Below are 70,232 nucleotides of genomic sequence, written 5' to 3'. Positions count from 1 at the left end.
GATGTCATGCTGAGAGTTTTGCAATCCCTAGGGTTTTCACACCGTTATAGATTTTCTATAAATACGGTATTTAGGGCAAGATTATCTTTCACCAAATTTCCTCCACTTTCTTTGCTAAATATTCTTCTAAAATTCTTGAAATTCTTCAAATTCTTCCCTTCTTCTTAGTAATCCATTCGTTATCTCGACAATTTCAATAATAAATCAAACATTTGAAAACATGGGAGCAAAGAAACGCCCGCATCCCGAGAAAGCTGCTGCTTTGCCGAGCCTGAATCTATAAACGTCCGGAAGAAGAAGTGATGGAGATTGATCCACCGCTCGTCTTTGTGGCTTTTAAGTACCAGGATTCTGTTTTCACCGCCCTTCAATCTTTGGATCCTTACTTTCTGAAGAGAACGGTTGAAAACAAATTATGACAAAATATTAAGGGAGAAGAAAATAATTCTGAATCGCGAGGTATGGATTCTGAATTTTGTCCGATTAGGGCTAACTGGGTATCACCTGGTTGGTTCTGTATTTTCGAATGGGCATTCAAAGCAGGCTGTAAGTTACCTTTTACTCCTTTAATGATTGACACCATCCGTGCTATGGAAGTGTCACCTTTTCAGATTATGCCGATGGTTTGGAAACTTGTTCATTCCATAGAAAATTTGTGTGCTAAACACAATCTTGTGATTACTCTCAACGATATCAAGGCAGTATATCACTTTAAAAATCCTTCTGTTGGTCGTTTTAATTTGAGAATTAAGTCAAAGATGACTCCATTAATTACTAACCTGGACTCTGGAGATGACAAGAGTTGGGCAAAGACTTTCCTGTTTATCCGGACTGAGACTCTGGGATCAGGCTTTGATTACCTGAGATATCCTCCTTTGGAGAGTGGTAGGTTTCCTGTACTTTTAATTTGTAGCTATATTGAATGGGAGTGAGGTATATAAGTCTTACCTGTTCCTGTAATGTTTGTAGCTCCTGATTGGAATCATGATCCTCTAGATGAAGAGGCTGTTGCAAGGATAGATGCTTTCCTTGCTATTCCCGAGGAAGAGAGGACCTGGCCAGCTTGCTTGGGCAGGGAATTGTTGCCCCGGTATATGAAGACCAAGTTGACTGGGGTTAAAGTACCCAAAGGCAAGCCTAGTTCTACTGCTCTTTCCTGTATGTCTTCTATATATTTTTATGTTTATCTGTTATCTTCTTGTCGTTTTCTTCTTTGACACTCATATATATGTATTTTTATGTATTCAGTATTTAGGTCTTCTGCTAGGCTGGCCAGTTTTTCTGCAAAAGAATTGAAGGGTGGGGTGGCTAGGATTCTTTGAAGCAGTCCAAGAGCCGGGGAGGCTAGTGGGAGTGACAAGACACTTGATATTCTCGGTCTCCAATACCCAGCCTACCCAAGATTTGCCTAGGATAGTGTCGCCTGAGGTCGTCCAGGCTCAAAAAAGGAAGAGGGAAGATGTGATCCTGGAAGAGGAAGAGGGAGGCAAAGAGCCTATTCAAGCTCGGCCTCTCGGGAGTATAAGGCGAGTGCTGCTAGGGTTGATGACATGGATGATGCCGGGCTCGGATAGATGAGTTTTCTGCAAAGATGAGCGACCAGCTATTGTCTGCTAGTACCCTTGAGTCGTCTACCAGGGTGGTTTCTATTCTGACTTTTCTTGCTTCCCAGGCCAGGGAGGTAAGTTGTAAAGGGATATTTTTAATTGTTTATGTGCTTTTTGTTTTATCTTGTGTTTGGCTGATTGATTTCGTATGTATGCAGGGGTTGGATGCCGGGCAGCTCGCTTGGCTTAGGGATGCATGGAGCCAAGGTTGCTAATTTGGAGGAAAAGTGGATAGGTGAACCGTGACTGCACACATCCGGGGTAATGAAGTGGTACTCAATCTCGGTTGGGACTGACAAGGAGTCGGTCGGGCTGCTATAGTTTGTGAGGTGGCTGCAAAAATCGAGAAGGTTGTCGAGGCAAGAGTTGGAGGGAGAGGCGAGGCAATGCAAGATCGGTTAAGAAAGAACGAGGAGCTTGCGGTGAAAAGGAGTTGGTGGAAGCGCGGTTGGTGATGCTCGTACTTCTTCGGGAAAGGCGGGTTGATGCTATGAGGGATCCAGAATCGACCGGGCTAATTGGAATCCGGATCGAGATGAGATGGCTTTGGACACTCAATATCCGATTTGGCGGTATGGGTCAAGAAGAAGAAGTGGATTCTCCTCCTTCCAAGGCAAAGTCGATGATCGGAAATGGCGGATGGTTGTGAGTCGGTCACGGCTCAAAAGTAGCTTAGTTTTGTTTTTCTTTTGGGTTTTGGTCTATCCAGGGGGAATGTCCCTGGAATGAATATTTAGAGTGTATCGAAACTTTTTGGCTCATCCAGGGGGGATGTCCTGGAATGGATGGTTATTAGGTAGGGCCAATTATTTTGGGTGAATAAATATTTGGTCTTTGTTTTGCTTCTTTTTGTGTTTTGACAAAGTACTTTTGTGATGTTAGACGTGTCTTGGATCGCGAGCTTTTTTCGATTGGATCAGGCCGATTATTCACTGGATCGGCCATTTAATGTGTTATGGGTGGGGTTGTTGCACTGTGCCTGGAGGGCTTATGTCCCTTGCCTGCCTGGGAGGGCTTATGACCCATTTATGTCATACTGATCCCAGGAATAGATTTTCCAGGTTTGTATGTTATGTTGAGCTCAATATTTAAAGGCCTATTTTGCAACTGAATTTTGGATATCAGTTGGATATTTGGTGGGGGTGGCCCCAATCTTTAAGATTTGTTTTTAAATAAGATGCAATATGTAAAACAAGTGTTGAAGATTTCACTAAGTAATTATGAGAGTATAGGTAAGTACTTGGGCACATAATTTGAAGAAATCATATACGGCATTTATTCATATAATTGCAAGTATCATACATGTAGTTTTCAGGCAAGAAGTGTTTAAAGTAAAAAGTTATACCTGGATTGTGCAAATATATTCTATATGTGAAATAGTTTTAAGTGTGTAATATTCCAAGCTCTTGGGATCATTTCTCCGTCCAGGGTTTGTAGTCTATAAGCTCCCTGGCCGACTATTGAATCAATCGGATAGGGACCTTCCCAGGTTGGGGCCAATTTGCCAGCATTCTTCTCTTTTGTGTTTTGGAATACTTTCCTGAGAACGAGGTCTCTACCCGAACACCCTGGCTTTGTGGTCTTGTTGTAGCTTCTCGCAACTCTTTCTTTGGTATCTCGCTAATCGATGCTTCTTTGCATCTCTTAGCTCTTTGTTAAGTCCAGGCTATCCTCCATTAGAGGTATGTTGTTTGTTGTTGTGTTCAGGCTACATCTGGCTGATGGAATGTCCACCTCGGCCAGATATCGCTTCACATCCATAGACCAAGGAGTAGGGGTTTGGCGGTGGATGTTTTAGGCGTGGTTTGTCACCCCAAAGGACCAGGGAAGCTCTTGACCCATCTACCTTTTCTTCTTTCCAGCTTTTTCTTTATGCAGCTGATCACCACTTTGTTCTTTTGGATTCACTTTGACCGTTGGCTTTTGGATATCCTGGTGTGGATGTTACCAGATTGATGTTCCATTGAGCACGGAAGGTTTCTTTGTTCTTTTTCCCACAAATTGTGTGCCATTGTCGCATACTATTTCGGAGGGGATGCCATATCTACATATGATATTATGTTTGATGAATGCTATGACATCTTTCTCCTTGACTTGCCTGTATGATTCAGCTTCTATCCATTTGGAGAAGTAATCAGTCATTGCTAGCATGAAAACTTTCTCGTCCGGTGCTTGAGGTAGTTTTCCTACTATATCCATGCCCCACTTCATAAATGGCCGTGGTGCGGATATGGAATGTAGTTCCTCAGATGGCTGATGGATATATGGTCCGTGAATCGACGGGCTTTGCATTTAGAGCTAAAATCCAGGCAATCGGCTCTTAAGGTGGGCCAATAATATCCTGATTCCGAGTACTTTGCTTGCCAGGCTTCTTCCACCTTTGTGATTTCCACAGTATCCTTCATGGATTTCGGATAATATCTGCTCGACTTCCCGTGGTTCCAGGCATCCGAGGTAAGGTCCGCCTGCGATTTCTTAAAAAGCACGTTGTCAATAATAGTATACGGCGACTTTTATTTTCGGTGCTCGGCATCTTGCTTATTTAAGGGTAGGATTCCCTGTTGAGTGATCATAGTAAGGTTTCGTCCAAGAATTAGCAATGTAGATTGGGAAACTTTCATCTTGTTTGTTTATTGCAGGTTCTAATAAATGCACAATGGGTATTTTGTCAAAATCAAGGGGACTAAAGTTGGACCCTAGGCCGGCTAAGGCATCGGCCTGGGTATTTAAGTCCCTGGAAATTTGGTCAATATTAAAGTTTTTAAACTTTGATTTTAGCATTTGAACAACATCTAGATAAAGCATCATTTTGGGGTCTTTTGCAGTATATATGCCATTTACCTGGTTGGAGACGAGAAGGGAATCAGTGCGTACCTTTAAATTTTGCACACCAAGATCAATACATACCTTTAACCCGGCTATCAGGGCTTCATATTCTGCCTCATTGTTGGTGGCCTCAAATGCACAACTTATAGCCTGTACTATCTTATCCCCCTGTGGTGATTTTAGTACTACTCCTAGGCCTGTGCCCCTTGTGTTGGCTGCCCCATCGACAAATAGGGTCCATTCTAGGTCTGTTTTGTCGCTGGTTAGTTTATTTACTTCTTTTATTAGGTCAGGTTCTAGAGTTGGACTAAAATCAGCCACAAAATCTGCTAGTGCTTGTGACTTAATTGCTGTCCTTGGTTCAAACGTTATATTGTATGTGCTTATTTGGGTGACCATTTGCACATTCGTCAGGACAATTCGGTCTCCTAAGTACGGACTTAATAGGAAGATTTGTTCTAACTATTATAGGGTGACTTTCAAAATATGGTCGTAATTTTGTGCAACTCATTATTAAAGCTAAAACATATTTTTCTAGTAATCCATACCGATTTTCGCATCCGGTAGACTTTTACTTACATAGTAGACAGTCTTTGTTGTCCAAATCGCTTCTTTGACGGACCGCACCGACAAAGTGTTTGGACATGTAGCGAAGGTATCTTGTCAGGGTTCATCTTTGACTGGTTTTGCCGATAAAGGGGGTGAGGATAGATATATTTTCAAGTCTTCAAAGGCAGCTGATGATCGGGGGTCCATTGGAAGTCTTTGTTTTTCCTTAGCAGGTTATAAAACGATTTGCATCTTTCTGATGATCTTGAAATGAACCATTGAAGGGGCTGCTATCCTTCAGTCGCTTTTTGTATATCTTTGACTGTCTTTGGTGGTTCTAGCTCCAGGATAGCTTTGATCTGCTCAGGGCTGGCTTCTATTCCTCTCTTTGTCACCATGTAGCCCAAGAATTTGCCTCTTTGAGACTCAAGTGGCATTTTTGTGGGTTGAGCTTCATATTGAATTTTTCCAATATTTGAAAGGCTACTTCCAGGTCTTTGACATGGTCTTCTGCCTTTTTTGATTTGACTACCATGTCATCTATATAGACTTCCATGGTGTCTCCTATTTGATCTTTGAACATCATATTGACTAGCCTTTGGTAGGTTGCACCTGCATTTTTTAATCCAAAGGGCATAGCAGTATAACAATATATACCTCTTTCAGTGATGAAAGCTGTGCTTTCTTGGTCTGCTGGATGCATTTTTATCTGATTGAATCCGCTGGAGGCATCCATGAATGTCAATATTTCGTGGCCTGCAGTGGCATCTACCATTGCATCGATGTGTGGTAGGGGAAATGGATCTTTTGGGCAGGCTTTGTTTAAATCAGTATAATCTACGCAGACTCTCCATTTGCCATTTTTCTTTTGGACGACTACCACGTTTGCAAGCCAGTCAGGGTACATTACCTCCCTGATCATTCCCATGTCCAATAGCTTGTCAACTTCTTGGTTGATAATTTCGTGCCTTTCTGCAGCAAATTTTCTTCTCTTTTGCTGTACAGGCTTAAAGGATTTGTCAATGTTCAGCTTATGAGTAATAACATCAGCATCTATACCAGTCATATCAAAATGTGACCAAGCAAAACAAGACATTTTAGTTTTAAGAAAGCGATTGATTTGGTCCGATTGAGTCGGGCATCATCGACCCTACAAGTACTTTCTGTCGGGGAATTGTGGGTCTAATATGACTTCTCTGTTTCCATCTCCGTGTTTGTGCTATGTATTCTTCCCTGACAGGTGACTTTAATTGCTATGCAAGGGACTTACCTGACTTTGAGGGTTTCAAAGCCTCGAGTGTACCACATTCTGAGCCGTCCTTTGTTCTCCTCGATGGTGGTTATCCCCATTCAGTTGGAATTTTCACGCATTGATGGTATGTTGATGGGATTGCTTTGACATTGTGGATCCATGGTCTGCCCAGGATTACATTATACGAGGATAGGCAATCCATTACTCCAAACCTCTCATATGAAGCCACGCCTTCCACATAGGTAGGCAAGCTGATTTCTCCCAGGGTGTTCTTTGTTTCTCCACTGAATCCAACCAGGACGCTGGATTTTTTGATGATCTTTCCTTCGTCTATCTTCATAGCTTTAAGGACGTCAAGCATCACCAGGTTGATTGAGCTGCCTCCGTCTATCAGGATTCTTGATACTTTGGCTGTGCCGATTTGCATTGTGATTACCAGGCTGTCATGGTGTAGACCTGATATTCCTTGCAGATCCGAGTCATCAAAGGTAATAGCGGGCAATGACTCGGGCCTGGAAGGAGGTTGAAGTCTGGATTCCCTGGATATTCTTTTGGCTGCAGAGCTGGTCAGACCACAAATTTCTGATCCTCCATTTATGAATTTGACTTCATAGATGGGAGGAGGAGGAGGAGGAGGATCTCTGCTGCTTCCTGGATCTCTCTTATTTTGTCCTTCATCTTTATTCTTTGGCTGCTGGATTATATCTTTCAAGTAGCCTTTCTTTAGGAGATATGCCACTTGTTTCCTGAGCTGAATGCATTCTTCTGTGGTGTGTCCGATGTCCTGATGGAAGTCACACCATCTTGTTGGATCTTTCCTGGGGTTGTCGGATTTCTTTGGCCATCTGACTGTATCTCCCAAGTTTTCTAGGCGTTTGATTAATCCTGCAGTATTAATAGAGAAGTTATAATCAGGAATAGTTGGGAGGCTAGAGAGGTTACCTTTATGTTCTTGTGCCATATTGACTTCAGATCGTTCAGGCCTAGAATAGGGTGCTGATCTAGGATTGCCTCCTTTCTGGTATGAACTTTTCCTGTTGGTGTGTCCATAGCCTTGCTTTCCTCCGGATGAGTTCGTTCTGAAGCTGAGATCTTCTTCTAATCTGACATGCTCTAAGGCAATGGATTGAACAGTGGCAAAGGTTGGACATGCTTTCTTGGTCAGGTCTGCGTAGATGTCACTATCAAGCAGGACTCCTTGTCTCGAATGCTTCTCTGCTTTGTTTCTTCATCGCATCCGGGAATGGCCACCTTTTCTTTGACAAATCTGGCCAGGAATTCTTTGAGAGATTCTTCAGGAAGTTGTTTTACCCTGAACAGGTTACTGGGTCTCTTGGCCATATCTCTGCTACTTGCGAATTGTTGGTTGAATGCATTGATCAATTCTGCAAAATTCTTGATACCTCCATTTGGTAGATTGATGAACCACTGTAATTTGCTCCGGTCAGGGGGTTGTGCCAAAGCCTTTGCACATGCGAGACTTGCCGAGTTCACTTTGGGTATTGAGGCAGCCAACATTTTTTGTTTAAATATGGCGACATGATTTTGTGAATCAGAAGTTCCATCATAAGTTCTCATGGATGGGACAGTAAATTTCTTGGGTAGATCAATCTTTGCAATTTCATCTGCAAAGGGTGAATCCGCAAAGCTGTCAATTTCTACTTCAGCCACAGGGTCTGGTACTCCGGGTATATTTTCTATTTTGTTGTGGAGTTTTTGGATTTCCTGAAGCATAGCCATCATTATTGCGGCTTCAGTTTTGTTTGACTCATCATTGGGAATGGTTGGAGTGCCGGATAATGTATCCTTCTCCGGGGTTCCAAAATTAGAGAAGTCTATGTTTTTGATGATGGATGAGAATGGGGTTCCTGGTTCGAATCTGGTCTTGGAGCCCGAAGCCTGATTTTCCAATTTCTTCTTCAGGCTAGACTCAGATTCCTTCAGCCTATTGATTTTGCTTCACTGAGTTTTGCTTTCTCTTGGATTGTTTCCAATTCCTTGATTTTGGCCAGAGCAGCCGCTAATTGTTGTTCAGCGGTGAGTTCCACCATTTTTGTGTGTGAATATTAATTGAGAGATAATAAGGAGAATTTTATTGGTTGAAGAACTAGATGCCCCACGGTGGGCGCCAATTGTTTTAGCGGGATTTTCCTGAATGGATCCGGCTTGGTTATATAGTGATCAGGGTATCTAGTTCTATAAGATTAGAATGGTATGAACTAATAACAAAGAAAGAAATAAGTATAAAGAATAATGTTTTTATTGTATTAATAAACTGGGCACAATATTGTACGTATATTTGTATGTTCAAGAATGAAAAAAGATAAAGTATAGATCAAATTGATTAATCACCAATGCCTTTACAATTGCTAAATTCTACTATTTATAGTTCTACCAATGATCTTCCCAACGTTACAATGAGTAACGTTATAATGAGCAACCTCCTCCCTAATTGTAGGAGCTGTTGCCGGAATTATAGGGCATGCCTCCTATTAGCTCGCTTGACCCGTTCTTAATTTAACCAATCCTTAGCTTTTTCTCTTCTTTCCGTCCAGATTCATGGATTAAATAGTTTTAGGTTTGGACTTGGTCTTCCTTGAGAATAGGGCATGGTTATCTGGCTTATACAATCGCATTTCTTGTTTATCTGCTTAATCCAGGCTGTTTTTAGTACTCCGCCAAGCTATGATTTACTGACTATCAGGCTTCTTTTCCAGGATTTAGTAGTCTTCTTGCCATAATATTCTTCAGCAGCTAAACAGTAGTCAAGATTTGTCCGGTTCTTGTCTTGATCAATCAGCCTTGTTGAGTCAGGCCAGGTTATGGTCAGACCAGGCTAAACTGGGCTTAACAGTATCCTATAGGTGTGACTTTTAGGGACCAGTTGATCACCGCCATCTGTATGACAATAACGTCAAACTTATCTAGCAAGCCAACCGTTATTGATAAACGTGGACCAACTGATAATAATACAAAAGTATACCCTTTGATCCTTTTAGAGATTTATATGGCATTGCACTAACTGTGGAGGACACCAGCCCCAACAAGCTCCCACTTGTTCGTACAAGTGTACGTGCAATAACGTTATCCGCACTTACTGGAGGACACTGGCTCCAACAAACTCCCACTTGGTCGTACAAGTGTATGTGCGATAACCGATTCTCATATCCATTTAAAATTTCCCCCACTCAATGTAAAACAATTTGCAGATCAGTATCCGCAAAGGTCGTATTTTACAATCGATCTGTATCAAGAGTGGTTTCCCCGACTAGAGAGTAACTTAACTGATAAAACGAATTCGTATTCGAGCATGGCCATGCATTTCGATTCTGACTCCTCGAGTGGCCCGAGAAATATCGAGTACCGATAAAGGCTGAATATTTCCTTCAACTCGACTCTGCCGATCTAAGCACTGCATGAAATGACCGGAAAAAATCTACTTGGCCCCCTGTTACGGATGACCGTGAGAAAGAAACCAAAGTCACCCAAAATCTACCTTAATCTCAAGAGACAGTCGATAGTCAAAAGAATCGACTCTTAGGATCACCATGGAGGTCCTATCCACGACCTGGCATCGAATGTTATAAAACATTTAGGACTCCACGTCGTTGTTACAATTGTGTCCTACGAGATGTCCGTATAACTCGCCTCTGTGATTGGTCAGTCAACCGTTTGACTTATGGCTCGTTGAACCCACCATCAACCAACGTCACAAAATAATTGCCAGAGTTATCAGCTCACGTGGGCAATTAAGGACCAAAATATAATGTTTGTTCAGTTCACTTTGTGGTGTTCAAAATTGTCGTACAAATCCACATGAAAAACAAAATATATAAATATCAAAACGATGATGTCGTATAGAGTACACGAGAAAATGAATCTAATCCATAAAAGAGTACTACAACTCAGGAACACGTTTAATTCCCATGGAATTAACATGCCCTTCATGCTTATCTTGTCGTAATGGTTTAGTGAGAGGATCTGCTATATTATCATCTGTAGCAATCTTTTCTATCACTACCTCCTTTTGCTCCACGTAATCTCGGATTAGATGAGCTTTCCGTTGTACATGTCTAGACTTGTTGCTAGACTTAGGCTCCTTAGCCTGGAAGATGGCACCTCTATTGTCGCAAAAGATGGTGATCGGGTCATTCGAACTAGGCACTACAGATAGTCCTTGTAAGAATTGACGCATCCATATCGCTTCCTTTGCAGCTTCAGACGCGGCATAGTACTCGGACTCAGTCGTAGAATCTCATTGTAACACTTTGTTTGGAACTCTTCCGGTGATGCAGCGCCATTAAGAGTAAAAAACGAATCCAGATCGAGATTTCGAGTCATCTCGATCCGTTTGAAAGCTAACATCTCACAGAATTAGGTTGCGCATAGCTTTTGATCGCCTCCATAAGTCAATGCCCAATCTTTAGTCCTCCGTAGGTACTTAAGAATGTTCTTGACAGCCATCCAATGTGATTCACTTGGATGCTGTTGGAATCGACTTGTCATACTCAATGCATATGCCACGTCCGGACGTGTGCATATCATGGCATACATGATTGATCCTATAGTCGAAGCATAAGGAATCCGGGTCATGCGCTCTTTCTCTTCCAGTGTCTCTGGTGCCTGAGACTTCCTCAAATGCACCCCTGGAGCCATAGGAAGAAACCTCTTTTTGGAGTTAGTCATGCTGAATCTCTCTAGAATCTTGTCTATATAAGACTCCTGACTGAGAGATAACATCCGACGTGATCTATCTCGATAGATACGGATGCCCAAAATTCTTTGTGCCTCACCCAGATCTTTCATCTGGAAATGGTTCTTCAACCATACTTTTACCGAAGTTAAGAGAGGTATGTCATTCCCAATCAGGAGTATGTCATCAACATACAATATTAGGAAGACAATCTTGCTCCCACTCGACTTGATATATAGACATGGTTCCTCGACCGATCGAGTAAATCCATTTTCTTTTATCACTTGGTCGAAACGATGATTCCAACTCCGAGAAGCTTGCTTAAGTCCATAAATGGAACGCTTAAGCTTGCACACTTTCTTAGGATGTTCAGGATCGATGAAACCTTCGGGTTGTACCATGTACAACTCTTCCTCCAAATAACCGTTTAAGAAGGCGGTTTTCACATCCATCTGCCAAATTTCATAGTCATGAAAAGCGGCAATCGCTAAGATAATCCGAATGGAACGCAGCATGACTACAGGTGCAAAAATTTCATCGTAGTGCAAACCTGGCACTTGGGTGAAACCTTTAGCAACTAGTCGTGCTTTATAGATATCTTGTTGACCTTCCACAGAATGCTTTATCTTGTAAAGCCATTTGCATTGAAGGGGACGAACCTTAGCGAGTAAGTCAACAAGATCCCATACGTTGTTCTCATACATGGAGTCCATCTCGGATTGCATGGCCTCAAGCCATAGCTTTGAGTCGGAACTAGTCATGGCACCTTTATAGGTTGCGGGTTCACTACTCATTAAGAGCAGAATGTCATCTATGTCATGTTCCTCGACCATACCAATGTATCTGTCCGGAGGAATAGAGACTCTACCCGACCTCCTAGGTTCCTCAGGAATATTAACCGCAGCCGGGATTGAAGGAACTGGTTCCTCCAATGGTTGCTCGGCATTTGGTTTGGAATCTCCGACGGCTCGAAGGTTCTATTACTCTTCGCGTTCTCGAGAAACTCCTTCTCTAATAATGTCGCACTAGCCGCAACAAATACACGTTGTTCGGTTGGCGAATAGAAGTAATGACCAAATGTTCCTTTAGGATAACCTATAAAGTATGTCTTGACCGATCGCGGGCCGAGCTTATCCTCGTGTCTCCACTTGACATAAGCCTCGCAGCCCCAAACCCGTATAAAGGACAAGTTAGGGACCGTTCCCTTCCATAGTTCATATGGAGTCTTGTCAACAGCTTTAGACGGACTTCGGTTAAGTATTAGAGCGGTGACGAGAAGAGCATAACCCCATAATGAATCGTAATATCTTGTGTGACTCATCATGGATCGAACCATATTAAGTAGTGTTCGATTTCTCCGTTCGGACACACCATTCAAGCGAGGTGTTCCGGTGGAGTTAACTGTAAGACAATCCCACAGTCCTTAAGGTGTTGATCAAACTCGTGTGAAAGATACTCGCCACCACGATCTGAACGTAGTGTTTTAATCTTTCTACCCAGCTGGTTCTGCACCCGATTCTGGTATTCTTTGAATTTCTCAAATGACTCACTTTTATGCTTCATCAAGTAGACATAGCCATATCTACTTAAATCGTCCGTGAAAGTGATGAAATACCTATAGCCTTCTCTTGCGGTGATTGACATAGGTCCACACACATCCGTATGTATGAGTCCTAATAGGTCAGCAGCGCGCATTCCAACACCTTTGAAGGAAATTCGAGTCATCTTACCAATGAGACATGATTCACACGTGCCAAATGATTGAAAATCAAAGGCCGAGATAGCTCCATTCTGTATGAGCTGTTTAACGCGTTTCTCATTAATGTGTCCCATACGGCAGTGCCATAGATAAGTTTGATCTTTGTCACCAACCTTTAACTTCTTATTCATTACGTGCAATATTTCGGTGGTCTGATCTAAAACATAAATTCCATTCATGGAGACTGCCTTGCCATAAATCATATCGTGTAATGAGAAAATGCAGCTATTATTTTCTATTACAAATGAAAAAATCAAGTTTGTCAAGTGCAGAAACTGAAATAATGTTTTTAGATAGACTGGGTACATAATAGCAGTTATATAAAAATAACTCAAATCCGCTAGGAAGCTGGATCACATATGTTCCCCTCGAGACGGCAGCCACTCGTGCTCCATTCCCGACACGCAGGTCCACCTCACCCTTTACGAAGGGTTCGATGTTTTGGAGCCCCTGCACATGATTGCACAGATGAGAACCACAACCAGTATCTAGTACCCAAGTTCCGTAACTTGCGTGGTTAATCTCAATCATATGAATAAAAGAAGAAGAAGTAGACATACCAACAGGAGTAACGCGACCTGCTTTTATGTCCTCATGGTATACAGTATCTAATTGTACTATAAATACTCCTGTAAACGTGCATCGATGATAATATAACCTTCATTTAAATATCATTTGTATGGACACAATGGATCGGATCGGATTTTGATGGGCGGATAAAAATCTCATTTTTATGGACATAATGGATATGGGTTTAGAAAAATTTACGCGGATATCGGTCTGGATCTGGTTGCTGAGATCCGGACCCTATCCATGGACCCATATTTTTTATTTTATTTTTAAATATATAAGAATAACTAAAGTTTATATAAGTCATCTTTTATTCAACTCTCCTATGTTATTTTACTTATTTCATAGTCATTAACGAATTTACAACATAATTTAAATATTCGAGAAATAACAAATAGTTTTTCATCATCCAAATAATAACTTACGTGGTACTGTGTTACTTTATCATATGATATGAGTTATGACGATATATTTTATATCTATAACCCTATTAAACATTTTATTGCGTTTTATGTAATTTTAATTTTTAATTGTAATAGTAAATTTAAAAGATGAATTTATAAAAAAAAAATGAAAAAGATCAGACTCATTTAAGACCCAGATCCTACCTATAACCGATGAGACAAATTCACTACTCCCGCTATTAATATTTTATTTAAACCGGTTAGTTAGCTAATTGTTCATCAATTGGTCTCCCTTGTGACGGGTTACCATTTGTGGCGGATATTTTGTGAGTTAAAATGGTAACAAAATGGGTTAGTGGAGAAAGGGGACCACATGAACAGTGTTGCAGAGAGAGAAAAAGTGGGTACTTTGTGAGGTAAAATGGTATCCGTCACTAAAGAGTGACGGATATGTGCCGTCACAAACAAGAATTTGTGATTGTTCATATATGCTTTCTTTTATTGTTAGCATTGTTACTTTAATTACATTCGTTATTACTACGGTTACTTTCACTAGTGTCTTATGAATATTGATAGTTTCACTATTCCCGTTGTTGTTTCTATTACCTTCACTACTTCCCTTGCTAATATAGTTACTTTGACTATTCAAATGAGTGATTACTAATATATTATTATATTAGTATATCCAATGTTAGTACAATTATTTTCACTACTAAGATAATTACTTTTATTATTTAGCCCTACAATTTTAAGAAGTTATATATTTATATAAATATATTACACATATGCATTAAATCAAATCGAAATAATTATAGAATAGTATATCTTTTGGAAATCTAACTTGATTTATTTACCTTTTAATAGTTTCCAAAATATAACCTACTTATATTATATTTGTGTATGTTAAATAATTGTATAATTATATGATGATATTAATTAATAACATAAGTGAGACATGTTTATTTTAAGAAAAATCATCATATTTTGATATTTTCTAAATTTATACTTCAACCAAAACTATATAATATTTACATTGAAATCTCTTGATCGAGTCCATCACACCGTGCTATCGATTAAAAAGTATATAATATAATTAAGTTATATATTTAGTTAATTACGTTGAAGTTCCTTGATAATATTGATTGATAATTGATGTTTTTTTTTTTTTGGTACGTAAGAGGGGCAAAGCCCCGAAAAAATTAATTGTTAGCTATTACACGAGGAGTAGTAACTCCATAAATGTCCTCCCTAAGGATCGGACGGAGTTCATTAAAAGGAATATCTAAATGCGTAATTAAAGTACTCGAATTAACTCCTTTGTTGGCCAGAAAATCAGCTGCTTTGTTTGCTTCTCTGTATGAATGCTCTAGTTTAACCCTCCAATTAGAACCCTTTATAAGGTCTTTGCATCTTTTCACGAGGAACTTCAAACTGTTGCTCACCAATTGGTCTTCATTTATGAGATCGACACAAGGAGAATTGTCCATATGTATAAGAAGCTTTGGAATGTGAAGCTCTCTTGCTCGTTCTAGTCCCGCCAACAATGCAAGAATCTCAGCCTTCATGGAGGTACATGACCCACATGAAAAGTAGTAAGCAGTAATAAAATTACCTGTCTCATCTCGGAAAATTCCTCCTCCTCCTGCTGGCCCCGGGTTTCCTTTCGACGCACCATCTGTATTCAACATAACCCACCCGTGAGGCGGTGGTAGCCATCGTATGAAAATTTCGGTGGTAGCTGACCGAGGAATAGGAATAAAGAGGTCATGGCGATCCAGAGCTTGTTTCGTAGTAGCAAATTGTAGATAAAGAAAGGTACGAGGGTCGGTGGGGTTCTCTCCATCTCTGCCAAAGACCACGTTGTTGCGCCATCTCCAAATCCACCAACAAGTAATAGCAAAGTTCATAGGCCAATCATCCAAAGAGGATTCAACATCATTACTAGCATTCTTAGTTATCCATTCGTCAAAGGGTAGATTGTAGAAAAAATTATTATTTGGATCAATGCCCACCAAAGTCCATAGCTGTCTAGATATCGGACAAGAGCGGAGCAGTGGTGTTCTCTTGTCTCTTACGCCGTTACATCTCGGGCGAGAGGGGTCATCCCCATATTTCTTCTGACCCGATTAACATTAACCATAAGACGACCATGAACTGTTAGCCAAAGGAACATACGGATTCTTTGTTGGACTGGTAACCTCCAAATTGTACACCAAACCGGAGACTCAGCTAATTGATCATACTCAAATCCTTTTAAATAACCCATAGCTGATTTAATCGTAAATTTACCTGAGGATGTGCCTTGCCAATACAAAGAGTCTTCCAGGCTTGGATCATGGACTAAAGAAATCGAGGCAATTCGAAGTAGAATGGACTGCGGCAATAAGTCAGCGAATAAATCCCATTTCCATCCACTTGACTCACACCACATATCACTGACCGTTGCTCTTAGAATGTCCTCTGGGATGGGATATATATTATGGTCGGACAAACAAATACCATCCACCCAAGCGTGATCCCAAAAAAGCGTTCTCCTTCCATTACCGACTGCAGTAGCTGTGCCTCTAACAATTGTCTTGGATTGTGAAGAAATACCAGCCCAAACATTAGACATGTTTCTCTTGGGTTGGAATATATCAATATCACACCGATTATTGCAGTACTTGGCCCGGAGGACTCTAGACCATAGACTATGAGGTTCGGCCAGAACCCGCCACCCTAGCTTAGTTAAGAAGGCTGCATTGGCTTGTCTAGCTGAGACAATACCCAATCCTCCCCGAGATTTGGGTTGTTGTACCGTTTCCCATTTAATTAAATGGACTGATTTTTTATTTTCGTCTCCTCCCCACAGGAAACGGCGGGATTTCCTGTCTAAAGAGTCGCAGATGGTGCGTGGAATCTTAGCTGTCTGCATACTGTAATTAGCCATAGTAGTCAATGTTGACTTAACCAATGTCTCCCTACCAGCTAGAGATAGCTTCTTTGTTGCCCAACCCGCTAGTCTGTTATTCATCTTCTCTTCTAAGTGCTCAAAGGTGTGACGGGTTACCCTTCCATTAATGGTAGGCATGCCAAGGTAAGTCCCAAGATCGTCTGTTTCTTCAAAGCCCAATGCCGCGCTAATACTTCCTCTGTGTTCCTCGGCCGTATTACCAGAGAAGAAGACCCGTGACTTGGCCACGCTGATTTTTTCACCCGAAGCTTCACAAAAATTATCCAAGACATATCGCATAACTAAGGCTTGTTCTTCAGTAGCTTCCCCAAAAATAACCATGTCATCCGCGAAGAAAAGATTAGTAACCGAAGGACCATTTCGTCCAACGATAATAGGTCGCCAATTTTTGTTACGAACTTCGAGGTCTATAGCTTGTTGCAATTTTTCTAAGCACATGACGAATAAGTAAGACGATAAAGGGTCACCTTGTCGAACGCCTCTAGTAGGGGTAAATTGTTCAGTCGGTTCCCCATTCCATAAGACCTGCATTCTTGTCGAAGTAACGCATTCCATAACAACATCCACCAAGAGCACTGGAAATCCCATGTCCGTCATAGTGTCTCGGATAAAATTCCAGCGAAGACGGTCGTATGCTTTTTCTAGATCAATTTTAATAGCCATGAAGCCCTGCTTTCCTTTTCTTTTTCTCATAGAATGAATAACCTCTTGAAAAACCACTATATTGATAATTGATGTGATATTGTCAAACTGCAGGGGACTTACTCTTTAGTTATTGAGTCCAGACTTGTAAAAATTGTCCTAAACGTATTTTAGGCGATTAGCTAGCTTTGGGCCTCTATATACACGTTGAACGAGCCACCCATGTGGGCTATCTGTTACGATATTTGTTGATGGGGCACCAACGTTTAGGTCCAGCCCACTAAATTTGGAGTAAGATAGTAATGAACTAATGATACTCAAGAAGTCAAGATTCAAGAGCCATCCATCAACGAACTAACGGTCACTTACAGAGTTACAAGATGAAATCGGTTGGTGTTACGTTTTCTACTCGGAAATTAACCTAATTTTCTTATCTTATAAAGAACTAAAATAATGGTTACTCACATATATTACATTTAATTAACACCAAATTTGGGAGAGAGTAGAGACGGTCTCTCACTAAGTTATTGAGAAACCAGTCTTTCGAACCTATTTATCTGCTTTTCGTGACCCTTTATTATTGATCGTAACATTAATTAATTCCGATAAATTGATGCTTTATAATAATGTGATAAATTGAGATTAAAGATTGCTCCGTATTGAGCTGACAAAAAAAATTACTCGTACCTGCTAATAATATACGGTGTATATTTAAGGACTTTTTCATTTATGAATTTATACAACAAATAAATTTGTTTGAAAAACCGAAATTTACGACAGAAATTTGTCAAAAATAGAAGCTAAAATCATAATTATGAAACTTTATATTAGAATGAATATATTTTACTTAAAATTCTTTATTTCCAACCCCTTTTATCGATCAAATAACAATTTACTAACTCACACCACACATTTACCTTTGTCTTTGTCAAAACGTACGTGGTACACAATTAGCCAATTTCATGACCCATAACAAATCAAGCAAAGGTTACGCAAAAAACAAATCAAAATCATTCATTAACATCTTAATTCACCATCAACAAAACTAATCATTATTATTATCTAATTAAACAAAACATATAGATAAAAAAGAATCAAATTAAATTTACAAAATGAGCTTGATTGATATCCTTTTTCGGGTAGATCAAATATGCAAGAAATATGATAAATACGACGTTGACAAGCTTAGGGAACTCAATGCCGCCGGCGATGACCCGTTTACTCGTCTTTACGACACTATCGACTCCGAGATCGAGAACGCTATTCGTGTATGATCATGCATATATATAATTACGGAGTAATTTTAAATTGTACACTTATTGTTATGGTTTTTAATTTTGCATGGTCTATGATATGTTTGAATTAATTATGATGAGTTTGTATTAGGAAATTGGGCCATACTAGGCCCGACTACCATTAGGGTTGGCCAAATTAGGGTTAAGGTTCTAGGATGAGAGGTATTATAAATACCCTCACCGTAATCATACATGTAAGTCACATATCAATAATACAAATCCATTTATGCATTCATCTCCCTCCTTATAATCTTAACATGGTATCAGAGCCTCTCGCTCTTGAGACCTAAACCGATTTTCCGCTTCCCGGCCGGAGGGACTAAATGAATTATTGTGCCCTCCGGCGGGAATTTACGAAAGAATAATACTACTATTTTCAAATTGATAATTTCGTTTTAGTTTATTTTATTCAAATTATAATAAGCGTGCGGGCGCATGAATCCTTGCCTAGGAATTCTTAGAACAATTATGATTTCCTTATTTCCCCACTTGCATCATTCTATGGTGTTCATGGCGATGAATTTTTTTTAAGAGGGGTTCAATTCAAAAAATAAAAATCTTCTTTGATATTTGATTTATGGTCTTCATTTCGTTCAAGGTGGTATTTAAATTGACTGGCGAGTTACGCAATTTTAATCACCATGATGGTGGTTCGGATCTATTCGGAGTTCGAAAAACTTAGCGTTCTCCAAACTTTAAAATTAACGGATAATTTTCCGTCTTACAGAAATTTGTTTAGGTTCGATTAGTGTTCCTAACAAATTATTTTGATATTCGACAAGTCCGAAAAACTTAACGTTCTTGTTCGAAGAAATTTTCTGACGAGTTTATACTCGTTTATCTTGCCAACCTTGCGGAAATGAAGACGGAAAATGAAGACGGAAAATGAAGACGGAGAAGTCGTTGAAGATTGATTTTTCTTATTTTGATTTTATTGTAATTCTCCAATCGTAAAGTTCGTACTACGTACTGCCTTTACGATTGCGGGAGGGTATTAGGAAATTGGGCCATACTAGGCCCGGCTACCATTAGGGTTGGCCAAATTAGGGTTAAGGTTCTAGGATGAGAGGTATTATAAATACCCTCACCGTAATCATGTAAGTCACATATCAATAATACAAATCCATTTATGCATTCATCTCCCTCCTTATAATCTTAACAGTTTGATTTTTATTAACGTATAGAAATCGGAGGCGGCCGCGATGGAAATGAACCGGGCCAAGGTGGTTGCGATGAACGCGGAGTTAAGGCGGTCCAAGGCTAGGTTGATGGAAGATGTCGCAAAGTTGCAAAGATTAGCTTATAAAAAGGTCAAGATAACTTTATATAATACTGAATACTCCCTCCAATCCAATCCAAACTACCCATTTGATTTTTTACGGTTTACGAGACGACATTTTGACCACGTTTTTCTTCATTTATTTATATATTATTTTGGTATGTCGTAATTATAATTTTTCGAAACCTCTTTTTATAACAAACGTAAATATGTCAATTTTACGTATAAATTTTAAAAAATTGATAAAATATAATCGATGTCAAAATTTAACAAGGTTGACTTTAAAAAGTGAGTGGGTAGTTTGGATTCGAAGGTTGACTTTAAAAAGTGAGTGGGTAGTTTGGATTCGATTGGAGGGAGTATCAATCTAGCTACAAAACTCAAATATAAGACCGTTTTTTTTTTTTTTTTTTGGTAACGAGGGAACCCGCAGCCGCTACCTTCGGTGCGCACTGGGTAAACCCGCAGGTGTACGTGATAGCCTGCAAACCACGTATACCAGGTAAACCACCCGAATGCTCCACAAGATTTTGCTCTTGGGGAGGCTTGAACCTGGGTCTCCTAGGAATTTCACCCAAGTTTTAACCACTAGACTCCTGACTCCACCCTTGCGGGCCAAATATAAGACCGTTGTATACGTATAACTGTCTCGGTGCATGTTATTATGGCTTCGTTTAATGATGCAATGTTAATAACCTTGCTTAGCTTGTATGTATACAATAGTCTTACACAACAGATTTTAAAAGCGGGATTTTATTTCTTTATGTATACAACGGTCTTACACAAGCTTAATCTCAAATGCGGAACTTTGTAATAATAGGCCAAAGGCATCACAAAGGAGGACATGGTGGCCCGTAGCGATTTGGCAATCGCAATCGGAGAGAAGATTCAACTTATTCCTGATGGAAGTAATGTTGGAGGAAGTGGTGATAAGGCTACTTCAAATCCTAATCATATAAGGTTCGATTTACAAGGTACACGAATTCTTATACAAGATGGTTTTATAATAACCTTATTGTTATTACTTTTATTCTTTTTATTTTTATTATTATTATTTATTTATGTGTTACTGTATGTAATATGTCTCAACTTATCTTAATACTTCCTCCAATTCCATATTTTCTTCCCTTTGTTAGTGGACACGGATATTAAGGAGACAAATAAAATAAGAGAAAAAGAGTTGGGTGGGTTTGGTGATAGGAGAGAGGGATGAATAATTAGGAGTTAAATAAATAATTGTGGGACCAAAATATTAAAGAAATTAATAAAATATGAGTAAAAGGGTTGGTTGAGGTTTGGTGATATGAGAGGGGGATGAATAAAATAATAGTAAAAGTTTACAAAATAAGAAAGAGGAAGAAAACCTGAATAATCCGTTTTAGGAAATAGGGAAGAAAATATAGAATATGAGAGAGTATGAATCAATCTTTGCATAAAACATACTCGAATAAAAATGTGTTACATTCATGTTATTTTGAATTGTATGAATTATTATTTACGCAGTATTTGTTATTTACAGAAGCACACTTAACTGATGAGTTTTTTCAAGATTCCGAAGAGTCTAGTCAATTCAAGCAAGAATATGAAATGCGTAAACAGAAGCAGGTTCGAAAAATATTTTACTCCATATTATATATAATTACCGTCAATATTTGATTATAATATAGCGGAAAATATAACTTACACTAACAAAATTATTTCATAAGGATGAAGGTTTAGACGTTATATCAGAAGGATTAGAGACATTGAAGAATTTGGCTCATGAAATGAACGAGGTTAGACATTTTATATACTTTTTATTTTATTTTATTTTTTGACCTAATAATGATTATTAAACGTTTATTATATATCATACCATGCTAATTACTTATGTTTTTGTTTGATTATTATTTTAGGAATTGGATAAGCAAGTTCCATTAATAGATGAGATTGATACAAAGGTGAGAATAATAACATTGCAACAAGCATGTTTTTTGCACTTTTATTCTTCTATAACGATTGTTTTAATCAAAGGTAAACAATTTGTTGTGTCGGAGGAATTATATATTCGATTAATTTCATATTGTCTTTATTTCAGGTTGATAAAGCTAGATCGGATTTAAGGAATACCAACGTTAAGCTCAAGCATACACTTCACCAAGTATGTCGTAGATTTCCACACTATTTATTTATTTATTATTTATTATTTTACTCGATTAATTTTTTGTTATATTTTGCATAGTGAAATGAAATAATACAATTTTATTGTTTATATGATTAGGTGAGATCAAGCCGGAATATGTGTATTGACATTGTTCTTTTATGTGTAATTTTGGGCATTGCATCCTATCTATACAAGTAAGCTTATTTTCTGAACATAATATTTACAAATTTTATTCAATAGTACTTCTTTATTAAAAAATAAAAACGTAAATAACTAATTAAATAGGAGGGAATATTATTCAACCAATATTACTGCTTCAAAAATGTACAATATTTGGTTATTTGCGAATTTGTGATCAATTCATTATAATTATTCGACTAATTTATATTCATCTCGTTTTTGTAGTGTTTTGAAGTGAACCATCCGAAGATCAATGGGTGCATCGAACCTGATCTTGTTTTTCCACTTATTATTACATCCTACTTTCTAATAAAAACATTTTCTGTTATTATTAAGCAATTCCATTATAAGACCGTCTTTTTATAACAAACCCGTAAAAATACCTACTCGTATATTTAATTTTATCTTCACATAATATATACAAATCGTTATGTTGTATTAGTCCAGATGAAGATAGGACGAAAAGAAGATAATGTAGGTACCTAATAATCCATTATCGTGTTCTTGGTTGCGCATAATTTCAACATTTGATACTCATGTCACCATGTGATTCCAAGACTATTCCTTTAGTCATTCGCCACGTTCACGTCCCACCACAAACACAAAATTAGGATTTCTTGTCCCTCGAAATTAACAAAATCAAACCGACATTCTCCACCTCTCACATTCGAGCCGGAAAAGAGTCCACCTTCTAACCTTTAAATCAAGAATTTGATTGTCATTGAGTTAAAATTTTACCCTTTTGATAGACGATCTGTAATATTATTGTAAGTTTTCAATAAGGTTGGTAGTATGCATGACCTTAAATTGGGTAAGGGCTATCCTTGAACCTAAACTTTGCGTAAAAAAAAAAAAGACATTCGAGCTGGCAGAAGCTAACCTGGTCCGATAATGCGACTCTAACCACTCGTAAATTAGTAAAACCGAAATCGACTCAACTTCAGGTCTCCCAGCCGAACCTAAACCAAAACTATTGTTGTTTGGTGACGCGATCTTGATCTAACCCGGTTAATAACCTAATAACAAATTAACTTAATAATAATTCAAACAAACAATTTTTCTCTTATTAACTATTTTAGCCATATTCATAATAAGTCATCGTAACTTTGTCACTCGTAACGTGATCTAGGCAACATTTATTTTGAATTATTTTCATTTATTTATTTTGATCTAACCCGGTTAATAACCTAATAACAAATTAACTTAGTAATAATTCAAATGAACATACAATTTTTCTCTTAACTATTTTAGTCATATTCATAATAAGTCATCGTAACTTGGTCACTCGTAACGTAGTCCAGGGCTCCAGGCCACACTTACTTTGAATTATTTTCATTTTTGTTCGTTTATTCATTATTCATTCATTCATACATCCATCTATTCGGTTAGACGGAACCGGCCCACCGTAACCAGCAACATCCACTCAGTCACTAGTCATTAGTCACTCCCCGTAACTAACAGCTCACGTACATGAACTTTATATCGTCCATTAAACATTTGTGATATCATATGTGATATAAGACATAGTCATAGACCATAGTACTTCGTATATATGAGTATATGTGACAATACAACAGGTGAAATTGCAATGACTCACCGAATATTATCTTCATGAAAATCTTGTACGTACAACAAACAAATATTTCATACGTCTCTCCTTACTAATTAATTATTTCCTTTTTTCTTTTTATATATTTGTTCACGAATTAAATAAAATGGGACCAATATAATGGACCATGAAATTATTGATGGAAGTTAGTAAGTAGGACGAAGAACAACGAAGTACTCGATATTTTAGATAAGAGAGATACAATGATGTGTCCTCTCATATATTATAAAAACACATTTCGATAACCTCAATTCTTTACGTTTGCTTTTGGTATAGAGATCACAACGATAAATATAAACATGCTTGTGTAGACATATAACAAGTAAATAAAAGAGAAACGACTTTTAATTTATGCGAGAAATTATCAATTTCCAGTTATGCAAACATTGGCAAACGAGTCAACCAGGTCAAATACGAGTCGTGTCAGTTCAAATTGAGTCATTTTGGGTCGAACGGGTCTACCCAAGTTATTGTCATGTGCGTTGTTATCAAGTTTTATGGAAAATGGTTAGCATATGACAATAAACATTCGAGTCTGGTCGGGTACGGTTGGGTCAATTTGGATAGCGGGTCAAAGTCAAGCCTTGGCCTGTTCTTGTACAAGTGGTGTTATTCTGGTCGGATCATTCGCGTCGGCTTTGTTTTATCGGATATCTTATGCACACATTAATCTAAAACGAACCGTAAAGAAATAATCGGGACAAAAGGTTATATCCAAACTTAATATAAGAAGAATGTACTTTGAGTTCACATTTCCTTTCTCAAATTTTTTAATCTTGGATTCTCTAAACTTTTAGTTCTCCCTACTCCTAGTTTAGTTCAACAAAGCGGCCAAGCAACATTCTTCCCTTTTTAAATCTTCACTTTTTCCCTTAAATATCGAAACAACACCACTTAATACTTTAAAAATACAACATAAAATCCTATTATTTCTCCTTTTTTATACTTAACTTTTCAAAATTCTATATATTATAATTATTACGGTTTTTCTAATGTGTACCTGAACCTAATTAATCACTTCATGTAATCCTTGTTGTTTGCTTGTTATAAAAACTGGGTTTTTCTGGGTTTTCTTTTCTTAAGCAAACTCATTAAGCAACTTTTTTTGTTTTTTTTGCTTTATTCATCATAATTTTTGTAAGCAACATTTTTCCAAATTTTAACTTAAGCTTAAAACATAATATACATTTTTTTAATTAATCAAATGTTAATAAATAGCTGAAAATTAAGAAAAAGTTGAGCATAATTGAGTTGCATTGTTGTTATATTTAACCATATGATCATGGAAAAAATAATATTACAAAAATGGTTGATTTTGGTGTTAATGTTATGTATTAGTGATCTAATTACGACGTCGTTTGGTGCTAATAATTCTGTAACATATGATCATAGAGCTTTGGTCATTAATGGCAAACGTCGTGTTCTTGTTTCTGGTTCCATTCATTACCCTCGTAGCACTCCTGAGGTATTTACTTAAATTTACTCGTTTTTTTTATATCGGTTTTTCTAACGCATGGGTAAGACTGCGTACATATAACATGTTAGACAGTCTTACCTTGTTATTTACGGGAATTCTTGAGGCACTGTGATAATGTTATTGTTATCGTATCATTAATATTAATATGTGAAAATGACAGATGTGGGGAGACCTTATTCAAAAATCAAAGGATGGTGGTTTGGATATAATTGAGACTTATGTTTTCTGGGATTTGCATGAACCGGTTCGAGGCCAGGTGATTTAATTTAATTTAATTTAATTTTAATTTTAATTTTTATGGTTTTTTAGTTGTTATTGGTAGTTAATTTGGCTATTTAAAGCAAGTAGTTTAGATGTTGGAGTTATGGAAAAATTGATGATTAGTTAGTTGTATTTAATCTTAATTGTAAAAGGACCGTCTCACAGCACAAAACCGTCTTATTCTATAATTTGTGTTAGTTTTAATAAAGTGTTGAGTTATGGAAGATTGATTATTAGTTAATTGTATTCAATCTTAATTGTAATAGAAAAGGATCGTCTCATGCTGTGAAACCGTCTTATTCTATAATTTGTGTTAGTGTTAATAAAGTGTTGGGAGTTATGGAAGATTGATTATTAGTTAATTGTATTCAATCTTAATTGTAATAGAAAAGGATCGTCTTATGCTGTGAGACCGTCTTATTCTATAATTTGTGTTAGTGTTAATAATGTGTTGAGTTATGGAAGATTGATTATTAGTTAATTGTATTCAATCTTAATTGTAATAGAAAAGGACCGTCTCATGCTGTGAGACCGTCTTGTAATTTGTGTTAGTGTTAATTAAGTGTTGAGTTAGTTAACTAGGTGGAGCTGTGGAAAGTGATTTATTTACTATTATCTTGATTAATGTGTGATTAATTTTGGTATTAAATGCAGTATGATTTTTCTGGTAGAAAAGATTTGGTCAAGTTTGTGAAATTAGTTGGGGAAGCAGGGCTTTATGTTCATCTCCGGATCGGCCCGTATGTATGTGCTGAATGGAATTACGGGTAAATTACTGTTTTCGGTTTTGAATTCCGCATAACAATTTGTATAGATGTCGAAAATGTTGGTTTCCTGTTTCGGAATTTTGATTTATGTAGCTGATGTGAATGCAGTGGCTTTCCTCTTTGGTTGCATTTCATTCCCGGTATCAAATTCCGGACAGACAATGAACCATTTAAGGTATTAACTATTAACTATTAACTATTAATCCTCGCTGTTATCGAGAGGTTAATGAAATTTAAAGCGGGTTTTTAATAAGAAATGCTCCGTATTGTGGATTGGTTTTACAGGAAGAAATGCAGCGATTCACGGCCTACATAGTGGATTTGATGAAAAAGAACAACCTTTACGCTTCACAAGGCGGTCCAATTATTCTATCTCAGGTTAATTATAGTGTTCTTGTTGATTAATCTCGAAAAGTCTTTGGTAGTTGTGTGCAGTTGGGCAACAATTCCAACTCGGTACAACTAATCAACTGGAGTTAGTATTTCTGGTTGTGTTTTTTCTTCTTAAAACGTCAACACCGCTATATTTGTGCAGATGTCGACTAGCGTAACTAGTAAAGTCATAAAGGGGCGATTCTTATAACTCGGGTTCAAAACCCGTTACATAGCTCAAAGAGCGTATTTGTTTAATGAAGACGGATTTGCTAGTAGCTAAGGCCTCATTGACGGTATTTTTATGTGAATGACAGATAGAAAATGAGTATGGGAACATAGATTCGGCATATGGGTCAGCTGCGAAGTCATATATCAAATGGGCAGCAAACATGGCAGTGTCTTTGGATACCGGGGTGCCGTGGGTCATGTGCCGGCAGGCTGATGCTCCTGATCCCATTGTATGTTCCCTGTTCCGTCTTTTTCCGTTTATATCTGTTCTGAAGTATTCCCGGCCTTCTATTTTTTGGAATCGTTCCATTTATTTTTGGCACAAAGATCGAAGTGAGTAGGTAGGGTAGACAATTAGTAAGGGTAGTAGCTGAATGAAGAGCGTTAATTAGGTGGGTCATTAGATATAAACGGTTTTTCTAACCTATGCCCACTTGGCATAGGATAAGAAATAATAAAAAAAAAAATTAAATGCTATTTTTATGGGAAATTGTAATATTCTGTTACAAAAAACGACGACATTTACAAATGGGGCATTCCCAATTTCATTACGGGTCATCTCAAACAAATTTTCTATATTTCTAGAGTTGAGACCGCTATATAACGACTTGTGTGAAATGACTATAATGCCCTCGCGTATGTGACTTGGGAAAAGTGGTCTCAATATGTAATTGTTGTTACAGATTAACACTTGCAATGGATTTTACTGCGATCAGTTCACGCCCAATTCCAATCAAAAGCCGAAACTATGGACTGAGAACTGGAGTGGATGGTGAGATCATAATCCGTAATGGCGTAATATAAGTCTCTTTCTAATTTCTATACATAGTTTGTGAGTTTGATGTTTATATTCAATTCAGGTTTACTTCATTTGGCAATCCGATACCTTATCGACCAGTTGAAGACCTGGCTTTTGCAGTTGCACGTTTTTACCAACGCGGGGGAACCATGCAAAACTATTACATGGTAATATTCGCCATAAAGCTACTTTAACCAGATAGAAAATGCCAAGAAACGATGCACTGAAGCGTCTCTTTTTTGTCGAACAGTACCATGGAGGAACTAACTTTGGACACGCAGCTGGTGGACCATTCATTACTACGACTTACGACTATGATGCTCCAATCGATGAATATGGTAACCTTAAGTTGCAAAGTTATATGGAGCATGTTGTCTTCTGATAATAATATTAATGTCCCTCATATCCGTCATTTTTTCTTCTGTAGGTATCGTTAGACAGCCGAAATGGGGCCATTTACGAGACGTTCATAAGGCCATAAAGCTCTGTGAAGCAGCAATGGTTGCAACGGATCCCACATACACATCTCTTGGATCAAATTTAGAGGTATGATAATTAAAACACTGATTTTTTGTTTTATTTTTTCTTGCTGTAAGAAAACCTATGCTAGCGGTGTCAGAAAAGTTCAAATTCAATGTATTTATATAATTACACGGTTTGGGAAGTTCTAAAGTTGTACCTGTACGGCTGTACTTAATGTTGCTCGGATCTGATCTGTGTTCCAGGCATCTGTGTACAAAACAGAATCAGGTTTATGTTCTGCTTTTCTGGCAAACACGGGAACTCAATCAGATGCTACTGTAAATTTCAACGGTAACTCATACAGATTGCCTGCATGGTCTGTTAGCATCTTGCCTGACTGCAAAAATGTCGTACTTAATACTGCAAAGGTGCGCGTCTTTCATTAGTTCTGAAAAATTGGTTTTAGTCATAGAATCAGTCACTGCGGCCGATTCTTTTGCCCTTTTGCTGCTAATATGGCTGCAGTAACCTACAAAGCGGTTCTAAGAAGAAAATACGTTTTAACAGTTCACAAAATATTTTTGTGACAGATAAATTCAATGGCAATGCTTCCAAAGTTTACCCCTCAACCACTTAAGTACAACCTCGATTCATCTGGAGTACTTGGGTCGAGTTGGAGTTGGTTTAGTGAGCCAATAGGGATATCAAAGAAGTCCGCCTTTGTGAAACCGGGATTATTGGAGCAAATTAATACCACATCTGATCAAAGTGACTACTTGTGGTACAGGTATAGACGTATAGTCGTTGTTTGATCTAAACCTGAGACGTACCTTTATCAGTTTCCGTCAATAACCATCATTTCTGTCAATTGCAGCATTGTAATGAAAGGCGATGAACAAGTTCTTCAGAATGGATCTCAAACTGTTCTACATGTATCATCCCTTGGCCATGGCCTTCATACTTTTATCAATGGGAAGCTTGCAGGTAAAATAGGAATACACCTTTTTCCGTCTTCTGGTTGTATCTGACTCGAATCAAGTCTAAACCAGATAATTGCCGCTGCAGATACCAGATACTCTCCCAATGGAAATCATCACATTTCAGTGGATTTTCCTGTAACTCTTAACTCCGGAGCCAACACAATAGATTTTTTGAGCTTGACTGTCGGACTTCAGGTTAGTATAACATTACCACTGCGGCACTGCTAGAGGTGGCAATCAGGTCACTCGGGTCGGGTCAAAGCGGGTCGGGTCATATCGGGTTCGGGTTATATCGGGTCAGTAACGGTTTCGGGTCGGGTCGGGTCATCTTCGGGTCGGGTTATCAACTGGTGGCGAATCGGGTCAGTCGGGTCATTAGCGGGCCAGTGCCGCACTGCTGAGCATTTCTCCGAATCCAAATTAAGATTATGTCAAGTGCTTTAACTGACTTTTATCGGCACTTTTAACTGTGTAGAACTATGGAGCATTTTTCGATTTAACGGGTGCTGGCGTTACTGGTCCCGTGTCACTCCGAAGCTCAAATGGTGGTCTCACCGTTGATCTCTCCGCTCAACCCTGGACATACCAGGTCAGCTACAGAATATATGACTTAATCGAGAAATTAATAATTTCTGAAATCGTCAATGAAATTAAAAATTTTGCTTGAATTGCAGATCGGACTGAAAGGTGAAGACTCGGAACTTTCCAGTGGAAGTTCATCACTTTGGGAGTCACCTGTCTTTCCTAAGAACCAGCCTCTAACCTGGTACAAGGTAAATCCGAAATCCGCACCTACTGCCGAATTTCACAGCTTAATATGCTGGTAGTGAATATCTCAGACGGAATCATGACAAGACCGTCTCACATAAGACATGCTTTGATAATTCATGGATACTAATTTTATTAACCGGGTGTATCCAGATATCATTTGACGCTCCTGACGGAAACGACCCAATCGCTTTGGACTTCACTGGGATGGGAAAGGGCGAAGCTTGGGTGAATGGACAAAGTATCGGACGCTATTGGCCAGCTTTAAGCTCTCCCAAGAATGGTTGTGTTGATTACTGCGATTACCGCGGAACTTATAGATCCGACAAATGTCTTAAGAAGTGCGGAAAACCGCCTCAACAATTGTAAGCATCAATTTTCGTTAAATTTCTCTGAATTACCGATTTGCAATAGGTGGGTAGCATTTCAACTCACAAGATTATTGAACGGACTTCCTTATAAATTCGGTGAAATTTACAGATACCATGTACCTCGTACATGGATGAAACAAAGCGATAACGTCCTCGTGGTGTTCGAGGAAATCGGTGGAGACCCGACACAGATTTCCTTTGCCAGAAGGCAAATCGGTAGCATGTGCTCACATGTATCAGAATCACACCCACCACCAGTAGATACATGGAATCCGGAAAAGACAGGAAAGAAAGTCGGACCTGTACTTTCCCTCGAGTGCCCGTCCCCAGATCAAGTCATTTCTTCAATCAAGTTTGCAAGCTTTGGCACTCCACAAGGCTCTTGTGGGAGCTATGCTCATGGCAGGTGTAAGAGCATCAAATCCCTTCCCGTCGTGCAAAAGGTGAGATTCCGGTCAATTTTGGTCTGATTCAGTCCGGTATGTTTTGTCAGCATAATTACATCTCTTGAGCTTCTATACTTTGAAACAGGCATGTGTTGGATCTCGGAGTTGCAGCGTTGGAGTGTCGATCGACACATTTGGTGATCCGTGCATTGGAGTGACAAAGAGTTTAGCAGTTGAAGCAACCTGTGCATAAGGATGTCCTAGTATAGCGCAACTCCCCATTCACGAGGATTTGATGCTCAAGCATCATTCCTCGGCACTTTATTGAATAAAGGGCAGTTTGTACTCCGTATTATACTCCTTCCGTCTCAATCATTTGTTTACCTTTGATTAAAATAACACTCACAATGAATATAAAAGGTAAACAAATGACTGAGACGGAAAGAGTACGTTTTTACACCAACTTCCAATAATGATGTCAATTGAATAAATATTTGTCTTGTAAATGGTCAAAATTTGGAAGACCACTATTTATATACAGCAAAAATCTCATTACAGAGAGAGAAACATTTGTCGGTGTAACCGAGCATAATGTTGGGAATTAGAGTGCAAGAGATTCATTCCATAACTTTAATGAAATCGTCAAAAGAAATAATCAGAAATAAGAAACCGGGTACAAGAAAATACTTGGCTAAGGTAAATATATAGGAAGTTCAATCTTGGGTTCTTGCAGTGCATTCATATCAGCTTTGACGATACTTCCTGAGGTTGCTTCGAGATCATTCACCATCTTTACGAAGTAAGAATGCCTATAAACGATAAAAACTTTAGTCTAAAGATAAAGATTATTTGAGGTCAATTCACTTAAAACCGTCAAATATGAGAGAAAATTATTATGGAATGAAAAGGAGAAAAGGGAAACTAAGCTCCATGCTTACCATCGACTGTCAGCAGTTAATTCCGGATGGAAAGCTGTTCCAAGCAAATTTCCTTGCTTAACAGCTACTACCACTTTGTCAATCGGTGCAAGATTTGCCTAAGAAATACGGCAAATACATGAGACATGGTACGAGCCATCATTAATCAGAAATAGAGTATTTATTTTCATCACAGCAAATACCAACAGAAATACCGAACATGCATGTACAGAAGATGCACATATACTTTCTTAAAAAAGAGGATATTCGGGATTTGTTTTGTAAAGAATGATAAATAATGAGTACTTAGTGACTCTACTCTACCATAGAGCGGATACTCAATTAGTCTACCAAGGTAAATGAAACGTAAGGCTGCAAGTTAAAAAATTCTGCGGGAACCAAATAATGTTCCATTGTCGAGATGTGAAAATAATAGAAGTATTGAAAATGCTAACCTCTTGGTTATACGCTGCCAAATTTGTATTGAACACTGAATTTGAAGGAACTGGAACTTCTGCAAGAACTTCAACTTCCGGTCCTACTTCAAGGATAGCTGGAGCACGAATAAAGACACAACGGAAACTTCCAGGACCACCTTCTTGATCTGCTAGTAGTGGTACAGGTACCTCTGCTTCGAAACTTTGAATCTAGGGAGCAATAGATCATTAGTCCTCCAGATTCCACAAAAGAGATATGTACTTGGTAAAGCAAGAGGCAATAACACAAAAATTATACAGGTTCAAGAAAACCAGAAAAGAGTTCAAATACGCCCAAAAGGGTAGAAACAAATGGTATAAACTATCTCATTCGTTGCATGATTTATAACATAATCACTAAATTCTGTAACATGCTTGGAACATGAGCTTAAGGATGTAAACAAGTTTAACATTGATACAGCAGGTACTGATGACGCTACTCCACCACCTTGTTCGAGAAGCTAAATAAACGTCAAAAAAGAAAAAATAACTACGATACCTGGCTACCAAAGAAATTCCTGTGAACGGTGCAGTCAAGGCCCCCAACAAGTTCCTGGCCACCAGCTTTCTGACCTGAAGGCCATAAGACACACCCTCAGTCCTCATACATAGTTCTCAATCCAAATTACAGTTAAATGTTCGGGTTTAGGCCTTTTGGTGGTGCGCAGGTGGGTACAGCATACAGTTATCCGACCATTAACATTTCTCCTAGGATAAACACAAATGGTGTTTTGCATGAAAAAAGTAGCGAATGAGATTAGTGTATGAAGCATATGCTGCTATCTTAAACATTCAGTCACTATTAGTCAAATACTCGGATACATATTCATATCTAACACTTGACCCAAGTCCGAGCAACATAACTTAAAAGCACCTCCATGAACTCACTTCTAAGAGTTAATCGAAGCCAGAAACTGCCTGAGTGCCATCCTAAGCGTACTAATTCCTTGTTTTAATTTGAAAATTTTGTTAACGAAATGCTAACAAGAACAAACTAAGATACCGTCATACCAACAGCAACTATCATAAGCAATGTTTTATAGTGTACTAAAAAAAATGTAAAGGAGAGGTGCAAAAGCACAAAGAGAACGTACCAAAAGCTTTATTTGCCAAGAAAATGAGCCCTGCACATGTTCCCCAAACTGGCTTACCCGTCTTAACGAACTCTCGCAAAGGAGGGAACTGTAAACATCAGGACCAGTTCAATATTTCTGACTTGAAAATCATAAACAATTAACTTAAGAAACCTGCTTTCCATTCACAACTAACAAAGCACTAAGCAATATGACTATACTACCTCTGCCTCAGAAAAAATAGTCAAATCGTCTTTGCTTGGGTTCATCTATCACAATATGTTCAAAGAATAAAAACTATTTATGTTCATGATATACTTAAATCACTTAATATCAGTTCATAAGTTTTGGGTTTGATGTTATATTGCCGAACAGCAACATTGCCTCGGTGTCTTAAAAGCTCCCACCTTTGGTCAGGTAACAGGCTCAAATATATGCAAGTTTATACTTGGGCAATTAATGGATCTTACTACTGGTTAAGTGGTTATATATCAAGTATACAACTGATGGAAGGAGATGAGCTCCTTTGTAACAGACACGAGGTTCTTCTTTACAAAGTTACTGAGGTAGCTTTGTAGCTAAACTCGACGACTTTACAAAGAAGCTCAACTCCTTTCACCACTGGTATATACAGCCAATGGTACGATCCATTTTTCCATACTTCCCGTTGCTCCCTAAAATGGTACGGAGTATTTAAAACTAAAAGCTCAAAACTTTTATACATTCATATGATAAATTATCGGAATATAGAACCCAATTCATAAAAGACCAACACCACCTTCCCAAATCTTCAAATACTCCACAACACATTGCTAATCCGAAAATATATCCCCCCCAGATCAAATGATACAACTTTGCAATCCTCAAATAACAAAACCTCATAAAATCATGCCCTAGTACAACAAAAACAACGGTAGCGCCTAAATCCCATAATGATTTGGGGTTGGAAGACAAGAATCATTCTTTAAAACCTTCAATAACAAAAACACCCATCAGGCAGAACAACAATAACAATGCCTTAATCCCAAAATGATTAGGGGTTAGCTAACAAGAATCATCCTTTAAAACCGTCAGTAACAAAAACCCATCAACACCACCACCACCACCAACAACAACAAGAGTGCCCTAATCCCAAAATGACTAGGGATCGGCTAAAAATCATGCCCTAGTACAACAAAAACAACGGTGGCGCCTAAATCCCATAATGATTTGGGGTCGGAAGACAAGAATCATTCTTTAAAACCTTCAATAACAAAAAAAACCATCAGGCAGAACAACAATAACAATGCCTTAATCCCAAAATGATTAGGGGTCAGCTAACAAGAATCATCCTTTAAAACTGTCAGTAACAAAAACCCATCAACACAACCACCACCACCAACAACAACAACAACAACAGTGCCCTAATCCCAAAATGACTAGGGGGCTAAAAAGAATCGTCCTTTAAAACCGTCAAAGATCATGGTATTATGCAAAAAGGGGAAACCCATATCATAAAAACAGGTAAAAATCACTACAAATATAATATAAGAAAGAGACCATATTATGGAATTCAGCAAGCTTAGCCATGGTTGTACTTTCACCACCTGGGATTATAAGTGCAGCAACATTTTCCAATTGTTCAGGCTTCCTTATTTCAACACCCTTTACTCCAATCCTCCTTAATGCTACATACAAGTAAAACACAGTAAATTTCATTTATTTAGGGATTCAGAAAACTCGGTACCACCAAGTGACGCCATCTCGCTTTCCTAGCTAAATTAAGGAACGAATGTATGTAAAATAACCTGCTATGTGTTCATTGAAGGATCCTTGGAAAGCAAGAACACCAATCGTCATGTGGGATTTTGGTGTGGTAGACAAGGGTTTGTGTTTTGATATTGTTGTAAATGTTGTTGTTGTGCGAGTATGTTGTGTCAAATGTGATGCCATAAACCTCGTCCATGTTCCAATACGGAAATTGACAAACATGTACTCCGTATATTCCAAATTTCCAATCGGAATATGGGATCGTTTTAAGTTTAAAACGGAGTGAAATATGTTTATAAAGTGGTCATAACTGGCTAATTGGACAGATCCGGTCCGATCCTGTTTAGACCGGTTATATATATTGGTCTGGTCTTTGTGTCCACAAAAAGAAGGCGGTTGGTCTTTGGTTCGATCCGGTCCGGTTTCAACTACGAAAAAACTCAAATTACCCCCTTTCTTTACCAACTAGTCCGTTCCAAACCCTGTAAAATCGGATCAAAAGGAAATTGTGAAAGGTTTTAAGTTAAGACAGTATTAGTAACTACTACAGTAGTATGTTATTACACAGTATTAGGGAGTATAAGTTTAAAACGATTTTAAAGAACACTGACTTGGCTGTACATATTCTATTCACTAATTATAAGTTGACTTTCACTTTTGGTTTAAATTTAAAATTTGTATTAGACTAAATTACACAAAATAAACGAGTTAAATGGTTAAAAGTCTAGGTACCTTACTATGACACGAGCCGGGGGCAGTAGGGATGGCAATGGGTAGGGTCTGGGTAGGGTCCGCCTAGACCCGGACCCGACCCGAGATTTTTCCTTTGGACCCGTACCCGACCCAGACCCGCAAGGGTCTAAAATTTGAGGACCCATACCCGGACCCTATGGGTAACGGTAGGGTCTGGGTCTACCATGGGCCGAGTTCAAACCACTTTAAGAATAAAGATTAACGGTATGGGGTCTATAATATTAAAAAAAAAAAAAAATTCATACTACTTTAACATTATGAATTTATTAACCTTAATTAATGGTGGTTGTCGGTCGCCGGCTATTAGAGAGGTGGTTGTCAGTCGTGTATCAGTGCTGTGGTGGTGGTTTTCTTGTGTCAGTGGTGGAGTGGTGGTATTGTCAGAAGGGTTTGGTTGAGTTTTATCACTTTATGGGATGGGATGAGGGAAGAGAAAGAGACTTTAGTTGGGTATCTACAGTCTGCCAGTATGAATTCAGAAAAGTTGTAATTTTGATTTTTTTTTTCTTTAATAAAGGGTCTAAGGGTCGGGTATGGGTCTCATAACTTAGACCCGGACCCAGACCCGAAATATTTTCTTAAGACCCATACCCGACCCATACCCATTGGGTCTGAAAAAATGAGACCCATACCCGACCCGTTAGGGTCCGACCCTCAGGGTCTGGGTCGGGTCCCCGACCCACTGCCATCCCTAGGGGGCAGTGGTGGTGGCCGGAGTTAGAAGGGGTGGGTGGTAGTACTGCTTATGGATTTCAGTTATTTTTTTTTTTTTGTTTTTTTTTTGTTTTTCTCTTGAATTATGTGCTTTTTTTATGGATATAATTTACTTAATCAATGTACAAGAAAAAACATTATACCCCTTTCATTTTAATGCCTTTGTTGCAATTCAGTTACTCTCAACTTACTCACTCCACCAACCAACCACCACCATGCACAACCCTCACCGCCATCTCCCCTGCACCGTCGCAGGCACCGACCATACCGACAGTTGGACTTACCACAACCCACCCTCGCTCACGCTGCTCAAAACTGCCTCACCCCCCAGATCCGGCGGCCCAACCCCTATCCCTCTCCTGTGCAACCTCCAGCCAGACCAGCACGCTCGACGACCACCAACCGCCCTCCGCCCTCCTCCCTCAACTCCACGACCACCATCAAATCCGCCTCCTCTGCCACCCCTTCCATAAACCCCAATTTTCAAAATCTCTAATTTCTCAACCCTAATTTGATTTTGCCTTTTTAATTTAATCAGAATTTTTTTTTAGTAAGTTAGAATCATTACTTAACCGACAAGAGAATTAGCGTCCATAATTGAGTAATTTGACGGATTTGATTAATTTTTTGAGGAAGAGAATTAGAGAGAGCGTCCATGAAAGAGTAAACTACATCCATGAAAACGTCAATGAAAGAGCAACTACGTTCGTTTCTTTTTATCTTCAATACAACACAATGAGGGGGACAAATGAGAAGGATAAAACGGTCAAAAGTGCATTGCATTGAGTATTGCGAAAATCAATACTTGAAAAGAAAAATCGATTTAATTAGGAACAAAATCACATTTCTATATGTTTTTGTTAAAATGATTTATATCCTCTTTTGTGAAATTCATCATGATATGTTTCCTTAATTTTAAGGGCCTGCTCAAACAACCGATTATTACGACTTAACCTCACTCTTTACACCATAAACACTCCTACATTAGTGATACAGTCTCTTCAAAGTCTGAACATAGTCAATACTCAATGCCATCTCAAAATACAATTCTTATTACCAATCGTTGGTTGGCGCAGTGGTAGCATGAGGCTGCGCTTGGTAGGGAGGTCTGCGGATCGATCCCCCACAACTGCGATTGGGAGGGGTTTAAATACCGTAATTCTTGGACACGCCCCGAAATCCGGATTAGTCGACCCAATGTGGTTCGGATTACCGGATGGTTTAGACCAAAAAAAAAAAATACAATTCTTATTCACCTCATAAAAAAACTTCGGAAAATTCACGTGGTACCCTCAAACATTGCCATTTTGCACGTGGTACCCAACTTTTTAAGTTTGTGCACATGTTATCCTTGAAATTTGATTTAGAAGCACAACGTACCCTTTTTATCGTTTTTAAAATTTTCAATTGAGCATAAATCATATACCAGAAATCAGAATTGACTAATTTTTTTTTTTTTCAAATTGATTATCTGTTCGCGATCTATAGATTGATAAAACGAAAATGGTCATTCGGAAATTAAAGATTGAAAATATGGTTGATTTGAGATTTTCGTTTAAAAAAACCCTATAAAATGACAGTCGACAATTTTTTTTTCTCAAATCGTAGATTATGAAGAGATAATCATTTTAGGAAAAAAATTGTTCGATTCTGAATTCCGGTCTAGGAGTTATGCGCTGTGATTGAGTTTTTATAGCGACAAAAAGGGCGTGTTATACATGAAAATCAAAACATGGAGGGTATTATGTACACAAACTTAAAAAGTTGGGTCACGTCAAAAAAGCGAAAGAAAGTTAAGTCTACGTGAATTTTTCGAAAAAACTTTACAAATTATAATATTATTCGAGTACACCTAACACCGTAGATGAATTCCAAACATCCCGAATCTCGACATAAAACCGTCTTATACATGACTACTCGAAGAAATTAATACAACTCATCTGAACTAACAAGTAGGCAGCTACCTAAACATTAGCCAGATGTATGGACAAATGTGGAAAATCAGACAAGATATAATCCTACAAATAACTCATTTTCAGTCTTCTTCCAATTTTGCACTCTTTCCTTTTCCATCAAATTAATTTTCTTACATATTTGAATTATATTATTCAAAGAACTCATTTTTACTTCATACCCACCACCAGTTTTTCTTCTTCCAGATCATTCCTTTGTCTTAATTACTCATCAATCTCTGTAAGTTATCATCTTCAGCTAAATTATTGTACTCTAATTTTACTTAATTTTGTGATTGGAGTGTGAAAGATTGTTTCTTTTTACTGTTTTATGATTGTTTCTATGTTTTTTGATGATGGGTTTTGCTGTTTTATTGCATTCATAGTTGCTGTCAATCAGTCTGAACAGTTTTCAGTGATTTTAGTCAATTGGGTTTGTTGTGTTACAGTGGCGGAACCAGGATTTGTAGTTTGGGGGCGCGGAATTAGTAATGAAATATTGTAAATAAAAAATTCTTGGTTGAGACCGTCTTAAGTTAGATAGTACTCACAATCGATTAAAATAAGGTAAAAATAAATGGGGGTTGTGAGAAATCTGAAATTAAGGTCTTAAGCATGCCTAATGGGTAAAATCAGGAAAATTCGAAACATTTAACTAAAAATTTCGACTTTTTTGTGGCTTAGGGGGTAACTGGGTCGACCGTCTCTGCTAGCCCTCCTTAGTTCTGTCACTGTTGGTATATCAGAATTTTGTTCGTTATAAACGAGGTTTTGGTCATGTAGATAAGACTGAGATGACTAGGAATTAGATTGCTGTTATACAGTGGGGGAACTAGGATTTAACTAAAAGAACAGATTTTTTTCATTGCTTAGGAGGGTGATCGCCCTTGCTAGCCCCTTCTTAGTTTTGCATCTGTTGGTATATCAGAATTTTGTTCGTTATTAACGAGGTTTAGATCATGTGGATAAGACTGAGATGACTTTTTAGTCAAATTGATTGACATGTTCAATTTTGTAGTACAGATTATTTGATACAGTTTATGCTGAATTTTGTGGCTGATTACTGACCAAAAATGATAGAATAAAGAAAATGGTGCTTGTTATATGGTTGTGAATTTGTAATTATCAGCTAATGTTGAGTAGATATTTGTGTGTGTTCTAGACTTCTAGGGATATGGAATTTCATGATTGATCTTTTTGTTGCTATGAATGACAGATGAAATGGAATTAATCAGATACACGAGTCTATGATTTTCTGCAGGGTTTTCGATCTGAAAATCTGACTTGATATTAGTTAATTTGCTTGAATTTTCACTTAACTGGCCTTTTTGTTTTCTCTTGTTTGGTGGACAGTGAATTCTGAGTTCTGTTTAGTTCTAATAAATTGAAGTTAAAGATGGCGACGTCCACAATTCAAGCCCCAATTTGGCATGTGAGAAGCCAGAATCGCGAGTTGGGATTCGCCAAAAATGTAGATTTTGTGCAGATTTCAAATTTCAAAAAGGTTAATTCTAGAAGAACCAGGCTCTCAGTTATTAAGAATTCGAGCCCAGGTTCTGATATAGCTGAACTTCAACCTGCATCAGAAGGAAGTAGTCTGCTGGGTAATGTCCTGATATTTTCTAAAGAATTGCTCCTTGATTGTAGCCTATTATATGTCCATAGATTCTATACGGAAAACATGATTAGATTGATTTTCGTAGTTATCTAAGTAGAATTTCTTCTAAATATTGCTGAAATAGCAGTGTTTTTTTTGGCCCTTTTTTTAGTAATGATTGAATGTATGGTACTCCGTATTAAATCTGGGCCATCCGCAAGGTTTTGAAGGTTACTAATCCACAATCACATTTGTGATGTAACAACCGAGATACAACTGTTTCTGAAATCAAATTTGAGACTGAGATATAATGGTTAAATGTATTGGTAGTTGCGTAACTTTCATGGTATCAGTCTATAACAATCTAACTTGTCATGCCAAGGATTGCTCTCCTGTGAGTTTTTTCCCTTCTTTCGGAGAAGAAAATGGTGACATACGATGTATGATTCTCACGTGTCCTTCATGGAATTTACAATCTGTTTCCTATTCTGAGACAAATGCTAAACAGTGAGAGGCTACTGTGTAAAAATTCTGTCTTGCCAGGCTTCATCTTTTGCCCTCCCATTCCCTCGTACTTCTGTATCCGAACAATGCACAGATTTTTAGATGGATGCAATAAATTTTTCGTTCTTTAATCAACTTCAACTAACTAATTTGCCATATATTTCTACGCAGTGCCTCGGCAAAGATACTGTGAATCCCCACATAAAACTGTGAGGAGAAAAACATGCACAGTAATGGTGGGAAATGTGGCCATTGGGAGTGACCACCCTATCAGAATACAAACAATGACAACAACTGATACAAAAGACGTTGCTGCAACAGTAGAACAGGTTTCAAATTGCTTTGCTCTTTTGTCATTTCAACTTAATCAACTTACGTCTTCGATAAGTTTTGACTACTTTATTGAGATATGTCAATTTATGTGTCTCTGGTTAGTTGCTTATTTATATTTCATATTCTAATGAGTTCAATATTAAGAACATTTCAATCAGATACTACAATCTTGATTGTTAAACTAAAAACCGTTGTGGACTGTGGTACCTTCTGTTAAAAGAAATGTCCACTCATTTTCAAAAAAGCATCTCAGGATATTCATTTTTTAGTTGTCTAAGGCAGTCTTTTTCCAACCTTATGTTGGCAGGTCATGAGAATCGCTGACAGTGGAGCAGACATTGTTCGAATAACAGTTCAGGGAAAGAGAGAGGCTGATGCTTGTTTTGATATTAAAAACACTCTTGTCCAGAAAAAGTAGGCTTCCCTAGTCTTAAATGTTCGATTTAGGACCCACCCCTTATTTTCCTTCTTTTATTTTATATTTTAGGTTTATTACCGATTGCTATAAATTCTCCATTGCAGCTACAATATTCCTCTTGTAGCGGATATTCATTTTGCTCCTCCGATTGCTATGCGGGTTGCCGAATGCTTTGATAAAATCCGTGTCAATCCCGGGAACTTTGGTATATCTTCAGCTTGAGCTGTTTAAGCTTAATACTAATGTGTAAGTTCGTCTCTCTGGATTTAAGTATAATGGCTTTCTACAGCTGATCGAAGAGCCCAATTTGAGAAGCTTGAGTACACAGAAGACGACTATCAAAAGGAACTTGAGCATATTGAGAAGGTGACTTTTCCTTTTTATACTAAATTGTATCTTGACAAGGATCCACTGTGACGTTGCAAGTTATTGTAGAGCCGTAATATAATGTGTCAGGATCCTGTAGAGTTATTTACGATCGTATATACCTCGTAAAATGGACAATATTTTACTGATGTTTCCGCTATATAATCTATGTTACCCCTTACTTTTCAGAAGTAATATTAGTGGCAGGCACATTCGTGGTATTAAACTGTGGTATTTGTCATGATACATCAACTCCACACCGTTACTGACTTACTGTGAGCAATATGGTGATCAATACCACATTTTGTACCATGATTGCTAGACCGTAGACAGAGTTATGACGAATAATTTTTGAAGGATAGAGATAACTAGAGAGCAGAGAAAACAGCGTCGAAGGGGAAAATGAGAGCAACAGAAACAAGAAAAAGCTGGATAAAGAGAATTACAAATATGATAAAAGAAACGACGTGACAAGGGAATAGAAAAAGGAGAACAAAAGTAGGTGAATTTGAGTTAAAAAAAAAAGCCAAATGAAATAAAACAAGAAAAATTCCAAAGAAACACCAAACTCACTTAAGCATCCTCAAGGAGTCAAGGCTTTTTCCCATGCTTGTCTTGTATTATCTAATTAAGCATGCTTTTATGATGGTGGACTAGTGAAGTAAATTGGCCTGCTTCCTTTCTTTTTGCGATACCAGGTTTTTACTCCATTGGTAGAAAAATGTAAGAAGTATGGCAGGGCAATGCGTATTGGGACAAACCATGGAAGTCTTTCGGATCGTATAATGAGCTATCACGGTGACTCTCCTCGGGGCATGGTGAGTACTTTTTTCCTGTGACTGTTCACACCGTTGAAAGATAGCTGCAATGCTGGTATAGTGGAAGTGTGGAACTATGTTTTTAGATTGAAGAAGGATTTTTTTTTATTAATTTGAAAATCTTCTACCACCCATGAATGTGAAAACAGGTTGAGTCTGCATTTGAGTTTGCGCGGATATGCCGGAAATTGGACTACCACAATTTTGTGTTTTCCATGAAAGCAAGCAATCCAGTTATCATGGTTGAAGCATATCGGTTACTGGTAGCAGAAATGTATCTCCAAGGATGGGATTATCCTTTGCACTTAGGTGTCACAGAAGCGGGTGAAGGTGAAGATGGGAGAATGAAATCAGCCATTGGCATAGGCACACTTCTTCAGGTACCTGAGTGATTCTTTTTTTGTTTGCTGAAAAGCAAGGTTGTAAACAAACTTATTTCCTATTCATCTTGTTTAGTGTGCTTTCTTTTACATTTCCAATGAGGTAAAAGCACTCTCTTTTCCACTTCCAGTGAGGTCAAAGGCTCATTATTCTTTGATTTTGGACTATGATGGAGTAGAGCAAAATAGTTCGCTGAACTCACCATGGTTATTGTCGTGAAGTAGCAATCTTAGATGCCTTTTATTTTGCAATTTTATTATGGGTCATCTGTTAGCCTAAAACTGCGTTCGTCTGACGCTCCTTATTACTATTGAGGCACTGGAGCCATCAGGAGTAATGTGGTTGCCGTTGTAACTGTATTTTGTTTATGTGCTGTTTTCAAGGTCATAGCTTTCAATAATGATTTTACTCGCGATATGTGTATTCCATTTTCTTCTTGATCCTAGTCAATTCTATACATTTATGAGAATACACCCATAAGAATTGTTACGATAACGTCATATGGTGTACAGGATGGTCTTGGGGATACAATTAGGGTTTCTCTTACCGAAGCCCCGGAAGAAGAGATAGATCCCTGCAGAAGGCTGGCCAACCTTGGCATGAGAGCAGCTGAACTTCAGCAAGGAGTGGTATGATTTATTTAGACCGTCTTTTGGCTGATTTGACGTTAATATATCATTTTTATGGTGCTCACAAATGTACTTGTCACTTTCTGGATTCAGGCACCTTTTGAAGAAAAGCATAGGCATTATTTTGACTTCCAACGTAGAGCTGGTCAATTACCAACTCAAAAAGAGGTTTGTGACTGTGTGTATATGATAATAGCTTCTTTAAGCCTGTAAACATAGTGTTATTTCTAGGTCCAGACACCATATCACGACGAGTTATCAAGGTTTCAAACGTTACTACAACTGCATTTTGAGACGATATCAGTCACAATTATACCGCAATGACCAAGATCAGGCTATGATGATCGGTTTCGGATCAAGTCTTAAGACGAGATTTAAGCTTTTAAGTTTGAAGGATCTGAATCTGAAAAATGTTCTTTGTTCATGAACAGGGAGAAGAAGTGGACTACAGAAATGTCCTTCATCGTGATGGTTCTGTTCTCATGAGTGTTTCGTTGGAGCAATTAAAGGTAGAGTTCTAAAATTTACCTGTACATCTGCTTTCAAATGACCATTTATGTGTACATTTTCTGATTGTTAGATATTTTATGAAGCATGTCAATATCTTAAGTCTAATTTACTCATTTGCAATTATCGTACGGTTAGTATCAAGTATTACTTATCTCTTAACCTAGCTGAACTCATTCTCTCTACTGCTAAAGAGTAAAAACATTGCTGTTCTCTAGTTCTATGCTTAATGATATGACTGAAATAGCTGAGTAGATTTTAGCTTTTCCATAGTGATCATAGTACCCTATTGCTTTAGATGTGTCCACGTCCACAAATTCTATGAAAATAGTCCAAAGTATTCTAATCCTTCTTTGGAATAAATTCCAGAGTCCCGAACTGCTATACAAGTCACTGGGAGCAAAACTAGTCGTTGGTATGCCCTTTAAGGTATGTCACTATATTGCTGTTCAAAATGAACTATTGGGTTTAGTCTACCGTATGATACTTAACTCCAGGATTTATTAAATGAGTCCTGGCAATTTTCTAATTTAGGATCTAGCGACTGTGGATTCCATTGTGCTCAGAAAGCTTCCATCAGTAGATGACACGGATGCTGTAAGAAACGTCTAATTGAGTTTTTTCTCCCCACTTTAACATGTTAAGTCGTTGCAAAACAAATTAATGAGCATCTCTTGTGTCTTATATGATCAGCGGCTGGCTCTAAAGAGGTTAATTGATATAAGTATGGGAATTATAACCCCTCTGTCAGAGCAACTCACGAAGCCTTTGCCTCATGCCATTGCTCTGGTAGATCTCAAGGAGTTGTCAACTGGTGCATACAAACTGTTGCCAGAAGGTGATCTGTGGTGCTATTTTTTTTATTTCATTTTTTCTCTCTTCGTGTTCGGTGAAAAAATATTTACTCTGAGTTGGGTGTTCTGAGAGATGTCATATATAATTTCAGGAACGCGCTTGGCTGTGTCTGTGCGGGGGGATGAACCCTATAATGAACTGGACATCCTGAAAGGCATAGATGCTACCATGCTTCTTCATGAACTGCCTTTATCTGAGGAGAAAATTAGCAGAGTTCACGCGGCACGAAGGTAAAGCTGATAGTTGAAGCTTCTGTCCTTTGCTTTATTAAACGAGTAATCACAACTTGAAGCTTCTGTCCTTTGACATTTCTGATCACGAGACGTTGATACCTGTGTCTATAATCTTCCCAAGTATCCTCATACCATGTAAGCATGAGAGGACTGAAACATTCCATAAGGTTAAACCATGTTGGATGAATTGTTTCTGATGGTAACCCCGCCTGATTCGGATTCGACCCTAAGATGATATTTCCCGACAACACCCAAATGCAATATGATAGCCCGACCAGCCTTGACCAGACCTAAAACCAACACGAGTGACTTGTTTGCCAACTTTTACCTCTGTGGCTGTGTCCCATTTAATTCTTGTCATTTGAAAATGACACGATTTTATTGTCCCCAATTATATTCGGCCTCCTTATCTCCCACTCCCTCACCACCATCTGCACTGCTCAGCGCCCCAACCCCAGCTCTCAGTCTCGATGCTCCCTCCTCCACCCAAGAGCTCACTTGGGTGCTTGTCCAAGTATCAGGCTGGGTCATTTTATGGAAAAATGTTATGTTTGGTGTTTGAAATGAAGTATCTGTACGCACGTCCTAGTATCGAGTGTTGAACACGGGATGTCATGCAGGCGGATGTAGTTTGAAAGCCTTCTTAAAACCACTCCTCCTCACCTCCACTTTCTGAGGGGCTAGCTTTAAATGGTAAATGTGCACATTGTAAGAATTTTATTGTCATGAACACCTTGTTTCCCTCATTCCGTCACCCTTTCATAATTCTTTTTGTCATAGACTAACTTTAGACATTTGAATTGCAGGCTATTTGAGTACCTTTCAGATAACGGTCTGAACTTTCCCGTAATTCACCATATTCAATTTCCAACTGGGGCTCACAGGTAGCTCAGCATTCATGATGTCTGATTTTATGTTATTCAAATACCTCCTCATCTGTATCTGTCTCTCATTTTTTGAACTTCCCTAATAAACCAGAGATGACTTGGTAATTCGCGCTGGTACCTGTGCTGGAGCACTTCTTGTTGATGGGCTCGGTGATGGCGTCCTATTGGAGGCTCCTGACCAAGACTTTGAATTTCTTAGAGACACATCTTTCAATTTGCTCCAGGGTTGCAGAATGAGAAATACAAAGACGGTATTTTTTTTTTTTTTTGCTTGAAGTCGTGTATGTTCGAACTCCGTTATTCCACCATAGGCGGACCGTTTGAGACAACCTGTAATGTACTACCGTTTTGGTTGGTATTTTTAGAAGTATCTAATGCAGTAACACCTTTTCAGGAATACGTGTCATGCCCGTCATGTGGAAGGACACTATTTGACCTCCAAGAAATTAGCGCACAAATACGTGAGAAGACATCACACCTGCCTGGTGTTTCGGTAATACTATAAACCAATCATCAACGGGTGTTAGTTTAGTTTAACAAAGCAAAGTCGAATTGAGCTTTATCTGTTCCCTTTGCAGATTGCAATCATGGGTTGCATTGTGAACGGTCCTGGAGAAATGGCTGATGCTGACTTTGGCTATGTCGGTGGTGCTCCTGGAAAAATTGACCTCTATGTCGGCAAGGTACGGTTTTTCTCCTGGAATGGCATTCGTACCTAAACGACGACTTTTTTTTTCTACAGACATATAAACCTAGTGATATGCTTGTCTCTAGTTATGCAATTAGCGTTCATTTGATTCCCCTACCCCGCCGTAGCCCATAAGTAGGAGACTTCAAAGCATTTGGGAAATGATGTCGTAATTTTGTGTCCGTAATTGAGACTAATTGGCCTCGCCTTGTCTGCAGACGGTGGTGAAGCGAGCGATTGCAATGGAGCATGCTACTGATGCATTGATTGACCTTATTAAAGAGCATGGACGATGGGTTGACCCTCCGGTTGAAGAATAGGATATCCGAGAAATTAAATAGGATTTTCGACACTCTTATATTCTTCTTAATAAGTAATGATGAAACATCTTACACCACCTTTCTTTTTAGGTAATGGAGAGAATCCGGACCGAAATGGAATTTGAGGTCCATGTATCTTACATTGTACAACTCTACAGTGTATAAACTACAGTGATAATTCAATCAAAGAATAGTTGGTCTTGCTTAAGACGGGTCGAATCTTAAGACGGGTAGTTACACTCACAAAACAAATAGGGGGGACAAGGTGGGGACACCCCCATGTGCCTCCCACTATCCTCTATTTGGGCATTTTGTCTCACAAAATGGTATCCGTCTACAACTTAAGACGGATAGTGCCCGTCTTAAGTAAGAATTTGTGATCAAAGAAATTTCAGTGAATTGTTTAACACTTTTTTTCCATGTTTCCTGGATTACGCGAAAATCGCTACTTTCAGATGATGATTCATGTCAGATTGTCAGCGGACCCCAAATCATTTTGGGATCAAGGCTCTGATGCTGATGCTGGGAAGCCAAATTGCCCTTGCAAGGGACGAGACTCAACCTCGTACAATCTTAAAATCGGGTACTCCATATTATCATGTGTATATAAATTTCTCTCGAGTTATGTTCATCATCGAAATTCCCAAGCAACTTATCTTAAAAGTAGAGAGATTACAAAAGATTTTGTAGGCGATAGAATACTTGCAACCTTTGACGCTTAACCTCTTGAAACGAAGCAAATTTATTCATCGTATAAACATGAGACATGAGTTGTTACAGACAAGAATCTATACACGACTATTTCTCGTCTAATCTAAAAAAAATGGTATAATGATGTGTGTGAATGTGTGTGTGTGTAGTATTTAGCTTAATGACCAAAAGAATAAAAGTATGTAAAACAAATGCACATCCCTGTCGATTATGAGAGAACATCGGAAGTCTGTGCTTCGCGAGCAACCTTGATAAATACATCCTCCAGGGTTGTGTCGGCTAGACCCCATGCTTGGACTGTGAACCTCTTCTTTGCATCCTCAACAGCCTTGAAAACGTTGGAAATCCGAATTTCATGTTTTGGGATCTCAAATTTCTGCGTGCCTGAAATGTGGTATATCTTTTGGGAGTTTCGGGATAGGTTTTGCACCATTTTTTCAACTTCTGCGTCATGCTCAGCTGAAGTCGTCATTGTAAAAACATACGACCCTCCGTATCTTCCTTTCAGCTATTATTGACAAAACCCAACATTTTATTAGATGATACTCTATATCATAAAAATAAGCTAATTTCGGACATCCAACGAACAAATATTCAGACTGGTCATCCAACGAACAAAACAGACTCAGCCTAAAGGCAATTAATAGTGGTTATTCTCCCGAACACACCCTGATACAGAATGACCTGACCAAAATGTAAGCATATCCAAAATACTCGTTGTTGGACTGACCCAACCCGAACTACCGCTTTCCAGATCTAGTTAAGGGGGCTCTAGTCTTCTGATAATGCATAGTGAAGATTGATAGTAAGACATCATCATAAGCCATGTATAGTAGTTGTTTCGAGACATCAGTGGAATTTTTTAGCAACTGACTAGTCTCTAACCGCGGCCTCTTTTTGTTTGCATACCTAAGCTATTCATCTACTACCTGCAACACAGTAGACTGGTTTTAGCATGAATGAGCTACCAAGTGAGAAGGTTGTTACCTCTTTTGGGTTTCCAATACATTGCAAGCCGCCATCAACAAAAATTCCGATCCTATCACAGAGGACCTCTGCCTCTTCCATAGAGTGGGCTGCAAAAAGCAGATAAATTTTACGTTAATATACAACTTTAATTCTTTTAAAAAGAAAAAATTTCCTACCTTTTAACGGTTCTCTGCGTGGGGAGAAAAGGGCGGGGAAAAAAATATTCGAGAGAATATTCAAAAGTAAACGGTAAATTCCATTTTTATTAGCCAGATTTTACGTAAGGTAGCAAAAACATAATAAAAATGGTATCTAGAAATGAACCGTTGGCTTTTGAAGCCGAGGAGTAAAAACAAGGGATCAGAAAGAGTACTTGTCAGAATGATTGCTCTGTCTTGTTTTGCTTGCTTCACTACATTCCAGAGGTTATTTCTTGAGGCAGGATCAAGTCCAGTGCTTGGTTCATCCATGTAAACAACCTTCCGATAGCAACGAAGTTACATCATACAACGGGAATTTAGAATTTTTTCGCTAGGAAGAAAAAATATTATTTAATCTTTAAAAGATCAGAAGAGAACAAGGAGCCCTAATACAAAAATCAACACTAAGATGGCCAATTGTGTTCTACGCAGTAAACGTAGTTGAGATACCCTTAAAGCACACATTTCTTTGGCACAACAAATATGGGATAGGAAACATCCGGAATTAGTCAACCAAACGTATTCGGAGGAGCCAACAGCGGAAATAATACAACAAACGGGCATAAGTTGAGGAAATTTTGGGTTAAAGCTTTGAAAGAAAGACATAAAACTGATTTCAACGTTACCTTAGGGTCGCCAATCAAGGAAATAGCAACACTTAGCCTACGCTTCATTCCTCCACTGTATTTTCCAGCAAACTTATCACCAACACCCCCATGATATAAATTAACACTTTTTAATGAATCGTCTACTGCCTGTGGGGAAAAACATAGAAAAGGGTAGATAAAATTAGAGTAAGGCAGAACACCATTATTGTCCATTAAGAAAGAAAAATCCGACTCTCCAGCCGTTTTAGATGTGAAAGACTAACCTGTAGTAAGGCAGGGCCTTTAAGATTCTTAAGGCGTCCGTAAAAGAGAAGGTGTTCCCTTCCTGTTAAGGTTTCCCAGAGTAAGCTGAAAATCCATGAAACATGGAAACTTATTAGCCTAGATTTGGAAACTCCAACAGCCAGCTTTACATTGTTTACACATATTAGCAGAGTAATTATCGCAGAAACATACTCGTGCTGAGGACAAACTCCCATACTGGTATATATTTCGCCCATTTGAGTGCAAATGTCCAATCCCTCCACAAGTGCTTTTCCAGATGTAGGCTCTGTTAGTCCGATCATCTGTGGAAACAAATGATTGACATTAATTATTTTGATTTTCATTGAGCAACCATTAACTAGCTCAAAATCTTGGACAGACTGCTTAACCTTCGCCTATTTTTTGGACTATATACATTTAGAGGCGCTTTATAACAAGATTGAAGATTGCAGGAGACTCTGCTGTTCCAAAATCGTAGAATGTCCCAAATACTTGCAAAAATTATCATAACCTGACTGATACCTTAATCTTACTAATAGTCCTTTCTCGTGTGGAAGACATTACTGCTTATCATTTAGCTTGCTCAAAATAAGTAAATATTTATATGAAATCGGGGGAGTAAAGAAATGAAAAATTACACATTTGTTGATACGCCTAATCTACAGGATACTTCTTCGAATACATTCCAAGGGTGATACAATTCTCACAAGTCATTAAAGGGCAGCCCGGTGCACGAAGGCGTCCCCGCTAGGCGAGGGTCCGGGGAAGGGTCCCACCACAAGGGTGTAATTGGGGCAAGCCTTCCCTTGCCATTTTGGCAAGAGGCCGCTCCAAGGACTTGAACCTGTGACCTCACGGTCACAAAGCAACACCTTCAATTCTCACAAGTCATTATTTTTGGAAAATGACGGTTTGGACATGCTTACCATGCTTATAAAAGAGGTCTTTCCTGCACCATTGGGACCGAGCATTCCAAAGCATTCACCACGGGATACAGCAAGAGACAATCCTTTGACCGCAAGCTTTGGGGGATTCCCATCCCTTCCTGGGTAGATCTTTCTTAGGTTGTCACAAATGATGGCATTACTCGAACTTGATTCTAATATCATCTGTTCTACCCTCTCCCTCTGATTTGGAAAAGCAAACAAGATTATCATGAAAAGAGAGATCAAGGCATCAAGCATCATCTAAGATGAAATAAATGGTATAGTCGAAAGTGGGTGAGTGATATGCCTTCACCCTTTTCATCACAAGAAAATAAAATTAGGGGGAAAGAAAAGTTGAAAACAGTAAAAAAAAAAGCTGCTTAACAGCAACAAAGCCTTAATCCCAAAATGATTTGACGTCGGCTGAATGAATCATCATTTGCAACAGTCAATGATAGGTAAAATAACGAAAAAGATGAACGGAGAACACACACACACAAAAAAAAAGATTGTCAATAAGATTAAGACGCTGAAAGAATAGGATAATACATGTAAAAAGAAATGACAATTTGTGCTACTGGTCTAACGGGTCAGGATACCGAAGAATTACCGGCACTAACAATTCTATAAATGCAATTAGGCGGTATGAAAGGGTGCTAGCCCAAATTGAAAGAAATTTTCCAATCAAATAACTTCGAGAAAAAAATAAATATGCCAAGAAAGAAGTAAAAGACCTCTTGGACCACATCAGCTTTCTCCATCTCGACAAAGACTTTAGATCCTTGCTTCCGCAAACTAGGTTTCCTTGAAACAGTTGCGGACTTTTTCCGGAAGTTGCGGAAAAAGACTAAAGGATTTTTGATCACACCCCTTCCTGATGATCCAGCTTGATCAATATAAAATGCGAAGGGAAGCAATATCAGCCACTCAAGAAACATGATTATGAGAACCTCTTTCATCCCGTTCCCATCATCACTCAAATTTTTCCATCTCATACCATCGGTGTTCATAAGAGCGCCAATGAAAGAATATTGTCCAAATTCATACAAACCGCGAAAAAGGGAGAATCCGGGATAAAGTTCCATCACTATTACCCATGCTCCTAATAACAAACAAATGGCAGTAGATTAGCTCTGCTTATTAACAAACAACTACGAACGAGTTAACAAGAGGGACGAAGAGGCACAATTAAAAACCATGAAACAACTAACAGGGAAAGACACATTTGACACATTCCCCAGCCCAATGCCAAGCCAATACAATTAAGTAGATGGATAAGACATGCCATTGCCAATGTTTGCAATCATTTATGTCTGTAATCCATGTTACTCGCTCCGCCTTGGTCAAGTGTGTAAGTGTGACAAAAAAGGGGAGATAGATAGTGCTTTTGGGATATTTAAATTGAAAGAGAAGGTTGCACATGCGAAAAGATAACAGGGTACTAAATATGTTCTTGGTGAAAAAACAAAGAAAAAATGCATCATTTCTCATCACAAATACTTCCCTAAGATGGAATCGTAAACAATTGACCAAGACACCTAAAAGAGGAATATGTAATAAATAGATCGGGATGGAAGGAGTATATTGCATTCCCTGCACTCTTCCAGCATGTGAAACTCAACCAGCTTTATTTCAATAACCAACTGCAAGTAACTCATTGTTGTCAACTAAAAGACTACTTTATAGCGGATTAACGCAATGGACTATCTCACCAATTCACCACTATGTTTCCAGACATAAATTTCACAGCGATCACATCAGGCAAAAACATAATGGGAGCTGAATTCTATAGCCATGAACTTTTTCACTATTTTCCTAATATGCACCTTGGTTTTATGAATGCTATCAACATTACCAGTGATTGGAAGCAGTAGTGACACATAACCATTTATAACTCTGGCGTTTTTCAGAGAACTATACCACAGCTAGAAAAATAAGTACGACGACTACAACAAATCTACAGACTTTTAAGAGAAACGCATCTTCTCCTGACACAAACGTTAAGTACTTACTTGGAAATGTGGTGTCTTGAACAAAATATTGAAATAAAAATCCTCCTAATAACCCAGTTCCAAATGTCAACAAATAACCTACAGCTGTGAAGTTTAGCAAAAAAAATCAGTATCAAGTAGCTACAACAAATTTCAATGTGAGAAAAGGCAAGGGTATATAAACCAAAAGTAAAACCTCTAGCAGATAAAACATTCGAAAAAAGGGGGGCCACAAGAAAGGCTACTGCGATCTGCAGGTTTACATAAAGGAAATAGAAGACAACTTGAATGGTGTAATCGTTCGTTGTGAAGATCTTCAGTCCTACAGAGAAAAAATAAGACGAAGTACTACATATCAAAGAAGCTCGTTGTGCAACATATTGTATCTAATAGAGTTGACGTTTAGTTACCAATAAGTGATCCAAATATCACAAAACATATCATATAGATCACAGATATGGCCAGAAAGTAAGCATATGAAATTGTCCAATACGGCCCATCACCAAGCCCATGCATTTTCATCATTATTCTTAATCTTTGTTGCTTTTCATAGACCAAAGCTGTCAAAACAACCTGCACGAAGTTGCAGGATATCAAAACTGAAACTTCTACTATGAACTCAAAATTACCGATAACTTAGAACCAACAAGAACTGAAGAAATCGTATAAAAGAAAATGTCACTCAAAGTTGTCAACCAAGAGTTTGGGACAAGGTACTACATGATATGAGAGTGAATGTATGGCATGCTCAAAATGATCATCACGAAAATTAGTCAAGAGGAAGATACATAAATCCTAGATTATAAAATCCCTTGAAGACAGACAGTTCCATGATTTCCTAGTATCCAATATCCATTATATTTTGTTCATTGTAGGATGTGAAAATAAACGAGAACTAGCATCCAGTAACTTCTAAGCCTTGTAGTTAAGATATTGATACTTAAATAAGAGTCAAATTCGTCCCCCTCCTTCCTCAGTGCAAATCTTTTTTTTTTTTTTTTTTTTTTTGCAACACCATCAATATGAATGAATGAAATTATCTATATATCACATTTATAGTATAGTGTTGACGAAAATCAGATGTCACAGTAACATCAAGATATCCAACCATAGTAAAGATGTCACCGAATAAGATCAGCAAGAATCCCACAAATACTAAGAAAAAGTGAGCATGCTAGCCATACTTACCGGAAATAGTGCTATAATGACATATGTAAAGAACTGTGCGCTGAGCAGAGAGGAGATATCAAGGCTAAGTTGAGTTCCAGGCTTGGGCATTTCTTTGACATACTCAAGAAGCATTTTGGCATTTGGTCCAAGAAGAAACTGCAGGTATGCATTTGATACCTGTGGTTTGAAAATAAATAATTTATGTTAAACAAAAAGCATATAATGCACACCCAATATAGCTATTAATTTTTCCATTTTTAATAATCAAACACATAGCTGAAATTAAAATTTCAATCAATGCTGAGCTCCAAGCCAAAATGGAAATTAGGTAGAGCGTCATATACTGTATAAAGTTTATGTAGTGTCAGTTTTAACTAGCAGGGTTAGCCACAATACCCCATTTCACATAGGCTTCCATATCACTAATAATTTGCTTGGCAAAATTATCATTAAACCGTAATGTGGAAATAGAAACTCAGACACATGTAAAGTTATAGAACAAACCCTTCTGTTGGCAGCGGCATTAGTAATTTAGACACATATTTAACCAGTAATTATGTCATTTTGGGACTAGGGCTTTGTTGTCATTGTTTTGGTCATGTCATTCATTAGTCTAAGAAAAAGACAAGTCAATAACAAAATCTTACAGCGAGAATTGACTAATAAAAGGAAGGGACGGGAAGTAATAAATTAATGGAACCGAGTCTAAATGATTTATTTGTTAGCAGCGGATGATGCAGCATAGCATATTTCTCACGACATTGTTCTTAACTTTATCCCTCACTACAAAGTGGTTACCTTGTTACCTATTTAGGCTCTACCTGAAGGTTAAACAGAAACAGAATACGTATCAATGCTTAGATAAGGTTTCAACTATCTATATGCACGGATGCACCTGTGTAGGGTAGAGGCTTTGGAGTTTTGGGTGACAGTGTGGTGTGGAAGGTCAATGGTCACGCTCAACAAAACAAAAGACCAATATTGCAGACATCATAGAGTTTAGAAAAAAAAAAAAGTTTAATAGGTTAGGGACAAATACCAAATTTATCGACCGCGCTACTCGAATCAATCCAGGTACAGAAAATCCAGTGTCATTTTTATATGTCGCGTTGTACCATACATTGATGTTAAAACTGTTGGCGTCTGAGTCGAGGAAATCATACGCTGTTAAATTGGGAGTATTAACAATGTGAGTACAGTGCCATAGTATATTATCGACTAACTTCGAACTATTAAGATACATACCTGCGACATATTCTTCTATTTTCTTTTCCGGAGTACCTTTGCGATAACCCTTGTACAGCTCATCGTTAACAACGGAGGAACTATTGCGCCAAAGGTGGAGACCTTGAACACACGTTACATCTAGATACAAACATTAGTAGGACAGTCAGAACAGCATAGAAAATAAAAGCGAGAATCCTATTTTACAAATGACCATACAACTCACTGAAGAGTGAAGACTTAACGACCAACAAACTATAGGAGTATTTGATCCTCGAATACTCAGTTACATATTAAGATAACAGTTATACGACTTATACCTTGCTGTGTAGTAACTGATGCAATCTTAATAGGCAATGACAAATTTAAACCCGGTGGGCAGGCTGGCCGAACAACATAAAGAGGAAGCCCCGAGAAGTATGCCGGATCAAGAAAATTTTGTATATCTGGATTTGAAGAGGATCCCTGAATCATTTCATCATCTTATGATTTAATACCTAACAAATACAACTACCAAAGAACAAAAAATGCCAGTCAAAACAACTTACCAAGACATTTTCTGCAAAAACACGCAAAAGATCCGAGGATTCGAAGGACGAAGAAGTTGGATACAGATTACTTGCCAAACCTATGAAGTGAATACCAAATCATGAAAATAACATTTGAAAATACTGTCTCCATCCCATTAACATTACCCACATTTGACTTTGGTTGTCAGCTTTGAGCATAAATTCCTCCAAATATTTAGAGTTGCAGTGTGAAACTTGTCACATTTGATTCATCAAAACAACTATTATCATATTTGAAAAGTCGGAGCTTTTGCATATTATGAGAAAATATCAGTCAAAGGCGCTCTCATTTGAACAACAAAGTCAAATTGGGACCATATAAACCGGATATAGGGAGTATAACTGAAGCAAAAGTAACTTGATAACTTGGAAGAGATACACACTTTGCCCAAAAGTTAGATTTTTTCCAGTCGTCAGTATAGTGACCGGGCAGGAACCTGTCCGTCTACATGACTCATTAGGCAAATTTGGAAACGTGTTGAAATCTGTCTCAGTTGCTCGAAACTCGGGAGCTGGGACTTGAAGCAATGGAGGCCATTTTGGGGGACTAGGAATTGGACAACTTATGGCTTGGTCTAATGTCGAATACTGAACACCACATACTCTAGTTCCATTAACCTGAGCACAACCACATCTGTACTTTTCTTTGCCCAATTCATTGTTTATCACTCTTTGTAGGACAGAGAGTAGAACACACAGCATAACCGGGAATATGATAAGACAGACATTCGAACGTTTGTTTCGTTTCTGCAATGAAACAAGACACCCAACTAAACTATATCAGCAAAGAACAGACTCTCATAGCATTCTATATTCAGGAGAAAACAACATTTCAACAGCATTCTATAGCATTCCTAAGCTAAAACTTACATCAAGCTATCTGAAATCCAGTCAGAATCACACATTGCCAGCAGTAGCGGAACTAAGGGGGGCTAGCAGGGACGGTTACCCCAAACAACAAACAAATTTCAAAACTTTTATTTTACGGATTGATCGTATATCATTACTAGTTTGCCCCCTGAAATTTTTTGCCCAAAACTACAAATCCTGGTTCCGCCACTGATTACCAGCCAAAAATTTACAAAAAAAATGCAACTTTCCTCAATTAAAACAAGGAATAAAACAATAATCAACAATGGATTATAACAAATTACAACAAACAAGGTACAATTAACTGCAAAACCAATCAAATATCTCTGAAATTTTCAGTCAACAGATGAAAAAAAGTCAAAACTTATTAATTTGGGAATCAATAACGCAAAATCCAATTAATTTATCAAATACCCAACAATGTTTTTGACTTTTTAAAATTAACCCATCAATTATTTCAGTTAATTGAAGATGCCCATCAATCAAACACACAAGAAAGTTGAATTAAACTCAAAACCCAATTGATTAATTGAGATGAAAATTCGTAATTATTCCATTAATTAATATGAAATTTATGTAATTAATGAGAGTAAGATGAGTAAGAATTAAAGACCTGATAGATTAAGTTTTTGCGAAGTAAAGCATCAGCTTGAGTGGAGAAACTAGCGCGCCCATATGAAGGATCCGCCATTAATGGAGGGGTTTTGTTTGTGTTAGATAAACTAACACACAATTTCGCGCATTTAATACCTTCAAAGTTCAACGGTTATTACTTCTGACCACTTCTCTTAAAAAAATGGTTTATATACGTCGTCACAACGCACGACTCCTGATTTAGTAGATCTCGGTTAGTTTAATGGATAAAGTTGTGTCGGGAGTCGGGACTCGGGTGGTACTTTTGGGTTGAGCTCTCCAAGCACGAACCCGCTTGAATAACCTATTCATTAAATTAACTAAATTATTTTAATTCCCCATCACATAAATATATTTTCTAAATATTGATACGATACGAAATTACGGGTTTGAGTTGAGGTTTGATGTTCCATTTATGTAATTGAGTCAACATATATACAATAATACAATACAAGATTTATTTGGATTGAGTTTGGATTAAAAAATTCGTGACGCATTTTATATCTGACATAAACATGAATCCGACACAGGTAAAATTTGACTTTGTAACCGTCTTTGAATATTGACTTTCGTAAGTTGCCTCCAAGTTTCCTGGGTATGAAACTAACTAAATAATTACCTCTTCCGGGTTCCCACCTACGCGGTTTATATGGCGTCAACTAATGCAAAGCTAGTCATACTAAATGTAAGGGTTGTTTCCTTTTAACCAGAGGTCTCGGGTTCAAGTCGTAGGAGTGTAGTAGTGTTAAAACCCTTGAGGAAAAGCTTTACCGCCATATTGATCCTACCTGGCTCAAATTAGGAGTAATCGGATGATATTGAACAATAGTAAGTACGATCACTAAGGAAATTTATCGGGATTAAGATATACATACGAAGTAAAAGAGAGTATAGTCGAAGATGGATCCGACATGGATTATATGCAAATGAAACTTATATTAAAAGTAGAGATTACAAAAGAATTTGTAGGAAATAGAATACTTAAAACACGAATCTATACAAGACTATTTCTCGTACAATCTAAAAAAAAATGGTATAATGATGTATATAAATAAATATATTTGTGAATATTGGTTTTTCTAAAAGAATAGAAGTGTGCCCTTAGGGCAGACGTCAGAAAAACCAATGAACTATTTGGAAAATGCTGTACATCCTTGTCGATTATGAGAGAACATCAGAAGTCTGTGCCTCGCGAGCGACCTTGATAAATACATCCTCCAAGGTTGTGTCGGCTAGACCCCATGCATGGACCGCGAACCTCTTCTTTGCATCCTCAACTGCCTTAAAAACACTGGAAATCCGAATTTCATGTTTTGGGATTTCAAACTTCTGCGTCCCTGAAATATGGTATATCTTTTGGGAGTTTCGAGATAGGCTTTGCACCATTCTTTCGACTTCTGCATCGTGCTTAGATGAAGTCGTCATTGTAAAGACGTACGACCCTCCGTATCTTCCTTTCAGCTATTATTAACAAAACCCAACATCTATTAGATCATAAAAATAAGCTAATTTCGGACATCCAATGAACAAATATCACAAATTCTTATTATAGGCGGGAGATATCCGTCTATAGTTATAGACGAACCAAATATCCACCCACTTTAAGCATAAGACAGGCAACAAGTTGCATGGTGGGGCCGCAGTCTTTTGTTTACATAACTAAGCAATGCACCTTCTATATGCAACACAGTAGACTGATTTTAGCATGAATGGGGTACCAAGTGAGACGGTTGTTACCTGTTTTGGGTTTCCGATACATTGCAAGCCACCATCGACAAAAATTCCAATCCGATCACAGAGGACCTCTGCCTCTTCCATAGAGTGGGCTGCAAAAAGCAGATAATTCATACTCGTACATTTTATAACTTCTTTTTTTAAAATTACTGCCTTTTAAGGATCTCTGTGCGCTTAAAAGGGGCAAAACGGAAACAAATATACTTTTTTCTCGAGGTTAACGAGTACAAATAAGGGATCAGAAAGAGTACTTGTCAGAATAATTGCTCTGTCTTGTTTCGCTTGCTTCACTACATTCCAAAGGTTATTTCTCGAGGCAGGATCAAGTCCAGTGCTTGGTTCATCCATGTAAACAACCTACCGGTAGCCAAGAAGTAACGTCACAGATCAGAATATCCATGTAAACAACCTACCGGTAGCCAAAGGAAATTGAATGTTACCTTAGGGTCGCCAATCAAGGAAATAGCAACACTTAACCTACGTTTCATTCCTCCGCTGTAATTTCCAGAAAACTTATCACCGACACCCCCGTGATATAAATTCACACTTTTTAATGAATCTTCTACTGCCTGTGGGGAAAAAAAATATAGAAACAGATAGAAAAGAATTGAAAAATCGGCTCTCCAGTAGTTTTAGATGTGAAAGACTACCTGTAGTAAGGCTGCGCCTTTAAGATTCTTAAGGCGTCCGTAAAAGAGAAGGTGTTCTCTTCCTGTTAAGGTTTCCCAGAGTAAGCTGAAAACCCATGAAACAAGAAAATTTCATTACAGTCCAAATCCAATCATCTGTTCTAGGCGAGTAATTATCTCGGAACTTACTCGTGTTGAGGACAAACTCCCATACTGGTATATATTTCACCCATTTGAGTACCGATGTCCAATCCCTCTACAAGTGCTTTTCCAGATGTAGGCTCTGTAAGTCCAATCATCTACGGAAACAAATGATCGACATTAATTATTTTGATTTTCAGAAATTATGCATTTTGGAAAATGATGGTTTGGCCGCGCTTACCATGCTTATGAAAGAGGTTTTTCCTGCACCGTTGGGACCAAGCATTCCAAAACATTCACCGCGGGATACAGCAAGAGACAATCCTTTGACTGCAAGCTTTGGGGGATTCCCATCCCTTCCCGGGTAGATCTTTCTTAGGTCGTCACAAATGATGGCATTACTCGAACTTGATTCTAATATCATCTGTTCTACCCTGTCCCTCTGATTTCGATAAGTAAGCAAATGAGTTATGATGAAGAAGAGATCAAGCGACAAGCATCGTCTAAGATGAAATATTAAGCCTTGTTCTTTTGGACTTAAAAGTCACTTAATTTAAGTTCATTTCAGATCCTATAAGTTCAGTTCAGATCCTATACGTCACTTAATATAAGTTCACTTCAGATCCTATAAGTTCAGTTCAGTTCAGATCAGATCAGATCAGTATCAGTCTAAAAGAAGAGGGCCTAAATGGTATAGGCACTATGTAAGAGAGAAGAAAAAGACCTCTTGGACAACATCAGCCTGCTCCATCTCGACAAAGACTTTAGATCCTTGCTTCCGGAAACTAGGTTTCCGTGAAGCAGAAATGGATTTTTTCCGGAAGTTGTGTAGAAAGACGAAAGGATTTTTTATCACACCCTTACCCGATGATCCAGCTTGATCAATATAAAATGCGACAGGAAGCAATATCAGCCACTCGAGAAACATGATGATGAGAACCTCTTTCATTCCGTTCCTCTCATCATTCAAATTTTTCCACCTCATTCCATCGGTGTTCATAAGAACCGCAAAGAAAGAATATTGTCCAAGTTCATATAAACCGCGATAAAGAGAGAATCCGGGATATAGTTCCATCACCATAACCCATACTCCTAATAACAAACAAATCAAATGGCTGTAGATTAGCTTCGTTCATCAACACATCTTCTCTCGACAAACAAGTTAAGTACTTACTCGGAAATGAGGTGTCTTGAACATAAATCTGAAACAAAAATCCTCCTAATAACCCAGTGCCAAATGTCAATAAATAACCAACAGCTGCGATGTTTAACAACAGAAATCAGTACCAAGAAAGATTAACAGATTTTAACGCGAGAAAGTGGAAGGGTACTAACCTCTAGCAGATAAAACAGTCGAAAAAAGAGGGGCTACAAGAAAGGCTACGGCGATCTGCAGGTTTATATATATGAAATAGAAGACAAATTGAATGCTGTAATCGTTTGTAGTAAAAATCTTCAGTCCTACAGAGAAAAATACCGATACATATCAAAGAAGCTCGTAATATGACATACTGTATCTAGGAGAGACGATGTTTAGTTACCGATAAATGATCCAAATATCACAAAACATATCATGTAGATCACAGATATGGCAAGAAAGTAAGCATATGAAATTGTCCAATATGGCCCGTCACCTAGCCCGTGCATTTTCATCATTATTCTTAATCTTTGTTGCTTTTCATACACCAAAGCTGTCAACACAATCTGCATCAAATTGCAGGATATCAAAACAGAAATTTTTTTAATAGTACAGACGTCACAGAACAAGATAAGCACGAATTCCACGAGAAAAAGCGAGCACCCTGTCTGTACTTACCGGAAATAGTGCTATAATAACATAAGTAAAGAACTGTGCACTGAGCAGAGATGAAATATCAAGGCTAAGGTTAGTTCTGGGCTTAGGCATTTCTTTGACAAACTCGAGAAGCATTTTGGCTTTTCGTCCTAGACGAAACTGCAGGTATGCATTTGATATCTGTGGTTTGAAAATAATTTATGTAGAAAATCTCAGACATCATACAGATTAGAAAAACAAGCAAGTTTGATAGGTTATGGACAAAATACCATATTTATTGACCGCGTTACTCGAATCAAATCAGGTACAGAAAATCCAGTGTCCTTTTTATATGTCGCATTGTACCATATGCTGACGTTAAAATTGTTCGCGTTTGAGTTGAGGAAATCATAAGCTGTTAAATTGGGAGTATTAACAATGTGAGTACAGTGCCATAGTATATTATTATCAACTAGCTTAGAACTATTAAGATACATACCTGCAACAATTTCTTCTATTTTCTTTTCCGGATTACCTTTCTGATAACCCGTGTACAGCTCATCGTTAATATCAGAGGAACTATTGCGCCAAAGGTGCAGACCTTGAACACATGTTACATCTAGACAGAAACATTAGTAGGACAGTCAGAACCGCTTACAAAATGAAAGCAAGGATCCCATTTTACAAACATTAGTAGGACAGTCAGACCTTGCTGTATAGTAGCTGATGCAACCTTAACAGGCAATGAGAATTTTAAACCCGGTGAGCAGGCTGGCCGAACAACATAAAGAGGAAGCCCCGAGAAGTATGCCGGATCAAGAAAATTTTGTATAACTGGCTTTGAAGCTGTTCCCTGAATCATTTCATCATCTTATGATTTAATACCTAACAAACAGAACTATCAAAGAACAAAAATACCGGTCAGAACAACTTACCAAGACATTTTCTGTCAAAGTACGCAAAATATCCGAGGATTCGAAGGGTGAAGTAGTTGGATACAGATTATTTGCCAAGCCTATGACATGAAAAACAAATCATGAAAATAATTTTTGAAAATACTGCCTCCATCCCACATTTGACATTGGTTGTTAACTTTGAGCATAAATTCCTCCAAATATTTACAGAGTTGTTGTTCTGTCCTGGTCATTTGTTTACCTTTGGTTTTGGCACAATGACCGGGGAAAGGGAAGGGGACCATTTGTGGTGGTGGTTACTTAGACCTGGCAAACGGGTCAACGGGTCGGGTTTGGGTCGGGTCAGTTCGGGTCTCTCATTGATTTCGGGTTAATTCGGGTGGGGATGGGTCATTTCGGGTTTCGGGTCTATTTCGGGTTTGTTGGTCGGGTCTGTTTCGGGTCAAGCGGGTCGGGTTGTTTCGGGTCAGCTCATTTTCGGGTCAATGAATAACAGAGAAATAGTCATTTCAAGTCTTTTCGAGTCAACTAGAGTTATATTTTGTCGGGTCATTTTTGGGTTTGGTGGTTTCGGATCGGGTCATTTTTGGGTCGGGTCAGTTACGGGTCAAGAAAGCTCGGGTCATGGTCGGGTCAATTCGGGTTTTCGGGTCACTTCCGGTCTCGGGTCAGCCTTTTTAGGTCGGGTCAATCGAGTCGGGTTGCTTTTGCCCGGTCTAGTGGTTAGTGGATGACAAGTGGACCACAATGGATGTGTATGATCAAATTACCCATAAAAAGCCTACCTAATATAGAAAGGTAAACAAATGAATGAGACACCCTAAAATGGAACAGGTAAACAAATGACGAGTATAACTGAAGTAAAAGTAACTAGAGAACTTGGAAGAGATACACACTTTGTCCAAGAGTTTGATTATTTCCAGTCATCAGTATAGTGACCGGGCAGGAACCAGTCCGTCTACAAGACTCATTAGGCAAATTTGGAAACCTGCTGAAATCGGTCTCAGTTGCTCTATACTCAGGAGCGGGGACTTGAAGCAATGGACGCCATTTGGAGGGTTCAGGAATCGGACAATTAATAACTTGGTCTAATGTCGAATACTGAACACCACATACTGTAGTCCCATTAACCTGAGCACAACCACAGTTGTACTTTTCTTTCATTGCATTGTTTACCACTCTTTGTAGGGCAGATAGTAGAATGCACAGGAAAACTGGGAACATGATTAAACAGACATTCGAACATTTGTTCCGTTTCTGCAATTAAACAGACGCAACTAAATTATCACTACCATAGCATTCTGCATTCAGGAAAGAACAACATTTCATAGCATTCAGCATTCAGGAGAGAACAACTTACATCAACCCATCTGAAATCCAGTCCGAATCACCCATTACTAGCAGTAGCGGAACAATAAAAAAGTCGCAAAATTTTTAGTTAAAATTTCCGAATTTTTTTGTTTTCATGGATTTATCTTATATCATTACTAGTTTCCCTCCTGAATTTTGTTGCTAAAAAAAATACAAATCCTGAATCCGCCATTGATTAAAACAATAATCAACATTGTATAATACAGTACCAAATTATAGAACAAACAAGGTACAATTAACTGCAAAATAGATCAAATATCTCTAAAATTTAAAGTCAACGAATGAGAAAAAAGTCAAACTTATTAATTTGGGAATCAATTATGCAAAATTCAACTAATTTATCATTTCCCTTTATCAAATACCCATAAAATTTTTCAGTTAATTAAAGATGCCCATCAATCAAACATTTAAAATAGTTGAATTAAACTCAAAATGCAGTTGATTTATGGTGATTAAAATCCACTATTATTACATTAATTAATATGGAATTTATGAGAGTAAGATGAGTAAGAATTAAAGACCTGAAAGATTAAATTTTTGCGAAGTAATGCATTTGCTTGAGTAGAGAAACTAGCGCGCCCATATGAAGGATCCGCCATTAATGGAGGTTTGTGTTAGAGAAACGAATGCACAACTTCGCGCATTTAATAGCTTCAAAGTTCAACGGTTATGACATTCGAGCTGTGATTTAGTAGGCGACTATATAGTCTAACCGGTAAAGTTATGTTGAGTACTACACGGGTATTTATCGCCTTATCGGTACACAAAATCTCATTGGAGACGGGCACTATCCGTCACAAGCTGAAGACGGATAGTGCCCCTCTCACAAGATGCAAGTGGCAATATGTATGAGTGCTCCATTTTCCCTCCCACTTGCCAACCTACTTGCTTTATTGTGAGAGGTCTTCAGCTTGTGACGGATATTGTCCGTCACAAGCAAGACGCGGTGTTATCGGTATGTATTTGAGTTGTTTTAAAAACTATGAATTTTAATATAAAGTTTTTGAGTTTATTCACCCAAAAATTCTAATAAAATTCAAAAACATTACATATAAATTTAGCTAAATTTGAGTTTTGACGGGAAAAAAAAAATTAAATCTAAAGAAAAAAAAATATACATATGCTTAAAAACAAATAAAATTTGAGATAATAAACTCAAAAAAAATACACATACTAAAAAACAAATAAAGTCTAAGGTAGTATATCTGGTGTATGTTCCTTATTCTCGGTATTTATAACTAAACTTGGTAAACAGACCGGCTTGTGTCGTGGCACCTATAAACAGGTCATGAACTCTTCAACCCAAATCCAACCCATTTAAATATTATATCGTGTTTGTATCGACCCACTTATATAACTGGTCATCAAGTCTCAAGTCTCAACCCAAACACGTTAATTACACGTCGTGTTTTCGTGTCATGTCAGTTTTTGAAAAGTGTAAATATGTTCATGTGATAGAGGATAAAAATAATTTAGGGTTAATGTAATAAATAGGTTATTCGTGTCGGTTCATATTTATAAAGCTTATCAACTCAACCCAAACCCGACCAAATTAAATTTCATATCAACATGCTTATATAAATTGGTCAATAAGCCCCAACGCAAACCCGTTAACTTCATGTTGGGTTCATGTGGTGTCAACGTTTGTCAACTCTACTATAACCTGAATTTAAATATCGTTAGTAATACATTTATCTTTGTGACTCCCTTATACACCTGGTAAAATCAACTCGACCCTAGACTTGAAATTGACACGAACTACAGCACCCGGCGGCCTGAATGTGAGCCGAAACCTGAATTAACCCGACCCGAGTTTTGTTCACGCACCCGTAACTACTCGACCCGAAACTGTACTTTTTTTCTCTCCTAATCATTAACCCGAAAATAACACTATCCAAGCCGGCAAAATGAAGAGAATTCACTCTCATTCACATAGCTAGGCAACATATTTAAAAGAGGTATCTGCGTTGGCGGTAAACCTGACAAAATTTACCCGGCTCAAATAACCCGATTCGAACACGAATTGAGAACCCGAAAATCCGAATTGGCCCGATCCCATTCAACTCGACCCGATTGTTTATTATCGTATACTGACTGTTATCCTCAAATAACTTGATAAATAGTGATCTGAAAAATGACCCGAACCCGAGTTTGAATTTGTGAGTGGCGATGGTTTGGGTTATTGGATGCGGTACTTTACTCATTTAAATTGTTGGATTTGTGCCTTGAATTGAATATGTTAGTCACCGCTTCGAACGACTATGATGAGGAGGTTTCGCTGCTCGATCAATGAGTCGAATTGAGTCTAGGGGTGAAACGCCCTAAACGAGTAAACGGTATATGTTATCTATTTTGGGCCCCACTTGACTTCTCAAAATTTAATAATACGTATACCCTTCCTAGTTTGAGTGTTGGTTCTAGAGTAGGCAATGGGCCGTGCTGGGCCGGCCCGTCGTGCCTTCCTCCAAAATTGGTCCGGTCCAGGCACGGATATTAGGCTCCTCGGGCCGTGTCGTGCCAGGCCCACTGATCCAAACCTACGCCGCGCCCCGCTCAAGGCACGGTCATTTTCGTGCTCGGACCGTGCCTGGCCCATGGGCTTTTCGTGCCTTGTCCGTGGGCCGGCCCATGTGCTATAATATTTTTTTATTTTAAAAAAAAATGTTATATAATTGATATATTTTTAGCACTTTTTGTTTAATAAAAGATGATTAATGGTTTAAATATATATTTTATTACTTTTTGTTTAATAAATAATGATTAATGGTTTAAATATATATTTTGTTAAACATTAGTGTACTTTTTGTTTAATAAATGATTATCAACGGGATATTCTTCGGGCCGTGCCTGGTGCGTACCGGGCTCCACTGTGCTTGGGCCGTGTCGTGCCTGGGCACGAATTTTTGAAGAAAATCGCGTCAGAGCCCGTCTCAAGCTCAGTCGTGTCGTGCCCGTGCTTCCTCGATTTTCTCACCGGGTCGGCCGTGCCTGGCCGTGCCGCCCACCAGCCCGCGACCCTTTATGCCAATTCTGGTTGGTTCCTTTTCTTTTAGATAGCAAAATTAAGGAAATGAATTTGGACCACACAAAACACTCTACCCCACATGAAATTAAACTTGGACCACACAAAACTTACCAAAAAAAAAAGAAAGGAGAACCAACACTCAAATTAGGAGGGAGTATTAATTAAAAGCTGTTGTAGTGACCATTGATCTGAAACAGTCCGTCTCATTATAGACGGCCATTTGTGAGAGGGACACTATCCGTCTATAGCTATAGACAGATACTATCCGTCTATAATGAGAATTTGTAAGTGGATCTGAAATTGTTTTTTTTTTTGGTCTAAACCATTCGGTAATCCGAACCACATTGGGCCGACAAATCCGAATTTCGGGGCATGTCTAAGGATTACGGTATTTAAACCCCTCCCAATCGCAGTTGTGGGGGATCGATCCGCAGACCTCCCTACCAAGCGCAGTCCCATACTACCACTGCGCCAACCAACGATTGGTGGATCTGAAATTGTTGTAGCGGTAGTTGTGTGGACTTTAAATTTATTTGCATGGGATCCAAGTTCGAGTCCCTTTTACCACATAAGTGATTTGATTGAAAACTGAAACAAGAAAATTTAATTAATGGAGTGGCCGCTTTAAATAAAGAAAAACAGATCGAAAATATGATAAAAATGAGGCAAAGAAATCATGCCTCTACAACACAACAACAAAGGAAAAGAGTAGTCCCAATAACAATAAACTGAAGAGATATAAAAAAGTAAATAAATGAACGTAACAAGCTTTTAAGGACGGAGTTGATCGAGCATATATAATATGAGGGACATCGGTCTTCCATGTTAATGTAAGTATGTAATTTCTTCACAAAATGCCCTCAATTCTTCTACTTTGATTAACCACATGTGCCACTGAAAAAACTCGAGCATTTTAGTTTTCCACAACAATGCCCATTAAATGCTGAACATCCTTCTCCTTTTGTACGGCAATTGCTTCCACGGGGATCTGTCATTTTGGTGGAGATATGTCGAGATATCCACATAAAGTAATTCAATTAGACATCATAATTAAAAAAAAAAAAAAAAAAAATACTAGACGATTTATATATATACATGTCTGCATTTAAATGAATTATGATACGAATGTTTGGTTGCTTACCGCGTACGCATTCTCCTCCCAAAAGATCATCAGAATTGTTACAAATATACCCCGTACAGCAACGATTAAAAGCTTTGATGCCACACTTTTCTCCAAGATCCAAACATCCAAACGCTTTTCCGCCTACTCAAATCATTAAGAGCAAATAAATAAACTATACGGAGTATATAATCGTCTTTAAAAAGCCCGAGTTTATTTACTTATACAATAAAGTGCGCGTAACAAAGAGAATAATAATAATTACCTAATGCTGCAATGAGAAAAATTGCCAAGATAGTATTTTTGTAAGAAATGAGTTTGCTCGCCATTTTCGATTTAGTAATATAATTAAGGAGTAACAAAATTACAATTTGTTTTGTAAAAGAGTGTATGAATTTAGTTAAGTATGTCATTCATCCCCATTTTGCCACTATTTATAGTTTTATAAAACTATATACAATAATAGTTACAACTGTTTGGTTGCTTATTAAATATATATGAATTATGAATTATGAGCTTACATTATTCATTTTCTATGATTATTCCGTTGCCCAACGAATTAACAACCGTAGCAAGTTAGCATATACGAAGTAGTACAAAGGAATTGTTCAATTATTAGGATATACATTCCCGACAATATATATATATATTCACCGCCCAATCTATATAACTATAACATTATTAGGGTTCGGCTCGACTCGTTATCACTCATCAATTATCACCTGGTTGACTTGGCTATATAACTACAGTTCCATTTAACCAAGTGGTGTTAGTCCTAGTGGCAGAATTTGGGTTAAACCATGAAGCTTCGCAGAAATGCGGGAGTTGAGAGGTCCCAGGTTCGACTACTAGCTGGGGCGATGATCACTTGGCCACTGCAGCCCCCGAAGGGGTGGCTTACATGGTCCATGTGGTGGTGCGGGAATACATGGGCCCGGGAGGGACTCAACCTCCTCGTCATCAAAAAAAAAAAAAAAAACTACGATTCCGTCCATAATTCCTCCGGACCAACCACTTGATTATTATTATTATTATTATCGTTATTATTATTATTATTATTATTATTATTATTATTATTATTATTATTATTATTTTGATCCATAAAAAATATAGTACGTGCATGAGTGCATCTGATCACGATGGCACGTCCTTGAACAAAATTAGGTTAAAAAATTACGTTATCTATCAAGCCACTATGACAACTTGTATGTTAACTGAATAATGTTTTTTAGCAAGTCAACTACCTTTGTTCTGGGATGCTTATTGTTTGTTCCGTCCATTTTAGCTATGCCTCGAATGATTTCAATTGACCAATTTTAAGCATAAATTCACAAACTCAAGTTCTAGCTATATTGCCCTTCCCCGACAACGGCGCCAAAATTAGGTAGAAAATAAAACTAGGTCGCTAAAAACTATGTTGAGTAATTGAATGTTTGGTTTGATCATCCTTGCATGTTATTTACTTGACTAGTGCAAATCCTAAATAAATGGTTTAATTTAGTTGGGATTGTTGAAGCAAGTTTGTTGTTTGTTGATTTGGTTTAAAAGATTCTTACAACAAATAGGAAAGTTCATGTCTTTTTCTCATTTGTATGGTTTAATCTTATGAGGAATTGATTCTAGCTTCATCTTTTGGTTGAATTCTTATTGCTCATGCTTAATCTCTTTTCATGGTTTAATGGATTGTTGCTTAAGTTTGAAGGGTATATGTAGATGGTCTAATTTACATGTATCAACATCTTGAGGTGATAGAATTGGGTAGAAATTAGTAAGAGAGTAAAAAGAGTCAAGCTTTACCATTGTTGGGTTACTAAGAGAGAATTACATCAAGTACTCCCCTTTATATTGAATCTTGCATACTAGTTGTTTGTTGATTTGTCTCAATAGGAAGATCTCTAATCTTTACTCATTTTCCCATGTTTGTTTCCCAAAACCAATCATTTTCCATCTATGTTTCCCACTAGTTGATCCTTGTTAATAGCCATTGTTTGTGATTATTGCCTTTTGTTAAGTTTAAGTTGGTATTAGGATCTTGATTAGTAGTAGAGACCTACTTAGTTGTCAATAGTTTCAAAATAGCATGGTTTTAAAAAACGCGGAATGCTGCCCAAATAGGACTAGATTTTTCGGCCCAAAATGAGCTTTTATAGCCGGCATGCTGCCCATTTTAAATCTCATTTTCAAATCGATCTCTCGTTTTTTTTCAAATTCAATCCAAAATGTTTCTCGAACCTTAACCAAGCATGAAATGCGTCGAGTCGTGTCCGGGTCCTGGCCGTGTTTGGCCAGGCGTGTTTCGTTTCTAAGAGTCTAGAACACGACCCTGTTGGGTCACCCAAGCTCACCTCTTGGGCTTCGAGTCATGTGGGTCGACCAATTGGTCTAGGATAGTCCACATAAACGTCCAAGCTAGGCCATTGTGGACGTTTCATACGAACCTATGGGCTATGATAGTCCAATCACGGGTTTAGTCACACCGAGTCCGGTTTATAACCGATTTATAATGGTTTGGGTCGTGTCGTTTTGTCGAGTCCAAAATGAATCGAGGTCTAAATCCAACCGTGAGTCGAACCTTTTGGTTAGT

At 38.1% G+C, this 70,232-nt stretch overlaps 6 protein-coding genes and 1 long non-coding RNA gene across 7 annotated transcripts; 3 read left to right on the top strand and 4 right to left on the bottom strand.

Moving 5' to 3' along the window:
* Positions 1–18,114: 18,114 nt before the first annotated feature.
* Positions 18,115–22,593, top strand: LOC141610699 (syntaxin-72-like). Its single transcript, XM_074428918.1, has 9 exons — positions 18,115–18,523; positions 19,735–19,860; positions 20,650–20,803; positions 21,349–21,434; positions 21,536–21,604; positions 21,725–21,769; positions 21,907–21,969; positions 22,090–22,166; positions 22,378–22,593. Exons 1-9 carry the CDS (start codon positions 18,368–18,370, stop codon positions 22,388–22,390), a joined length of 789 nt encoding a protein of 262 aa, XP_074285019.1. The 5' UTR covers positions 18,115–18,367; the 3' UTR covers positions 22,391–22,593.
* Positions 22,594–24,824: 2,231 nt separating this feature from the next.
* On the top strand, positions 24,825–31,221 carry LOC141610697 (beta-galactosidase 8). The gene is made up of 19 exons (XM_074428916.1): positions 24,825–25,226; positions 25,399–25,494; positions 26,154–26,266; positions 26,375–26,441; positions 26,552–26,644; positions 26,956–27,099; positions 27,553–27,641; positions 27,730–27,835; positions 27,919–28,006; positions 28,096–28,214; positions 28,394–28,558; positions 28,721–28,917; positions 29,005–29,114; positions 29,196–29,305; positions 29,586–29,699; positions 29,785–29,883; positions 30,032–30,243; positions 30,359–30,692; positions 30,781–31,221. The coding sequence occupies exons 1-19, from the start codon at positions 25,038–25,040 to the stop codon at positions 30,886–30,888; spliced, it is 2,553 nt and encodes an 850-aa protein (XP_074285017.1). The 5' UTR covers positions 24,825–25,037; the 3' UTR covers positions 30,889–31,221.
* On the bottom strand, positions 31,103–35,045 carry LOC141610698 (putative pyridoxal 5'-phosphate synthase subunit PDX2). The gene is made up of 7 exons (XM_074428917.1): positions 34,889–35,045; positions 34,641–34,768; positions 33,123–33,210; positions 32,528–32,601; positions 32,008–32,199; positions 31,574–31,671; positions 31,103–31,444 (listed from the first exon to the last, which is right to left on the bottom strand). Exons 1-7 carry the CDS (start codon positions 35,031–35,033, stop codon positions 31,327–31,329), a joined length of 843 nt encoding a protein of 280 aa, XP_074285018.1. The 5' UTR covers positions 35,034–35,045; the 3' UTR covers positions 31,103–31,326.
* A 3,164-nt stretch (positions 35,046–38,209) lies between these two features.
* Positions 38,210–47,013, top strand: LOC141610696 (4-hydroxy-3-methylbut-2-en-1-yl diphosphate synthase (ferredoxin), chloroplastic). The gene is made up of 20 exons (XM_074428915.1): positions 38,210–38,510; positions 39,623–39,873; positions 40,542–40,699; positions 41,011–41,117; positions 41,226–41,326; positions 41,411–41,487; positions 42,186–42,305; positions 42,455–42,685; positions 43,199–43,315; positions 43,409–43,483; positions 43,747–43,824; positions 44,192–44,251; positions 44,357–44,419; positions 44,516–44,660; positions 44,769–44,907; positions 45,717–45,794; positions 45,889–46,048; positions 46,192–46,290; positions 46,376–46,480; positions 46,704–47,013. Exons 2-20 carry the CDS (start codon positions 39,666–39,668, stop codon positions 46,803–46,805), a joined length of 2,223 nt encoding a protein of 740 aa, XP_074285016.1. The 5' UTR covers positions 38,210–38,510; positions 39,623–39,665; the 3' UTR covers positions 46,806–47,013.
* A 518-nt stretch (positions 47,014–47,531) lies between these two features.
* On the bottom strand, positions 47,532–57,111 carry LOC141610695 (ABC transporter A family member 7-like). Its single transcript, XM_074428914.1, has 18 exons — positions 56,921–57,111; positions 55,821–56,184; positions 55,417–55,496; positions 55,189–55,333; positions 54,890–55,009; positions 54,684–54,808; positions 53,663–53,821; positions 52,885–53,047; positions 52,671–52,796; positions 52,496–52,579; positions 51,218–51,585; positions 50,484–50,684; positions 49,750–49,859; positions 49,557–49,641; positions 49,312–49,440; positions 48,859–48,964; positions 48,504–48,592; positions 47,532–48,024 (listed from the first exon to the last, which is right to left on the bottom strand). Exons 1-18 carry the CDS (start codon positions 56,996–56,998, stop codon positions 47,725–47,727), a joined length of 2,832 nt encoding a protein of 943 aa, XP_074285015.1. The 5' UTR covers positions 56,999–57,111; the 3' UTR covers positions 47,532–47,724.
* A 747-nt stretch (positions 57,112–57,858) lies between these two features.
* Positions 57,859–64,185, bottom strand: LOC141610694 (ABC transporter A family member 7-like). The gene is made up of 18 exons (XM_074428913.1): positions 64,025–64,185; positions 63,029–63,389; positions 62,154–62,233; positions 61,927–62,071; positions 61,718–61,837; positions 61,509–61,633; positions 61,261–61,419; positions 60,986–61,148; positions 60,780–60,905; positions 60,619–60,702; positions 60,169–60,536; positions 59,686–59,886; positions 59,493–59,602; positions 59,325–59,409; positions 59,115–59,243; positions 58,926–59,031; positions 58,678–58,766; positions 57,859–58,401 (listed from the first exon to the last, which is right to left on the bottom strand). Exons 1-18 carry the CDS (start codon positions 64,100–64,102, stop codon positions 58,102–58,104), a joined length of 2,829 nt encoding a protein of 942 aa, XP_074285014.1. The 5' UTR covers positions 64,103–64,185; the 3' UTR covers positions 57,859–58,101.
* A 2,929-nt stretch (positions 64,186–67,114) lies between these two features.
* LOC141612644 (uncharacterized) lies at positions 67,115–68,059 on the bottom strand. The gene is made up of 3 exons (XR_012529129.1): positions 67,914–68,059; positions 67,670–67,792; positions 67,115–67,516 (listed from the first exon to the last, which is right to left on the bottom strand). It is a non-coding gene; the product is annotated as an uncharacterized LOC141612644 (long non-coding RNA).
* Between the last annotated feature and the right edge of the window lie 2,173 nt (positions 68,060–70,232).

The sequence above is a fragment of the Silene latifolia genome, chromosome 11 (assembly GCF_048544455.1).
Source record: "Silene latifolia isolate original U9 population chromosome 11, ASM4854445v1, whole genome shotgun sequence".
NCBI classification, from domain to species: domain Eukaryota; kingdom Viridiplantae; phylum Streptophyta; class Magnoliopsida; order Caryophyllales; family Caryophyllaceae; genus Silene; species Silene latifolia.
Note: the sequence above shows the minus strand (reverse complement) of the source record. Positions and strands in the feature narration are given on the sequence as shown.

Coding starts and splice junctions, on each gene's coding strand:
- LOC141610694 (XM_074428913.1), bottom strand. CDS start 64,102: ATGGCGGATCCTTCATATGGGCGCGCTAGTTTCTCTACTCAAGCAAAT. Junction 61,420..61,508: donor TAACGCGGTCAATAAATATG/GTATTTTGTCCA, acceptor TTCAAACCACAG/ATATCAAATGCATACCTGCA. Junction 59,032..59,114: donor CCTTGATTGGCGACCCTAAG/GTAACATTCAAT, acceptor GGCTACCGGTAG/GTTGTTTACATGGATGAACC.
- LOC141610697 (XM_074428916.1), top strand. CDS start 25,038: ATGATCATGGAAAAAATAATATTACAAAAATGGTTGATTTTGGTGTTA. Junction 25,495..26,153: donor ATGAACCGGTTCGAGGCCAG/GTGATTTAATTT, acceptor TATTAAATGCAG/TATGATTTTTCTGGTAGAAA. Junction 30,693..30,780: donor CCCTTCCCGTCGTGCAAAAG/GTGAGATTCCGG, acceptor ACTTTGAAACAG/GCATGTGTTGGATCTCGGAG.
- LOC141610698 (XM_074428917.1), bottom strand. CDS start 35,033: ATGGCATCACATTTGACACAACATACTCGCACAACAACAACATTTACA. Junction 34,769..34,888: donor CTTCAATGAACACATAGCAG/GTTATTTTACAT, acceptor ACTTGTATGTAG/CATTAAGGAGGATTGGAGTA. Junction 32,200..32,527: donor GGAATTTCTTTGGTAGCCAG/GTATCGTAGTTA, acceptor ATTGCTCCCTAG/ATTCAAAGTTTCGAAGCAGA.
- LOC141610696 (XM_074428915.1), top strand. CDS start 39,666: ATGGCGACGTCCACAATTCAAGCCCCAATTTGGCATGTGAGAAGCCAG. Junction 41,118..41,225: donor AACACTCTTGTCCAGAAAAA/GTAGGCTTCCCT, acceptor TCTCCATTGCAG/CTACAATATTCCTCTTGTAG. Junction 46,049..46,191: donor GAATGAGAAATACAAAGACG/GTATTTTTTTTT, acceptor ACACCTTTTCAG/GAATACGTGTCATGCCCGTC.
- LOC141610699 (XM_074428918.1), top strand. CDS start 18,368: ATGAGCTTGATTGATATCCTTTTTCGGGTAGATCAAATATGCAAGAAA. Junction 19,861..20,649: donor AAAGATTAGCTTATAAAAAG/GTCAAGATAACT, acceptor TTGTAATAATAG/GCCAAAGGCATCACAAAGGA. Junction 21,605..21,724: donor TGGCTCATGAAATGAACGAG/GTTAGACATTTT, acceptor TTATTATTTTAG/GAATTGGATAAGCAAGTTCC.
- LOC141610695 (XM_074428914.1), bottom strand. CDS start 56,998: ATGGCGGATCCTTCATATGGGCGCGCTAGTTTCTCCACTCAAGCTGAT. Junction 55,497..55,820: donor AAATCTAACTTTTGGGCAAA/GTGTGTATCTCT, acceptor TTCACTTCATAG/GTTTGGCAAGTAATCTGTAT. Junction 55,010..55,188: donor ATCAGTTACTACACAGCAAG/GTATAAGTCGTA, acceptor GTTTGTATCTAG/ATGTAACGTGTGTTCAAGGT.